The 72,089-nt window shown below is 48.7% G+C and overlaps 1 protein-coding gene across 1 annotated transcript; it reads right to left on the bottom strand.

Annotated features, from left to right (window-relative positions):
- Window positions 1-19,342: 19,342 nt before the first annotated feature.
- Window positions 19,343-45,474, bottom strand: LOC144168490 (aminopeptidase Ey-like). Its single transcript, XM_077697460.1, has 2 exons — window positions 43,588-45,474; window positions 19,343-19,480 (listed from the first exon to the last, which is right to left on the bottom strand). Exons 1-2 carry the CDS (start codon window positions 45,472-45,474, stop codon window positions 19,343-19,345), a joined length of 2,025 nt encoding a protein of 674 aa, XP_077553586.1.
- Between the last annotated feature and the right edge of the window lie 26,615 nt (window positions 45,475-72,089).

Genomic DNA, 72,089 nt, shown 5'->3' on the forward strand with positions numbered 1-72,089 from the left:
GTCGATACTTGGCCTCAGTAGATATATTCCCTTACCACTTCCACTGCCTCGTCACCAATATCGAACCGCTGTCCTATCTCAAACCGCTGTTCGAGATTTCAGTGCACGCTAAAAATACCCTCGTGGTCAAAACTAATCCTAAAATTTAATACTATCGGCGCTTTAAATCTTCAAAATTTGAAAAAAAAAGAAAATTTGAATTTGTGGAGCGTAAGAAAACGTCACAAAACTCGAATTGGCGTCATATTCTGATAAACAAACTGAATAATCTCGAAGAGAAAAACTGATACATCTGGGCTTAGGTGTAAGCCGAACCCGGCCCCAAGGGTGCGAGAAGAGTTCGCTATACCAGCACAACGGTGACTTTCTTATATACTTTTTCTTCACACAAAATACGTCAATGGCAGAATAAATACAGTCGACCAAACTTCGGCTATTAAAAAGCCTTAAACATTAAATGTGTACAGTTCCTAACAAGGGGTACCCGTTTGAAATCCCGACGACAGAGCGGCTTCACGTGAAGGCTGACTGAAACTGGGCCTAGTGTGTGATTCATTGAACACTTAATGGTACAGCTAATGGGAACGTGGTGCACGTGACGGCACGTGAGGGGAACAGGGGCACTCCGTGACGGATCATTGTCGCTTTAATTATTAAGCATTAAATGTTTCAAGCACATTTGCAGCGGATTTTCCATCGGTCGTTGATTGCAAGGGAGCTAGCGAGAGAGAGAGAGAGAGAGAAACAACTTTACTTTTCAAGCAAGAATGCGGCCGCTGTGGGCTTTCGCATATACAAGATATCTTGTTATTTTTCGCATCTTTTTATTAACGCACCGACGCACCAGTGCTTCTCACAAAGCTGGTAGTGTCACAATGTGAAATACAAAAGGCATTGTTCGAAGCGTAATGTAAATAACGGTGCGTTTGAGGGTGCGTTGGCAGAGGTAGCATTCGCTTTGAACAGTCAAGCTGCTCGGCTCTCTCTCTCTCTCTCTCTCTCTCTCTCTCTCTCTCTCTCTCTCTCTCTCTCTCTCTCTCTCTCTCTCTCTCTCTCTCTCTCTTTCTTTCTCTTTCTCTCTCTCTCTCCTTCTCTCTCTCTCTCTTTCTTTCTCTTTCTCTCTCTCTCTCCTTCTCTCTCTCTCCCTCTCTCTGCCTCACTTTCTCTCTCTCTCCGTCATTTGCTTTCAATGTATATATAGATAAAAAAGCTGGACGATCTCGGCCCTCCTTAATGCGTACGTGAACTTGAGATTCAATGTCTCAGTAGGCACTGACGTCAATTCGGGAGAAACACCATGTTGCGAGAAGTGTGTAAGGTCCTTCTAGTTTAAGTGCAGAGCACTTTATGGGCTCTTCTTGTCGTCTAAGCTCGCTAACGGTCGGTGCGACTACCGGAATCTCCCGGCGCAGCGAGATAACGGACCAAAGTAAACCCTTCTGTACCGGGTTCACGGAGTCACGCTGAGGCTTCGAAAACCACGTGGTTTAAATAGTCATAACCGTTCAAACATCGTGAGCCGCTGGCGCTTGTCATACACCTCCCCGTTATTTAGCACAAAGAAAACTGCAGGTACACTTCAGGCAAAATCTGTGTATATAACCGGCAGCCCCCGCGTTCATTTAGTTAGGAACGCTCGTCGGGTTGGTTTTTATGATAGTAAGCGAAAGAAGTGGCCGCGCAAGAAAAATAGCGGGTTCGAAAAGACACAGAAAGGCCCCTGCCGCGCAATAAAAAAATGGCGCGTTCGAAATAACGCAGAAAGGCTCCAGCCGCTCAAGGGACAAATTACGCTTTCGAAATGACGCAAAACAGCTCCAGCATACGAAATTAAAACGAGCGAAAAAAGAACAGAACTCCCGCTGGCGCAGTTTCAGGCAGGGGGTGCGTGAGCACGGTGTTACGAATCGGCCAGCGCCGCAGTACTTCCCCGCGTCACTCCTCGGCTGTGCGGCGAAACCACTGTGCGCATTTGAAAACAGGCGCCACCATGTCGGTGACAGGTTGCGACAAGCCGCGTCAGACGCTTCACTTTCGGCGCATTTCAAAACTTCGGCGGCTGCCTGCGAAGCTCGTCTCCACGCTCTTCAAGGACACAGAGGCCCCGCGAACTCAGCGAAGTCCTCCTCTCTCCCCTCTCCCGGACTCAACGTGCGCCGAGGCTGTGAACGGCTTACGAACTCTGGAAAGAGGGTTGTGTGTGTCTGTGACGTTCGTGGCACGTTGCCGCTTGTTGCGTTTTGACCGTTACCGCTTTTGGGTATAAATAGACCCCCGCAAACGTTGTAAACCATTCCTGTTAGAGCAGCGAATCGATGTTGTCGCTCTGCTCGAGTCCTGTATTGTAACCTCGCCCGTCGGGGCATTGTTCTTTGGCTTCGGCTCACCTCTCGCTATGAAGTAAACAGTTTACGTTGGCCTATCAGCTCTGGCAGCTCTGGCCTATCAGTCTGGTACTCACCTACGGGGCAGAAACTTGGAGGCTCACTAAGAGGATTCAACTTAAATTGAGAACGACTCAGCGGCAAAGGAGCGGAAAATGATAGGTGTAACATTAAGGGACAAGAAGAGAGCGGAGTGGGTCAGGGAGCAAACTGGTGTTAAAGACATATTAGTAGAAATTCAGAAGAAGAAATGGACGTGGGCAGGGCATGTAATGCGAAGGCAAGATAACCGCTGGTAATTAAGGGTAACAGAGTGGATCCCTAGAGAAGGCAAGCGTTGCAGGGGGCGGCAGAAAGTTAGATGTGCAGATGAGATCAAGAAGTTTGCGGAGATAAATTGGTCACAGTTGGCACAGGACCGAGGCAATTGGAGAATAATGGGAGAGGCATTTGCCCTGCAGTGGGCGTAGATAGGCTGGTGGTGGTGATGGTGATGATGATGATCAGCTCTGGAAATCTTCCCGGCTGCAGTCGGCCCCACCCGGTCGCAACAACTGGTTGGCAGCGGTCGGATGGCAACTTCGTAACACCTGAAGCCAGCGGTGCGAGACCCAACACCACGGACGTCAAGGCGGATCGGACTTCGCAGAATTCACGGCGGTCAATGGTGAGTGCGGGACTTGTCTTCACTGAGTTTTACCAGGCTTCTAGGATAGCTGGTAGGGCGTGTGTTTTTGTCGCGTGGGTTATTCGCGCAAAACATTTTTGGAGCAGTGGGAAAGCAGTACTCAAGACCGGCCATGAATTTGAAAGCGTTGAAAAAACCGCAGTTGTTGGAGCTTGCAAAAGAGTTGCGCTTGGATGTTACGGACGCGCTGAGAAAGCCAGAGCTGATACAGGCTATACTCGCTGTTGGCGCTGACGATGATGAGCTGTCTGAATGCATTGAGCTGATCAATGACAGGGAGACCGCAAAACGTCAGGCTGCAGAGGCAGAGGCTGTGCGCCAGCGTGAGGCACGCGAGGAACGGAAGCGAGAACATGAGAAATTTTTACGAGAACACGAGGAAAAGATGCGATGGTACGCCCTCGAGCGAATCCGAAGGGAAACAAAGAGGCTCGAGCGAGAGGGACACCAACGGGAGAACAAGCACCTAGAGCATGAAATTCAACTCGAGCACGAAGAAGTGAAGCCTGAGTTGCTCGAAAAAGACCTCGTTTGCGAGGAAAGCACCATGCCAGCGCTGCCATAGCAGACGCTCGGGAGCGCGAGTCGGAAGCGACGGTTGCGGCCCAGCAGCGTGGCAGGGTTGCTGAGAGAGATAATGACGGCGCATTAGCTCAGACTGTCGGCAGAGGGCAGTGCGTGTCCACTGAGTGCGATAATGCGTCGGAGTTTGTTTTGGAGATCTCGGTGGAGTGTTCGGACGGTTCAAATTCGCGGGAGGCCTTGGGAACGGCTACCGACTTGAACGTGAACACTACACGAGATAGCGGCGTTTCGCAGGAATGCGTAAACGATGAGGCTACCGAAAGGCAACAGGAGTCCGCCGAAACGGAGGTTATTCCTTCGGACGGTAGCACAGAAACGAGCGATGTGGTGGCAACGCCTGCAGTCGAAGCAGCGAGCGGTTTGCACAGTTCAGTTGGGAGTCATGACGATCTCGCCACTGAGCAAGCCGATTCCGTCCTGCCACCAGCTCAGGTAGCTGACCTCGAGCAACGGCCAGCCGAGCTCGTAGAGATTCGGGTGTCACGGGCGGTGGAGCCGTCTTTTGAGACAGGACAGCCTGGATGTAGTGTAGTCCTGGAAGTGAGAAAAGAGAACGGGGATGCGCTTCGGTGTTCACGTGCTGAGGCTGTCGCCGAAAGTGCGAGGGGCGATGAGGTAGTGACTGTTCGAAGCTACCAGGTGTCGAATGAGCACGTCGTGCCCTTTTCACTCCCAGCTGATGCTCCCGATGATAGGCCAACATCGGCTGAGCTAGTTGAGGTTCCCGGGTCGCCTGTGGCTGAGCCGAAGTCGGGAACCGACCGGCCTAGAGGAGAGAACGCAAAAGCGTTCCGGCGTTTGCTTGCCGAACGCGTTCGTAAAAAGGCGAGCAACGAGGAGATAGCGTAAACTTTCGCGGGTACTTGCGGCGCGTGTTTCAGTGCGAGCACGCCAAGGGGCAAAGCCGTGAGCTCGCATCGCGCCAGGGGAACGCCGCCTCCAAAAGGAGTGCGCGCCTCTCGTTTGAACGTTGGAAAATCTCGTTCGCTCCTCCGCGCGCTCGACCTTTGTCGAACAAGACGACCGGTGTCTTTTCACGCGGTCGCAGCAGTCTCTTTCAGAGAACGGGCGCACCTAAAGTGCGATACAAGAAGGGGAAAACTCGGAGCAATGATGAGAGCTCGAATCGCGGCTCTCAGAGCGGGAAGTGGCTTGTAGACGCCGGACTTTCTCAAGTTCAATGTTTTTCCTGGAGTAGGTTTTGCCCTTTACGATTACATTTCTTTTTGTGTAGGACATTTCCAATCACGCGAAATGTAACCTTTCAAGTTTGTCACTTGTCTAAAGTACTGCTGGGCAAAAATATAACTAGAGTAGTTAGTTATTCGCGTACTTTTTCGCAACTAAAAGCCTGGTAGATCTTCAGTGTTGATTTGTCTTCGCACTTGCCGGCGACGCGGTTGTGGCTTCCTGTGTTGTTCTGTTGCTTGCTTGACCAATCCAGAGACGTTCTTGGGGAGCCACTACTCGTCCAGTACCCCGCCCGGTGAAGCTCCAGCACGGTGTCGTACAGCCAAGGCCTGGAGTCGAGCGTCTGCCGAGCACTTCACTTAGAAAGCATCCCTCTGGACAACGGTTGAAGACCCTTATCCATCGGGATCTCGGACCCCCGGCGGAGAAGCTGTTACGAATCGGCCAGCGCCGCCGTACTTCCCCGCCTCACTCCTCGGCTGTGCGGCGAAGCCACTGTGCGCCTTTGAAAACAGGCGCCACCATGTCGGTGACAGGTTGCGACAAGCCGCGTCAGACGCTTCACTTTCTGCGCATTTAAAAACTTCGGCAGCTGCCTGCGAGTCTCGTCTCCACGCTCTTCAAGGACACAGAGGCCCCGCGAACTCAGCGAAGTCCTCCTCTTTCCCCTCTCCCGGACTCAACGTGCGCCGAGGCTATGAACGGCTTACGAACTCTGGAAAAAGGGTTGTGTGTGTCTGTGACGTTCGTGGCACGTTGCCGCTTGTTGCGTTTTGACCGTTACCGCTTTTGGGTATAAATAGACCCCCGCAAACGTTGTAAACCATTCCTGTTAGAGCAGCGAATCGATGTTGTCGCTCTGCTCGAGTCCTGTATTGTAACCTCGCTCGTCGGGGCATTGTTCTTTGGCTTCGGCTCACCTCTCGCTATGAAGTAAACAGTTACGTTAGCCTACGGCTTCTGGACTTCTTCACGGCTGCAACAACGGCTGGCCACTCGCATCATACACGCTACCACTCGTATGTCGGAGGCCACGGAGATCGCATCGGGTGCCCCCGCCCGGTCGCAACAACGGCGAAGGCGGGAAATTTGAAATGCAGCAGTGAGCGGATAACAGCGCTGCAGCCCATTATGGCGAATCATTGCTCTGCACTTCCGACAGCTTTCACATTGAGTGGAACGGCCTTATTTTTTGAAAACGGCCAAGTTTTCTGACGTCAGTCGGAAACAATTTCTGGGAAGCTTGCACTCACGCGCAAAACTTGAATGTCGAAACTGCTTTAGGTGATCATTGACGGACACAAACTTCAGTTTTAGCATCGTTGTGGTGTTGTGGTTGGCGTCGGCGGCATTGCAGTTTAATGACTGTGTGTTGAGCAAGGCCAGAGTGAGCTCGCAGTTTTGGTCGACGTTTTCGTGCGCTGCTACGCAATCGCGGCTTATCGTCTCTAGCGGATGCTTTGCACGCCGAGCCTCTCGAAGCTCGGCCTCTTCCTCGGTCGTGCGAACTATCCGCAGCCGGGCCATTTGGAATCAATGATCCCATACAGCAGCTTCGGCATTAAAGTCGCGGCTCTTCTATGGTACAGAGCGCATGCGCACGACGACACGAGTGCGATCGAACGAGGGACATACGCTATAACGTGTCTTTCTCGTTCATAGCAAGCTTTGCCACGATACGGCAAACGCCGGAGTTTTTTTGTGGACAATGTTGGCCAATGTCCCTCAGTGGGTATGCTTGGCTTGACGAACATGCGGTCGAGGTACGCGGTGAACACTGGAGTATTTTTTTTCTTTTTTTGGTACACGGGGCCATTGCTCCCGACCCCCATCCTCTCACCCTGGATGCCCGCCCCCTACTCACTTACAACGATATTCTCACACATTATAAGCTGTCTTGTCGCACCTTCCCGACACCTCACCCCTCTCTAACAAAGGCTGACGAAATCACTCTCCGCCAACTTCAAACCAGACCTTCCCTCACAATACACCATGGCATTTGACCTTCCCCACCTCTCACTCACCACTGTGCAAGTTTTGCCCCGAAAGAGGTACTCTTTACCACATCGTATGGGAATGCTCCCACACAGCTGACCTACTTTCCAATCTCCGGCACCCTTCCCCTTCACAGTGGGCGGCGCAGCTGTCCAGCTCTGAACCCGGCTCCAGGCTTAACCCGGTGAGATGGGCCCGGACTGCGAGCCAGAGCCAGGGACTCCTGGACTAAGTAGTCCCCCCACTAGTCTGCCTCCACACATCGAGTCAGATTGGGATTCAATAAAAGTTTATTCCTCCTCATTGCTATGATCTACGAATCCTCTGAAGTGGGTATGCTTAGCTTAACGAACGTGCGGTCAGGGCACGCTTGCACGAGCGCTCGGCATTTTCGTCTTATTTTACCAGCGATTTTCTCAAGATCTTCGCGGTTAAAATGTCATAAGTCCCGTCGCACCTCAGTTTCAGTTGCGCGAAGACCACTACAGGTTGATAGGAGGTCATAGCAAGTGACGTACGGAGTCGCTTTTTGAAAGCCGCTCAGTGTAACGGCTCATCGTTCTGTCGCTCTCCCATTGCCTTTGAAGGCAAGCACCAGGACGCAGGAATAAGACACGAAAAGTGCATACACCCTGGCGCCATCACAGCTTTTGGCACGCAACAAAGGCCGCGTAAACTCTGTGCCAAACCATGGCGCAGGAACGAGGGGCGACGCTGGGTCCAAATGGATGCGCTACTGGCCGTCTGCGCGGTGGCTCGGTAAGAAGAGCGCGACAAAGGCGCCGTGCACGGAAGCTGGTGGCAACACCTCTTTGCGAAAGTTCCTTTGTGCCTCGGCGGAGAGAGATGAGCGGCGCCAGAAAAGAACGTTTCCGTTTGCGCCTCCCGTATACGGAGATCATGTACTGCGGTTGCTGCTTCTGTTGCTGCTGCTTCTTGGCGCAGTGCGACAAACTTTACTTTCCTCGGACATGCTTCAATTGCGGGAAAATTCATCGCATGGCTCCAATATTTTTACCAGCACTGCCAAAAACCGTCTTAAAGGCTGCTGCTGGTCTACGCACTCCCCAAACGGTCTCTGCTTCTGGACAAACAGCTGCTTCTGGACAAATTCTTTGTTCATTTGCTTCTCTGGTAACGCAGAGAAAGCACGAGGGAAATAAAAATCTCGCGACGAGGAGGCTGTCTCATGGTCACATGGCAGCTGGTCGCAAAGGACGCCCGTAGGGTGGAAGCTGAATGGCACGCCTCCAGACCGCCGCAGCTACCCATCAAAGAGACTCAAGTAGGAAATTGGGCTAGAGCGGGACAAAGACACTGACACGGGAGAAGAATGGACACAGGCGGGACAGATCTTGTGGTCCGTTTCGGTCACAACATGAGGTCCACATATGTTAGTGAAAATATTGCCAACGAAAGAAAAATAACTCCATGAAACTCGGCCAGCCTTCACGCACCCCATCCCCACATAGCTGAATCAGCCAAAAAGTGGATGTGTAAGTAGTTCGCAGAAAATTACGAAATTAACAACGTAATATGTGAAGCTTTAACATTAAAAAAATGTTTTAACATTTTTAAACTACATATGCGACCATTTATCTGTTACGGCGCTCATTTTTAATCGCACTGTTCTAGCTTTTAAGCCCTTCCATAAACCCCCTTTTTTTTTCAAGATGAGAAGATTCCTTATTTTTACTACGAGTAGCAATATTTCCGTGCATTTCATGCTTGTCCCCGGCTAGCTGCAAGAGCTGGGCGAATGATTGACGTTTATTAAAGCTTCGGAGCAATTAATCATGCTCTGTCCTGCTATCGGTGTCGTTATCGAGTGACGGCCACGCACTATAAGGCCAGTCACGCAATCCGTCCCGCAAGGCCACGCAAGCGGCGATCTATATGGATATAACCTGCGCCATCATTTATTGATCTTGCATGTTTTCCAGCTTGTTTTTCTGTTTTTTGCTCAGCCTTTTTGGGTGTTATGGCGTGACGCTATAAGCTGGTTTCTAAGGCTAGGCCCCCAAAAAAAGCTTTCTGCTTCGGTCCATAATTTCGGTTTGCCGAAGATAATGTAAGCTAACTGAGCAAACACTTTTTGGACAAAAACTAATAGATTAAAATGTTTTCTTGCCGAAGTTCTCCTTTAATGGGTGCCTCTATTCTCTCGTAGGGAACATGCGCTTCATTAGTCATTGATAGAAAAATGATTCAGGCACGCACGCAGTAAGCTAGTATGAGGGAAAAAATCAAATGGCTGGCTTAGAGCCCGGGAACACTATACGTGTGGTATTTCTTCCCTTACCATTTTAGGCCACCCTGTAATAGCTTCAGATGCGTCGCAACTTTGGCGGGGAATTTTTGGAAGAGAGCTATACACGTCAGTACGTGAGCGAAAAACAATGACCCTAATGCAAGCTCAGCTCCCGTCATGCTAAATGCAAACAACGTCCGAATACGATGGCGAAACTGTAGACAAATGCAGGATCAAATCGCAACTGAAAGGTTTATTATTTATTAAACTCCCTGTATTGCAAATAGACAATAGTGGAGGGACTGCAATACAACGCGGGCTTCCTAGACGAAGCGGTTGTCGTAACAGACCACAAGAAAATGAAAAAAAGAAAAACAAAGAAGAGTCCAAGACAAGACAGCGCAGGAAAGGCACAGAATAAACCGGAAGCGTCCGCTTAGCTACTCTACCCATAGGAAAACGAGAGGAATTTTCTAAAGGGGTTCTGGTGTTTCTACTAAAAGCACGAAAAGTCATTCTTGCGGGAACATTTACAGATGCGAAATAGAACACAACCTACCACCCTGGTCCTCAGGAGACACTCATGTTGTTTACCATCTCAAATATTAACTTTATTCAGAATTAAATCTTCTTGAAGTGCAGATATGCGCTACCTGACACGAAACGTAGAACAGGGTGAATAACACAAAAACAGACAAGGTGAGGCGCCTCACCCTGTCTGTTTTTGTGTTATTCACCCTGTTCTACGTTTCGTGTCAGGCAGCGCATATCTGCACTTCAAGATGTTAAAACACCAACTAGCCCACTCCCAAGCCTTGATGAAATCTTCGTTGCACTCTGGTCATTCCCCTAGGTTTTCTTCTTACAATAACCTGCCGACAGCAGTTGAATCACGCCAAGAAATGGTATACAGCGGCAGTTTTCTCAGCTTTATAAAATGACAGAAACACCAAAATTGTTACGTACACAGAATGAGAGCTACCAATTTCTCCAAAGTGCAGAAGAATGATGTAAAATCGCTATTGGCCCCTGACGGTAAAAATAGTTCGGGAGATGAAGAAATACCAGCGAGAAGTTAAGATATAACTAAACCATCAATGTAACTTTTTGGGGGGGAAAATGCCTTGGGTGCGCTTTACTTCGGCATAGTTAAATGCGCCCGAAAGCAGCCTTCGTCGCCCGCAGAGCTGATGACACGTCAATTACACCAGCATCGCACTGAGTGTTCGTTAACTAAAGGCGCCCCTTTCCTGACAATGAAAACTGAACAAAAAATGTCCGCAGCCTCAACCTGGAAACGCGCGGTGCAAGAAAAAAAGGAGCAACAAGGGAGAAGATAGACGCGACACTCAGCGAACTTGTGATAAGCGGACAGCATCCTGCGAAGGCGACAGAGCCGCATGTGAAGGACTTCGGTTAGGAGGACACTCTGTGTGGGAGGAAACTTGTTCTGACATGAGCCACCTCGCGACGACGCAGCACTACCAGTGCCTCCTCTTGAAGGCTCTTTTCGTAGTTGTTTGTTTTGCATGTGGTGCCGGGGCCAGCTTTTTCTGTTAACTGCTATCCTGTTGCTTCTTCGTGCTTGCAGAAAAAGCACTGACAATGGCCGTTGTTACATGGGCGTCTAGCTGGGCCCAGCCGACTGCATGGCAAGACTTTGTTGTCAAGACATATGAAAGACATATCTGGTCTGTTTATATAGTGACAGACTATGCAAGGCAGATAGCGGGCCCAAAGATTAAGCAATTTTCTTTTTTCAGTAGAATATTTGCGCTCTGGCAAGATGCTGTCCCTAAATGAAAGATTTATTTTATTATGCAGACCTCCATAGCACAAGATTTTTCGTTTTATCACTTAAATCAAATTTTCAAGCATGCAACCTGCAGCAACCAAGCGACAAAGCCAAGCACAAGCGTGAACCTTTGAACAGTACCAATGTTTAATAGGACAAGCTTCAAGCTGTGCCGAATACTACAGCGGAACCCCGATAATACGACTTTCAAGGCAGCGCGAGAAAGCGTCGTATGACCGGGGTGGTACGACCAAGGTGCGGGTAAATGCCGGCCTAGTAGATGGTCTCACGTCACAGGTGGGCTGAGAGTTGTAGTAGCAAAGTCCTTTATTGGGAAGAGAAGGCCGGTTGGCCAGAGGGGGGAAATAAGAATGTCAGGGAGGGAAAAATAACACTCTTTAAATGTTCAAGGGTCGAGCAGGTAGCTTCCAAGTGAGGCACTAATTGACCAGTTTGAGGGGCCGAGTGGATTGTAGGCCCGGCTCACACTCGCTCTCAAGAGAAAAAGTGCCTAGCACGGCGAGGAATTGCAGGTTATGGTATGGGGGATTATCTGGTGAAGAACCATTTAGCAGTGCACGTTCAAGAATATATGGATGTTCTGAGAATGCAGCACCGGTCCGCGATAGAAGTCGCTGAACAGTGCGGACAATGTCGTGGTGGTGACTTCCCAGGGTGAAACCATTTGGCTACGATGTGAGGGGTGAGAGCAGCGTTGGCAAGTCTTATTGATGAAAATTTCGGCTGGGCGTGGTAGAGAAGGAACGCCGTTGAGGTAGCCATGCGGAGTGCTTGATGCTAGGCGGCATCGGCACGCGTGGCGAGCGTGGTCCAGTTGCAGGCGAAAGGAGGTGGGTGAGACAGCAGCAGGGGATTGGTCATCCAGCGGAGGGGTTACGAGGAGGCTCTTCCTAGCCGTGGAGTGCGCGGTCTGGTTACCATGTCCCTGATCATGTGTCCCGGTATCCATTCCAGGTGAGTCTTGGTGCTGTTCTGAGCGAGTATGTTGACCATAACTTGAATCTTGTGGACAGTAGGATGGTCAGAGAAAGCCTTGTTGAATTCGTCAATAGCAGTTTTCGAGTCGGTTAGTGTACGAATGCGGGCAGGTAGTGGAGCAAAGACGTTGTAGGCAAGATGGTCTAGTGAATGGTGAATGCCACGCAGTTCGGCTTCAGTGGGAGACTGATAAAGTATATGTTTCGTAATAAAACCGTCCAATGCGGGATGTGCTGGACAATGCCACGCGAGGTACATTCGGTGTTGGTCCAGGTTGGCATCGGTAAAGGTGTCAGTTTCATCGGGGAGCTTCTGGTCCAGGATGCAAAGAAGGGCTTTTTGGCGTGGACACATCCTTGCTTTACGAATGCCAGGTCGCTGATGTGGCGAGGTCAGAATTGGCTTTTCCCAGGGGGCAGGCGGTGCCTGACTCAGTGGTGGTGGAGACATGGTTCGAGCATCCCACGCAGTGAGCGCCGCTCCTTGACATGTAAGTGATCGGCGTTCTTCGTGTTGAAGGGCAGCTCCAGAAAGCAGGGCTTCCATAGGAGGCAAAGGAGCCCCCTTTTCGAGGGTGTCGATACGGGTATGTCGCGGCAATCCAGTTATTGTTCGGAGCGTGGCCCTGTGAAGTACTGATAATTGCTTCCTGTCACTATTTGAGAAACTATATTCTGGGGCGCCATATAGAAGGCGGCCTGGAGTCACTGCTCGTGCTGGGGTAACGCAAGCTACTTGTTGGGCCCCTCCGTACTTATTTGACTTCCTAGAGATTAAATGAAGCATTGGGTTCCAGGTATTTTGAAGTTGCTTTTTCCAGCACTGTGCGCTATTGTGACTAGCCAAAGGGATACCCAGCAGTCTAATTTTGCCGCACATAGACTTGATTGGTGTGTCAGATAGATAGGTGGTGTGGTGCATATCAGGAGGTATCTTGTGCCGTCCGTGCACCACCAACAACTCTGTTTTTTCAGGAGCCAGGTCTAGCCCTAACGTCAGAAGGTTCGACGTGAGGCTTTGGGCTGCGGCGTGCAACTCAGTTATCATGTCTTCAGTTGACGTGTAGTCTGCCGCTTAGGTCCATACAGTAAGATCATCTGCATAGATCGCGAAACGTGCAGCAGAATCCTTTTCTAGTTGCCGTGCAACGCGGGCCATTACTAAATTGAAAAGCGCAGGTCCAAGGATAGAGCCTTGAGGCACGCCCCTGTCCAGGTAGTAGGTCTTGGGGCCCCATCCCGGGTTCGTGGCGCTTAGACATATAGGGCGGCTGTCTAGAAAGGACCGGATCCAGTTTTGGGCTCGCTGGCTTGGGAATGCTTGTTCCAATTCTGTAGGGATTGCAGTTTGGCTCACGCATGTCGATGGCAAGGACATAGTCGGGGTTGCCTGCTGTGGAAATGCGATTGAGTACTCGTTGCAGCAGCCATAAACAGTCGTGCGTACCCAGGTGTGGCCGGACGTATTCCATATAGTGTTTCATGCGATTATTTATGGGACGTTCGATGAGTTTGCAGATTGTTGGTGTCAAGGAAATGGGCCGAAGGTTAAAGACGTTGAAGGGGTCTTTGTTAGGTTTTGGAATGGGATGGACGAGCGTGAGCTCGAGGTTGTCCGGAACAGTCCCTGTAGCCCAAAGGGCGTTGATAACGTCCAGACACACTAGGTGGGCAGCTTCGTCCAGGTTAAAAAGGCGCTGCCAAGTGAGCCCATCACGGCCCGGAGCCGAACGTGGTTTGTCTTGGTGGAGGGCAGCCTGGAGCTCCGCAAAGGTGAAGGGAAGATCTAGCTCCTGAACAGGATTCGATACTGGTATGTTGGGTAGCGGGGAATGAGGAGTGAGGGAAGCGTGTGGAAAAAAAGTACTTACGAGCTGCTGTTCCACAGCTTCAGGGGTGTCCTTTAGAGTGAGTGTAAAGAACAGCGTCGACTTATGCTTGCGCTTGCCAAACATCCCACGATACTCCTGCCATAACTTCGAGAGGCCGCGTTGCTTGCTAGTCTTGCGCAGAAGCTGTGCCATTGTTCGTTGGCGAGTGAGCGTTGATATTCCATAATTAGCTTGTATTGTTTTCTCATCTTGAGGAGATCATGGTGATGTTTCCCGCTAACAAGGTACCGGGTGTTTAGAGTTTGAGCTCCTTTCTATAGGTTCACCGTGTGGGCGTCCATAGCCGGCGTTTTGTCGTCACAGTCAATATATTCATCAGAGAGATCTCTGGCTTCCTGGAGAGTAGTAATAATCTGGTCGAGGGATTGAGGTGGGGACAAAGAGGACATGTGCCGGTAGGTTCTCCAGTCGATTCGGGGTAGGCGCTGACGTGTTCGGAAGCGCTTTCCGTTAAGAGTGATTAGAATCGGATAATTATCACTGCATCACGTTGTAAAGGGGCTCAAGTCCCGGACAATGCCAGATGAAGCTAAAGTAAGGTCTGGGGAAGAGTTCTGTTGCTTGGGATGTAGGCCAATACGCGTGTGTTGCATAGGATTTTTGATAATAATGAGGCTACAGTCTTCCGAGATTTCCTCGAGGCGGGCATCGCGGCCACCTGTTAGAGCGTAACCCCAGGTCGTAACCCCAGGTCGCGGCCATCGTTAGAGCGTAACCCCAGGTCGTAAAATCCCCGCGATAATGATCGTTGTTCCGGGATATTTAGATACCAAGTGCCGAAGCCAGTTGTACGCAACAGATTTTTGAGAGCCAGTGGCTGGTCTGTAATAAACCGAGGCTGCAATCAGAGGCTTGCCGTCCGAGAGGCGAATGTGGACGAAGACAACCTCGTGATGTTCGGAATTTTGATCAGGTACAGAAATTTTGTAACAACCCAGGTCTGATCTGAGCAGGACTGCCGTTTGTTCAATAATCGAGGGTGTGCAGTGTGGCTACGGCCTGAGCCCCTTCTCGTAATAGATGGTTTGGTAAAAGTCGTAAAGCCATAGAGTTGGGGAGTGACCCGGGTTTTCTTCTCGCGTGATTTGCGAACCCTTAGCTGAAATCACCAAATAAAAAAAGGAACACCTATGTTGTGGCCCCCTAACCCTCCATGGCGTCCAGCTAGCCCGCCAGCCAAGTGACGCCCGGTACGCGACAACCGTGCGTGCGCCGCTATTTAGAGCCCGCCAGCCCCGTACCTAGCGCCCGCAAGATAAGGGCCAAGTGGTCGAGAAAAATTATATGGGAAAATCCGAGTGGGAAATGGGAAATGGGAAACTGCCAAGACCAAGCGAAGCGTAGGATAATACAAGGCGGAGATGAAAAAGAAACGGCATTGCCGTACATTGTGGGACACCCTTTGAACAGTCCCGTGCCGTCGCTATTCGGTCAAAGTGCTCAACACATAGCTGTTTTCCTTTCCCACAAGACCCAGCAACGCGAAATAGATATGATGATTCAAACTGGGCTAGTAAACCGTGTTGCGGCGAAAATCATAGCGCGTTCTTCCTTCATTGGCTTGCTTCAGCGGCCAGCGAGTGGTCCAAAATGGCGGTGGCAACGGGTATGTCTCTCCACCCTTGCGGCGGACGCGCGTGAATTGAAGCACCCTAGCAAAGAGGAGGGGAGTGATAACGCCGCTTTGAAGGACACTGTTAAGCAGAGAGCAGAGATATCGGTCGTCGCCGTGGGCTCACCTCGTATGTGTCTGCGTTTGTCGGCGGCTCGACGAGAGCTTCAAATTCACGGTCGGCGTGCCACCTAAACCTCGACTTCTCGCGGTTGGCGCGTTGGCGTAAAGCTACAGCGTGGGGCCGTGTAAGGTTAACACCCGCTCACGAGTACCCACCTGCTTGCTTGCCTCTCTTCAGCAAGTGGTGTGGCCCGCCTGCGGATCTTTGCACATCAAACAGCGTCAAACAGGCTGTTATCCGCGCCAGGGTCCGTCGTATGAAGCAAACCGCATGCATCCGAGCATCATATCTTCGGGGATTTTAATGTATTGTTTTTAGGGGGAGTTTACCGGGACCGCGGTGATCCCTCGTAAGAAGCGGGTCGTCGTAAGACCGGGGGACGTATCAGCTGGGTTCTACTGTAATACTAAATGCTAATGGGTCGGTAATTCCTGCTTCAGCGACGTCTGTTACAGCGAAATGGCCCCATACCTCACTTGACTGTGAAGCACTCCGCAGCGTGTGCTCTGACGAAAAGCGGCGGCCGCTTTTCTGATGGAGGCGAAAAGCAAAAACGCCCGTGTGTACGAGATTTCAGCGCACGTTAAAGATCACCAGGTGGTCAAAATTAATCTGGAGCCCTCCACTACGGCGCGCCTCATCGCTTGCGTTGTGTCGGCGTGTTAAACCCTACAATCAATCGATCAATCAACTGACAGTGCAAAAATCAGTGGACTGTGTGGCAGGGTGACACACCACTTTAACTCTTTCTCGATGAGCGGAATGTTGATACCTGTCCTCAAGAGGCGCATGGGCGTTCTTGCAAAGTTGTTATCCCACCGCTGACAACCCGTTGCTGCGTAAGCGGGATTCACACTACGGGGGAGGAGGCGCGCGGAGGCGGACGGATATGTGACGTCAACAGCACGTGACCGGATTGTCCGGTCTGGCAGCGCATCCACACGCGCGGAGCTACGCGGAGTGACTAGCAGACGACAGCGCCGAGGAACAGGTTCCATTCCCCGCCGAGGGCCACCGCCGTCGAGCGAAAACATTCGGAGGCATTTTCTTTCCCGGAGCCTCCGCGGGCTATCCCGACCGAGGGGCGGAGCCTAACCAGTCCCGTGAGCGGGCCCAGCGGGCCAGAATGAGATGGTTTCTCCGTGGTGTGAATCCCGCTGTACGGGAAGGCCGACCCGAACCGAGCTCCGTCGCCTCCGACATACGTTTGGTAGCGTGGTTTGAAGCGAGCGGCCAGCCAATGTTGCAGCCGTGAGGAAGTCTAGAAGCCGACAGCAAACGGGCATCCCTACAGCAGTACCTCGGACAGCTACCCCGTCAACAGGACGTTATACTGCTGCAGGAAACACACAGCGAAACCCCCCCCCCCGACATTGCCGGGGTACCGCTCCCACGCCAGCCCGCCCAGCGCGAGGACAGTTGGGAGGGGCGCAGGCCAGGGAGTGTGTACCCTAGTGAAGAAGGGCATCACCTATATCGAGCACGCATTACTGAGCAACAGCGCCATCGAGCACTGCGCAGTGGAGATCGTCACGGGCAGAAGAAGGAAGGAGAGCACCTTCGTGGTCAACACGTACAGCAACCCTAAGCACTACCAGCAGAAGTTCCGGACCTTCGTTCACAAGGCGAGCCAGCTGGCCAAGGACAACACCACGCTGCTCTGTGGAGATTTCAACGCACCCCACACGGACCTGGGCTACCCCAAGACCACCGCTAAGGGACGCACCCTACTCGAGGACGCTGCGGACGCGGGCTATCAACTGCTCAACGACCCGGCAGCGCACACTCGCCACGGCACGTCGGTGCAGCGGGACACCAACCCCGACCTAACCTTTTGCAAGGATTCCGGCAAGGGTGCCGGGACGCGGTGGAGGAACACCGGCGAGACGCTGGGAAGTGACCATTGCATCCTGGAAATCACCATGCCGCTGAAGTCCAAGGCGCCGACGCCCAGAACACAAGGCATCACCGACTGGAACGCGTACCGCGAAGCTCTGGGAGGCATTCCGGAACACATCGAAGACATCGACAAGTGGACGCAAGCCCTCAACGAAGCAGCCCGATCGGCCACCCCCGAAATCGAGCTGGACGACTCCGCACCCCAGGCTGACAGCCGGCTCGCACACCTCCTGGAGGCGAGGAACTCCATATGAGACAGATGGAAGAAGCAGCGCAGCAACCGAAAGCTTCGCAAGAGAGTGGCACTGCTCAACCGGGAGATAGAGAAACACTGCGCCGTCCTGCCAAGAGGCCGACGGGCAGATGCACAAGAGTCGCACCTGGCAGCTACTCCGCCACTTGCTCGATGAGACCAAGACCAAGGGAACGCAACAGCACGTCCTGGCCCGCACCCTACACAAGACCCGGCAGGAACTCGGCGAGGCGGAGGTTCGCCGACGCTAGAACGAGAAGTACCTACCGTCCACGCCTCCGGAGCCCCTCCCGAGCTACACGGGAGCAGTCAACGCCCGGCTCGACGGCGACATCGAGGAGTGGTAAGTGAGGGCGGTGCTCCAGACAATCAACTGCAGATCGGCGGCAGGCCCCGACAGAACGACGAACAAGGCGCCCCGCAACCTGAACGACGCGGCCATCTCGGCTCTCACACTGTACTACAACGATTGCTGGCGCAACGGCATGCTACCCAAGCGATGGAAGGAGGCGAGGACGGTGCTCATCCCCAAACCGGGTAAGCCCCCTCACATCGACAACTTGCGTCCGATATCGCTTACGTCGTGCGTGGGCAAGGTGCTAGAGCATGGGCTTCTCAACCGATGGCAGTCATACCTCGAGGAAGAAGGACTCTACCCCGATACGATCCTGGGCTTCCGTACTAAGCTTAGGACTCAGGACGCCATGTTGTTGCTTAAGCAGGAGGTGATCGACCAAGCGACCCACTCTTTGGACAACCGAGCGGTCCTGGGCCTAGATTTACAAAGTGCATTTGATCGCGTCAAGCATTCAGCTATCCTTGAGCAAGTGTCCCGCCTCGACATGGGGCAGAGAACGTTCGCCTACATCAGGGATTTCCTCACCGAGCGCACGACGGCAATCAACATCGGGGATATACAGCTACCTACCAAGACGCTGGGCAGTGTGGGGACGCCACAGGGTCGGTGATATCACCTATTCTGTTCAACATGCTGATGATCGGGGTGGCCAACAGGCTCGCCGGCCTCCCGGACGTCAAGCACACGATCTACGCCGACGACATCACCCTGTGGATGACGGGAGGCAGTGACGGCCACATTGAGGCCGCACTGCAGCAGGCGATCGACGTTATCGAGAACCAGTTGCAGGGAACCGGGCTGATCTGCTCGCCTGCAAAGTCGGAGCTCCTAATTCTGCCACCCAACGGAAGGTGCAAGGGTACAACCCCGGACATCACCCTGAGAACGCGGGACGGAACGGCCATCCCACACGTTAAGACCCTGAGGGTCCTCGGCCTCCACATAGACGCGCTCAGGCACAACGGCCTCGCAATCAGGAAGCTGGAAACTAAGATGGAAACGGCCACTAGACTCATCCGGAGAGTGTCCACCAGGCATGCGGGGATGAAGGAAGCAAGTCTGCTCCGGCTCGTCCAGTCATTCGCAGTCGGTCACGTAGCCTATGTAGCGGCTTTCCACAACTGGAAGGCGGCGGAGCGCAAAAAGCTCGACGCCATCATCCGCAAGGCGTATAAGGCGGCACTCGGGCTATACACGCACACCAGCACGGACAAGCTCCTCGAGCTGGGAGTTCACAACACTCTTGACGAGATAGCCGAGGCCCAGCGCACGGCACAGCTAACGAGACTAAGGCAAACGAGAGCGGGACGCGCGATCTTACAGCGGCTCGGGCACCAGGGACAAGGAACGCAGGACGGCGCGGAGCGAGCTTCGCTCCCGCGGGACCTGCTCCGCAACATCCACGTGCCACCCATCCCCCGGCACATGCATCCTGAGCACAATCAGGAACGACGGCTGGCCAGAGCCAAGGCACTCACGGCGACACACGCGATGGACACCGGAGCATACTACGTGGACGTAGCCAAGTACCCGGACCGGCCCAACACGTACGCCGCGGCGGTGGTAGCAGTCACCACCGGGGCGCTGTACACGGCCGGCAGCGTCAGGGCCAAGAGCACGGACCAGGCCGAAGAGATGGCGATCGCATTAGCCCTTGCGAACCCAGAGTGCACCACAGTCATCAGTGACGCTAGACAGGCGATCTCGCACTACGCTACGAATAGTGTCTCCCTCAGTGTTGTGAGGGTGTGCGGGGCCCTACTCTCCAGACGATCAGCGGTGACTATTAAGTGGTTCCCGGCGCACGCCGGCCCGTTGAGCACGGGCGAGAACGGCAATGAGGAGGCCAACCGGGTGGCACGCGCGTTCACCAGCCGCGGCGCGAGCCCGAGCCCCCAACTTGCGGCGGAGGAAGACGACGAGGTGGTGCCACTCACCACCTACAAGGACACCCTGGAGTGGTACCGGACTAACCGCCGGACGCTACCCCCACCCCACCCTAAGCTGACGCGACGCGAAGCAGTGGTGTTTAGGCAGCTGCAAACACGTGCGCTGATGACTGCAGTAATAGCTAAACACATATGCCCGGAGGTGTACCCCAGTGATGTGTGTGTGATGTGCAAGAAGGACAGGGCCACGGCGGCCCACATCCTGTGGGACTGCAGAAGACACCCGAGCGAGGCCAGTGCAGCAGAGACGTTCCCGCCGTACCTTGTCAGTGCGGCGACATGCAAAGACTACGTCATACAACACATGCCGTCCAGCAAGTGTCGGACGCCCTCGAGCTTCAACGCCCGAAAGTGTCACCCCCACCCGGGGGTAGGCATGAGTAGGTGACGGAAGCCGAGTGGCCGGCTGACACGACGTGAGGCCGCGTCGCGTTTGCAGGACAAATAAAGATGTTTTCTCTCTCTCTCTCTCTAGAAGCCGTAGGCAAAACGTAACTCGTTTACTTCATAGCGAGAGATGAGCCGGAGCCAAAGAACAATGCCCCCACAGGCGAAGTTACAGTACAGGACTCGACCAGAGTGACAGCATTGATTCCCTACTCAAACAGGAATGAACTACAGCGCTTGGAGGGGTCTTATTTATACCCAAAGTGCTAACGGTCGAAACAAGCGTTCCCTCTAGATTGCGAACCCTACACTAACGGCACAGACATACACAACACTCTTTCCAGAGTTCGTGAGCAGTCGGTAGTAGCAATGCACGCTGAGTCCGAGAGAGGAGAGAGAGGAGGTCTCCGCAGCGGACGCGGGGCTTCTGTGTTCTTGGGGCAAGTTGAAGCGTGCCTCGTCTACCAACGTCGGTTTGAATCGCGCCGATAGATAGGCGTCAGAGATACAGGCACATCTGAGCTTGCTGCAAGCGTGAGTCACCGACAGGGAGATCCCGCTTTAAAGGCGCACGTAGTGGTGACTTCGCCGCACAGCCGAGCAGTGTTGAAACAAAGCCCCGCGGCGAGCTCATTCGTAACAGCGTGGTATCCCTTGTTCGAGCTAGCGAGTGCCGGGTTTAAATAGTGTGTCTACGCTAGCACTTGCACGATCATTTCAATCACCTCTCACCATATTATGGGTTGGTAATAGTCACTAGGATGAAGCGTTCTTCAACATTATGTCATGTAAGAGTCCAGCGTGTGTGTTGTCTGTTGTCTCCTTCGTGATTGCGACACAAATTTTGGCCGACGTTTCTTTTAACCGCGAAGCTGTTTAGAAAATCGTAATTGTTCGTGTCCGCAGTTAAAAATAGCAAGAAACTTCCGTACGCGCCCGTGTGAGCGCGGGTCCTGGGCGGCAGCCCGGCAGTTAACAAAACAAAAAAAATACCTAGCGCTCGTGTGTGCGTGCCTCGCGACGACCGCCCAGTGCCCCTGCGCATGCTCGTCAAGCCAAGCATGCACACTCAGCGAGATTGGCCAAGATTGGCAAAAAAAGACTTTAGCGTTAACCGTAATCGTGGAAACACTTGCTCGGAACGAAAAAGAAACTTCATAACGTACACCCCTCCAAGGTGATGCCCAATGACTAACACTTCGAAAACTTAATGAAAGAAGCTCACACTTACAGTGACAATGATGAAGTAAAGGTCATTGCGGAAGAGAAGAAGCAAACCGGCTGCAATTGTGGGCTTAAACAGTCGGGATGCTCTCGAATGTTGCGTACAGCTTCGCTGCCTTCAATTCTTACGCGTTAGGTGAGCTTTCTTCACTTTAGTGTGGGTTAGTGCGCCTCTATTAACTGTTTTTACGCCCGCACTTGTGGAATCGGAGCCAACTTTTAAATAAAGCTAACCCGCCTGACAAAAAAAAAAAAAAAAAAACGTCTGATTCCAGGAGAAGCCCCTTCCTATATTCCCACTAATTACATTTACGCTACCATAATCAACGTGGACGTTACCAAAAAATTCATTGCCAGAATTTAGAGAAACGAGTTCGGGGAGGTTTGCCATCATGTAGCACAGTCCACCTAAAATTGACTTCGGTAAACGTGTAGCCAGTAGGTATTGATCACTAAACCCGCCGCCCGGAACTCCGGTAGTGGTGGTGAAATGCTTTAATAATTTGAGCCTAGTGATGTGGGAGTGGTCCCTCAGGCCAGGAGACCACGTGACAGCCATGCTGTTTCAGCCCTGGAGACCAGGAGTTGCTCGGCATCCAAGCCGGCGCTAGTCGTCAGGTTCTCCCACAGCTCACAGAGTCGGCTCCCGTCGGCTCCAGCCAGTCGGCTCCAAATGAATTGAATTTTAAACAGAAATATTTCGTTTATATCCTTATTTACGAATAATATTTTGGATCAGAGATATTTATTTGTTATATACTTAATGTTTTATGAGCGAGATCTGGCAACGTATAACCATTTCCAGGCCAAATTATTAAACGTCACAATTTCCGCAAAATATACCCACTGGTCGTGTAACTTTAGATATTTCAATTTAATGGGCTTCCAATGCCGTAAGTTTATCTTATGCACACATAATACTAAACACAAAAATACCCCGCCTGCAGAGTAACAGCGTTAACTATTTCCGGCAAGTTTTCTGGTTTCTGTGTTCTTGTCGTTTCTGGACTGTACTTTTTAGCACTGAAGTTTGTCTCGATTTTTTAAAACTTTCACTCTCTTTTTTGTTCCCAGCCCTGCCGAACATTCGGCGTGGACACGGAAGCAGGTTACGAGTGCATTATCCCGCCAGAAGCAATTATCTATGTACTGCTACGTGTTCTATGACAAGAGTTTATTTGGCATTTTTTGCCTGTTTTATACAACTATGTTTGTTCACTTTGTGTGCTCCTGTTCCTCCCTATTGAACTAAATTTACACGCAATAGAGTAGCCCGTGAGCACGATCAATTCGGCGAAGGCTGTTTTTCCTATGATGGAAATGTCAAAGGTGACGGTCCCCTGCAACCATTTTGTGCTGTCTGTTTTCTCCTTTAGCCGGCATAAGTGTCACCTGCTTTACAAGTTACAACAGTTCTTTTCCCCTCTTCTCTCCAATGGACAACGTCCTTCCGCCCTTACGCCAATGAGAAGCGAGAGACGTGTATAGATGCTACACTGAGCGAAAGCCAGGGCAGGAATAACACACCACCTCCTCTCATTAAGAAAACTCACGCTCGTGTTTGGGCTGCCCCTCCATCGAGGACGCCTCATCGACAGACACTTGTCGGCCTCGGTGGCGCGTGCCTGTGTCCGAATAGTGGCGTTACCAGACTGGACCGGACTGGGAACGTAAACAGACAGAACGAGTGGGCTGTTTGCTCTCTAAACAAAGCCCCAACGGTGTCAGACTGCATGGCAGCTCACCTAAAAGCGCCTGGAGGCCTGCTTTACGTTTTTACCTTCTTTGCTTCCCCGGAGATCTCTTAGCCCCCGTTCGTGCTCGTTGCCTCTCCGTCATCTGCCCTTTGCACTACCTGTTTGATATGCTATTAAGCTTAAAACAGGTATTTTAGATCATTTTTAAGTTAGCCACGGATGTTGCAAGAGCTTTAGATAGGTCAGGCTTCGGTTGATTGTGCTTCCTTCAATGTACATGTGTAAAACAAGTTTAAATACTCTAAAATTGACCTTAAACTAAGCGCCACGGTAAGGAATATTGTTTAGAGATGATTTTTCTAAGTAGTGCGGTTAGGTTTCCAAGCTTTGAATTAGGAATAAACGTGCTTGCGCTAAAAAAGGAAGCATGGATTACTCCAGCCAATGAATGAATGAAGGTTAGAAATTTTAGATATCCACAGTCCCCAGTGACGCAACTGATTCAAACAATTTATGATTTCAGCTCGGCTATAGACGACTACCCCGAGGCAGAGATAATTTGAAGGATAAGAATAGGGTGGAGTGCATTCGGCAGGCATTCTCCGATAATGAATGGCAGCCTACCAGTGTCCCTGATGAAGAAAGTGTATGACACCTGCATCTTACCGGTACTCACCGGTACTCACAATGGAACGGAAGATAATAGGTGTAACATTAAGGGACATGAAGAGAGCGGAGTGGGTCAGAGAACAAACGCGTGTTAAGGACATATTAGTAGAAATTAAGAAGAAGAAATGGAAGTGGGCAGGGAATGTAAGGCGAAGCCAAGATAACCGTTGGTCATTAAGAGTAACAGAGTGGGTCACTAGAGAAGGCAAGCGGGGCAGGGGGCGGCAGAAAGTTAGATGGGCAGATGAGATCAAGAAGTCTGCAGAGATAAATTGGTCGCAGTTGCGCAGGCCCGGAATAATTGGAGAATAATGGGAGAGGCCTTTGCCCTGCAGTGAGCGTGGATAGGCTGGTGGTGATGATGATATTGATGATGATGATGATGATGATGGTGGTGGTGGTGGTGGTGGTGTTGGTGGTGATACGCGACCGCCAGCTGGTTGATGTGATTTGTATTGATAGCTTTTGATGGTATCAACCACACTGAACTGCTTTTTAAACTGCGAGAAATGGGATTCAGTGATGAAATTTGAAATTGTATTTGCGCCTAGCTGAATAACCGCAAGCAAGCGGTGAGGATTGATGGTTCTCTTTCAGCTACACTAGGCGTGTTTTCAGGTGTGCCTGAATGGTCCGTGCTTGACCCGCTATTGTTTTATTGTTCACAAATGATGTAAGTACTATTGTGAAGCCACCTGTAAAGATGAAATTTTATGCGGATGAATGTTTGATTTATATGCCTAAAAGCTGTACTTATAATCAACTTGAGTTGAAGAAGTGCCTTCAAGATTTGGAATTGTGGTTTTGTGAATGGGATATGCAAATAAACTTCAAGAAAACAGCATATGTAAACATGACTAACCTAAAAAATGGTCTCAATTTTCAGTGCAACATCAGGAGCAACAATCTCTGTAAAACTTCCTATTTTAAATACTTAGGGGTGACCTTTACGAACAACTTATCTTGGCATCGTCATATTGAATGGATTTGTTTTGGGCCATTCAAAAAACGTTGTTTAAAAAAAAACACCAAAAAACATTACACTGCTTGCATAAAAAACATATGTTCGACCTAGACTGGAGTATGCCTCTCTCGTTTGGAGGCCTCACCAGAAACACTTGGTCACCAAGTTAGAGCAAATTGAGAGGCTCGCAGTACGGTTTGTATGCTCTGGATATACAAGGCTGGATTCAGTAACTCACATGCTCAATTCGGGCAATTTAGAATCACTGGAAATTAGAAGACGAAAACAAAAAACAAAAAAATATTTCGTATAATCCAAGGGCTATTAAAAATACCTAAAGACGAGTACCTACGCCTTCCCGGAAAACGTAAAGCGAGATTGAAACATGACGCTCCCATTCAACTTTTCAAGTCTCGCACTGACATTTTCGGGCGGTCCTTTTTCCCAGATGCTATAGGACAATGTAATCGTTTACCACACGATGCTGTTAATAGTACCGATGTGCAAACTTCTGATAGCGAAATTGATGCTTATTTTAGTCATGGTTGAACTACTGCCAATTCTGCTTTCCTCTGTGCATTGCTTAGTGATTGCTCTTTCTTGTTTTTCTGGTTTCTATTCGTACTCACTATTGTACTCCCTCCCACTTACGCCCCTCAAGCGAGGGTTGACAGTATCTATAAATAAATAAATAAATAAATAAATAAATAAAAAAATAAATAAATAAATAAATAAATAAATAAATAGATGTAAGTTTATTAGGGAAAAGGCTCGCTCAGAGGCCTATAAGAATGGTAGGGCGGAAAAGGAGGGAGTAAAATTAAGTCCGGCTCAGAATGTCAGCCTCGCGTGCGAAGTCCCAGAGGGAACGCAGGACTCGGCTGCGTTCGTGTGCTGTGGTGGCGACATCCAGTACTCGTACGTCGGAACTTGGTGGCGATGGCGCGCGCGAATAGCCTCAAGTCCGGGACACTCCCATACAAGATGCTGCATAGTGGGCCGGACCCCCAGGTCGCATGTTCGTCAGGTGACGACGGGATGGGAGGGCTCAGCGTCTTCAGGATAATAAATAATAAATAAATGAATACATAAAAATAAATAAATAAATAAATAATAAATACATAAAATAAATAAATAAATAAATAAATAAATAAATAAATAAATAAAATGCGATTTTAAGAGAAAGAGCAAATACAAAACTCGAAAATAAGAATAGGACGCCTTTCCTCACAGTCTCATATAATAACGACTCTTCAGGCTCTACTGCAGCAAGTAGCTAGAGAATTAAAAAGAGAGGGGACCACAGTCTTTGCATCACGATGACAAGACAGAGACTACTTTACTCCGCCTTTCGAAGATCGACAGGGGAGTGATTCCGGGCCTGTTCGTACACCATTAGAACGCTCTACAAAGGAAACAATTCCCGCAATAAATGAATAGTATGACCCAAGGAAGCAGTCCCAGCAGCCACTGCAAAGTATTAACTCCGGCCCTTTTATGAACGAAGTTGCATGATCCAAACACACGCGGCCGTATATCGAACATCGCTGTACATGAAATTCGCTCTTGCTGCCAGTACGGAGTTTCAGATAACCATATGATATAACAAATCCTACCACAGCGAAGGAATTCGGCGGGAACATTGTGGATGCGGTAAAAGGGGCACGTAAATCACTGCTCTAGAGTACAGTCTAGTCCACTTATAACAATATCCAATACCAAGGAAATACCATCGTTATAACCTATAATTGTTATAAGCGGGTTGCGAAATAAAAAGATGGAAGAGAGCTCAAAATATTTTATTCGCACGCCAGCAAGGTCGAACTACTACTAATTTGCGGAAAAGAAGCCACACTCGGTCACCTTTGTTTGCCGCTTGTGACGCTAGCGCAAATCATTTCCAAGAGCATCTATAGGTGCTTCACCTAGCTGAGGTAAATGTCCTTGGCGGAAACAAAGTCCCCGAGGGACTGTGTCACGCATAGGGCCTCCTACCAAGAAACTACCTGACTAGGCTGCGCAACCGCGTCGTTAGATTCATCACTGTTGCACTTTTGGTGCACAATATAACCAGATTCAATCGTTATATCCGATATCGTGTCACTGGAGCATTGTAATAAGCGGTTTATTTTACCATAGAAAGATTACAAAAGTTAACGGTGCCATAGCTGTTCATAGTTATATCCGAGATATTGTTATCAACGGCATCCTTTAAAGTGGACTCGACTGTATATTGCAGTTAACGTGGTGGACATGTTCCCCCTTTTTCCACCATTTTTACTTTTAGCCCGTTTGTCGCATCGCTCCCACTTCCCACCCCCCTGTGTGCTTGAAAATATTTTGTTTAGAACAGACAATCATTGAATGGTTTCATTTCTTACACTCGGCCCATATTCTTTCAGCGCACTAGCAGCATATTGTGCGGTCTCATTGACTGCTCGCGTACAGACGGCCGAGGTTCGCCTTCCACCAAAAAGCGGTGGAACTGCGCACAGGATGTTTTAGCAAAAAACTAGCGGTTTGAAACCTTAGCGACAGAAATTCTGCTTACCAAACAACATAGCGCTCAACAAAACGAGATAACACGTTCCGGAATGTGATGTAACAACATTAGAATTCAATGCAGCCGATACCTTGCTTTTTACCACTCACTTCTAACTGTGGAGAAACGATTTCAGCTGTCCTCAGCTGACCGGCGAACACATGAATGGACGCCACCTCAAGCTCTACCCCCTTCGCACCTTTCGCTGAAGGATTTCTACTGTTGTGCTTCGCTGTGTTTTGCGCTTAATCTGGGCAGTTAACGACACTCGCATGACAAAAATTGCTGGAAGACTGCTCGCTATGCTAAAAGCGCGCTTCTTAGAAAGAACTCTCGTAGCTGTTACATTCGGGAAAGTGACCCCGAACCGTGCTCCGTCGCCCTCCTAATGTGTGGTATCGCGGTGGTCGAACGGCCAGCAAAGGCTGCTGCCTTGATGATGACGACAAGAGGCTGAAGGCAAGCTTTACTGGTTTACTGCATGCCTAGGTATGAGCCGAAGCAATACAGAAACAATACAGTACGGGACTCGACCAGAGCGAAGCATACGTGGATTCGCTACTCCAAAACGAATCATACTATCCGCAGTGAGGGTAGGTTTTATACACAGAAGCCATTATGGCTGCGGGGATTTCCAAGCTAGTACTTCTGTGCACAAGGTCCGAAAAAAGTACACACATAAAGACACACAACACTTTTTCCCGAATCCGTGAGAGCCAGCAATAGCGCCGCTCGTTGAGTCTGAGAGAGGGCAAGAGGAGATCTGGGCGAGCTGAGACCGCTTCGCCTGGGCACGTCCCTACATGAACAGTTTCTTTTTTTATATTTTGCACCTGCAACAGCTTGAGTCTCCACCAATGGGCCCTGCCCGGCAGGCACACGTAGTGACATGTCCGAGGAGGGTAGCCTCTGCCGCAGAGCACAGGCGCACTGCACGAAACTTGCAGCACGCGCGAACATGGTGGCGGCGCGCTGAACTGCAACATAGGGTTATAAGGAATTGATGTCATAATCGTGGTGTCGAACTAGAATTTTTATGCAGAAATGCATTATAGTCGGGGGTTGTCGTGCGTCCCTTGGCCGGCGTCCGCAGCGCGTCTGATGATGATTGTGGCCTGATGCCCCTAGGGACTGGCCAACCAAACAATCCATCACGAGATAGCTTCGCGTTCAACCACCATCGTCATCTTCCCGTAGGGGAACCGCTGAAGAAGAAGAAGGAGAAGAAGACAAAGCTGCGAAGAAGAGGGCTACGTGAGATGATGATTGTGGCATGATGCCCCTAGGGATTGGCCAACCAAACAATCCATCACGAGATAGCTTCGCGTTCAACCACCATCGTCATCTTCCCGTAGGGGAACCGCTGAAGAAGAAGGAGAAGAAGACAAAGCTGCGAAGAGGAGGGCTGCGTGAGTTTTGGCTACCGTTATCCTCCTCGGCCGGCGCATCTTCCCGATCTGAACCCGGTCGAAGAGCGGCTCATCGCGCCTCGACTCCCCTTCATGAGCATCAGGCGGCTGACTCGAGGCAACGGGCAGTTTGGAATCAAGGGACAGGCGGTGAACGTGCCCATCGACGTATCGAAGGTTATGCGGTGCCTTCCTCGCATGGTACCCGAGGACGTTGCGTTCGACGTTCGCATTTCTGCATCCTCACAATCCCCCTCGGGGAGGTGCGGGGGAATTTTTCGGGTTCGGTTCCGGGTATGGTTCCCGAGCACCATTACGTTCCGGTTCTAACCGGTTCGAATCAGTTCAAACGGGTTCAAACGGGTTCGGGGGAAAAAGCAGGAGTGTTTTTCTTTTTGTGTTACCTTTTATTGCTGCGGTCTCGTTTCTTCGCTTCTCTGTCAGGCCGGTATAAAAACAGGTTAATAATGTAGGTTTTTCTTGTAAATGTTGACTTGGTTAACTTGACGGTACAACTCACTGCAAAATGTTTTCCATGGAAGTCTATTACAACACTAATTGATGCGCAATAAAAGATTAGCAGCGACACTTGAAGGGACCGTACAATACGCTCCGACCAGGGTTAATAAGACTGCGCGACGTTCGGATTACACAGCCAGGAGCACCTGAGCCAAATAATACACGTGCACGTGAAGCGGTGAGCTCGCAAATCTCTGTGAAAGACGAGGAAAAACAACCGTGCTCGATCCAATTTCCCTCGTTATGCACCCCTGTTTTTACGCCATTGGAGCGGTGGCCGTCGTATTGGCGGTTGCAGGTCAACTTCACGGTTTATTAACACCGGAGCTCTCGCACACTTCGTAAATTCGCCTTTGCAGAAAAAAAAATACGAAGAAAATGCGGAGCGCTCCGGAGCGCGTGCTTTGTGCCGACCGCCGAGCGTTCCCGGCACGCGCAGTGGCTTTATATAGCGGGAAAATTTCCCCGCATTTCCCCGAGGGGAAGAATGTGAAAGTGCGAATGCAGGAGTTGAATTTGCGCGGTTCGGTAATGTTCGCGAAAGAGAGATCACACACACACACACACACAACTACAAAGAAAGAAAGATGCATTTATTCACAGACACCTATTTGTGTTGTCGTTGTACTTGATTGCTAGAGCGGATCTCAGCTTTGAAATTTCGTGTCAGTACTCCTCTAAGCGGGTGCATTAGCCCTTCTCACGCCCGATTCCTGGCCAATCCCCCACGTGGGTATGTTCCATGCACAGACACCTATTTGTGTTGTCGTTGTACTTGATTGCTAGAGCGGATCTCAGCTTTGAAATTTCGTGTCAGTACTCCTTTAAGCGGGTGCATTAGCCCTTCTCACGCCCGATTCCTGGCCGATCCCCCACGTGGGTATGTGCCATGTCAGCGGCCAGGCAGCGCGCGCCCATTTCCCCCCGTTGCCAAGGAAGACGAGGAGAGTCCTGGCCAATCCCCCACGTGGGTATGTGCCATCTCCCCCCGTTGCCAAGGAAGACGAGGAGCGCGCGCACCCGCAGCTGTTGCTATGTGGACGGACGGCGGTCAACGGAATTCAGGGTCGCTTATAAAGTGCATTCGCACTTCAAAAATTGCCGCGGATCTGCTGCTTTTAACCGTAAGGCAATTTTAATGGTGTGGCCCGTCGAAAAAAACGATGGACTGTCGATTACAGAGAGCACTGTGTCATGAAGAATAAGAAAAAAATGAAGACAATCAATAACGGGAGTTTCACCCGCGAGAAGCGAGAGCTAAAGCGTACAACACATGCGCACGTGAAAAGGGGAAAGAAACACTCGTAAAGTTAAAGAAAGAAGGCTGCCAGCCAAGAGAAAATCTTCAATTTCGTTGTTATGTAGCTGCTAAAAGCCCCATCTGTTCATGTTCACTTGCTCTTCCCTGTCAAACCTTGGAGTTATGTGAGCGCTTGCACACCATTCACTTTAACGCGGCCCCTTTTCTCCAAACCGGCACACGTATTTTATTTATTCACCTTTAAAGGTTTCCCTTTCGCATGCTTTCTCGGCATAATTTTTCAACTTCCCATATTTATCATCCTCGATCCGATGGAAACCTATAAACAAAATATAGTCGTGTGGGTGAGCATCGGCTTTCAAAGAGGTGAGAGGCAATGGGAAATGAAGAAAAAAGTACAGTCTCAGGAGGACAGGAACTTCAATCACCAGTCGTTCTCGAAGGAATGGACGGGCTGTATCTCGATGCAACTGGTAGAAAACAGAAGCGGACACGTCTACTCCGGTGATGGGTCACCAGGGATAAACCTCGACATTCTTCGAATGGACCCAAAAAGAAAATCGCTTCTAAAAGTCTCGCCCAGCATTTTTGTATTGATGCCGTTTAAGCTGACATTTCGCAATGAAGTGTCTCTTTATATTTACCAACTGCGCACCGTAGAAAGTAGCAGAGGCTTGGATTCCTGCTGTGCAGGCAAATGAAAAGACAGGCAACAAAAGGCACAGGTCTTCGCTTTGAGAAGCAGCTAGCTGAACAGATATCCGTTGGTATTATTATTTGACTCTACTAGTGCTAACGGAATGCTTCTATGAGACCGTGCGGCCCCACTGTAGAGTTTAGCGCTTCGCCGGAGCCATCGATGTTGTAACGAGGTGCACGCGCGCTGCAATGAAGAAACGTGGGGAGCACCGTTGCTATGGTAACGCGAAATGACACAGCCCCGGAATCGCCACAGGTCCGCAAAGGGAGGCGCCGGTGGAATTCTAGGAACACGTATATTGGATTGGTGTGCTTTTTTTTGGGTCCGAAGCACCTTAGGACCTCGCTTTGTCCGTGCCTTGGCGTGCGTGTATACACAGTGTTATAAACCGAATATGTGTATGTCAGCCACCTAAAAGGTCGCAGGATTGGATTGGATTGGATTGAAATGGAGTGGATCTAAATGGATTGGATTGAAATGAGTTGGATTGGAATAAATTGGATTGGATTGTGTTTGTATTGTATTGGGTTGATTTCAATTAAATTGTATCAGATTAGATTGGATTGGAATTGTATATACCGTACACACGCGTTGCCACTCATTTGCCTCGGTGAGTGGGCAATGCCACGGGTGATTTATGGTAAGAAAGACCCTCAGTGTTTTGCCCACTCGTTATGATTCCCTTCGTGGAGATGCGTGAATTTTTTGTTACTGTTTTCAACCGCGGCAATTTGACTAAGGCCTTTAAAATTACTAAGGTAGCGCCAACTGCTCCCTCCTTCTACGCTGCTCTCGTTTTTTTTTTTTTTTTTTATCCTCACCAGAAGCGCCGCGGTCCCTTTAACTCCGCGGTGGTTCCGCCATTTTTGTTGGCTGTTTCAGAGCAGACGCCCTCGCAATGCTTCGATCCGCTCGCTGCACTTTTTGTGCAGTTTAATTGCTCTTGTTTTCGCGCCCCAATCGCTATTTGGCAGCATTTATAGAATTTCTAGAGCCCCGTTTTACAAACACGCACTAAGTGAGGCTGTTTTGTTCTATATTTTTGTCTACAAGGGGATATTCGTGCGGGGTGGAAGCCGCTGGCATGTATACGCATAGCGCGGTGTTAGTTTACGTGTGCACCAGGATCGAACGTGAGCCTTGCAAGTTACTTTGTTGCGGTAACTCGATTCTTCTATTCGCGTGATCGAGTTGTGGTCGTGCAAACACTGCACAGAGGGCTTGCACATGGTACGCGGCAGTATATAAAACGCGTCATTCGCAAATGTAGTTCGAGCGCTGCGCTGGCTGTCTTGCGTAGGTTGTAAATCATTAAGCAGCCTCAGTCTGCGCCCGCATTTACTATTGACATACATCCTACCTTAATTCTAGTCATTTTCAGCTTCACTTTTAATGGTGTGGCACGTCGAAAAACAAAAAATGATGGACCATCGAGTACAGAGAGCAGTGTGTCATGAAGAATAACAAAAAGAGAAGACAATCGATAGCCGGAGTTGTACCTGCGAAAAGCGATAACTAAAGCGTACAACAAGTACCCCTAAATTTGACTGGGCAACAACGACATCTACAACCACGACGATAACGATACTTTTTTTTATTCAGATAACCTAAAGACCCCGAAGGGCATTACATAGAAGAGGGGGGGGGGAAAGGGGGGGACAATGTGTTGGATACATTTCAATTCAAGAGCAAACAGTCAAGAGCGGGCATGTAGCAGGAAAAGGTAGAAAAGCAAACAAACAAAACAGTAAATGAAAAAGAAATACAAAGCAAGCGCACATCGTACATGGTTCATGGCTCTGATAATTTTAGCTATCTATACAAAAAAATCCCTTCAAATGGGTTACAAACAAATCGTGATTATGAATTGTGGCAATATCTTCTAGTAACCGATTCCGATGAAAGATGGCCAAGAACAACGGGGATTTACGAAGAAGATTAGTACGGGCAAACAAGGGGAGGAATTTGAAAGGATGATCTAGACGTGGAAAAGTGCAATGGCCAGGTTTGATATGCGATGCAGCAAATGACGACGCACTATGATAAAGCCGGTGGAAGTGAGATAGTAATGCTAGTATTCTTCGTTTTTCGAGGGAGGGCAGCAGTAGAGATTCTATAATGGCTGTTATGCTAGATGTGCGGGAATAGTTCTTAGTAATGAAACGGGCCGCTCTATTTTGCAAGGCCTCCAGTCTGTTTGTTAAGTATGCCTGGTTTGGGTTCCAAATAATGGACGCGTACTCAAGTTTGGATCGAAATAATGTAGTATAAGCTACACGTTTAGTTGACTGACTAGCTAAATACAAATTTCGTTTGATGAAACCGAGTGTTTTACTTGCCTTGGAAATTATAGCATCAATATGTTCATTCCACGTAACGTTGGACGACAAATAGACACCCAGATATTTTAGCGTAGAGACGTTTTCGATCACTGTGTTATTAATAGAATACGAATTTAGGTGCATGTTAGTAGACCTGGTAAATGTCATAGCTTTTGTTTTGGAAGCATTTATTTGCATTTGCCAATCCTCGAACCAGTTAACAATATTATCCAGCTCGGTCTGTAAAGCATTAGAATCTTCATAGCTGTTAATTTTTCTGTAAATTACGCAATCGTCGGCGAATAACCGAACATTAAAACTTAAGTGATTGCTTACGTCAATAATGTAGACCAAGAATAGAATTGGTCCCAGTACAGAGCCCTGAGGCACTCCTGATTTGACTTGTGGTAAGGGGGAATTGTGGTCATTTACTGAAACGTATTGATAGCGCTTGGTTAAAAATGTAGCAATCCAATTGAGAACGCTGCTGTTTATGTTAAGCCGGGAAAGTTTCATCATTAGGCGTTTATGAGGTACTTTATCAAATGCTTTTGCAAAGTCGATGAATCTGGTAGCAATTTGGGATGAGTCATGAATGGCCTGATGTATGTCGCTTACAAGCTCAAATTATTGGGTTGCGCACGAACACCCTTGAAGAAATCCATGCTGATGAATATAAAAAAAGTTGTGCTTTGTAAGATCTGTCATAACGGCTGATGACACCAGTTCGCCATGCTTCTTCGCAGAATGGGGCACTAGAGGCTTTCGCACTACTTCTTTTTATTCCACTGGCTACGGTCGATCTGGTGGTTATTAATTCATGCCAATAATAAGAACCTACTTGTCAATCTGATTTCGAATTCTCCGTCCCGTTTAACTACCTATAGCGTTTATGGAAGCACGCAAATACTTCTGGGCGCAGGGCACTTATTGTAATGTGTTTTTTTCCTCCCTTGTTTAAGGACGGATTAATCCGCAGTGTTCCTACCCGAGCGCATGTTAGTCAAAAACCGCCTCACTCACCTACATGCCTTTTTACTCGACTTTTTTAGATCCGCATATTCATCCCCCCCCCCCTCTCTCTCTCTCTCTCTCTCTCTCTCTCTCTCTCTCTCTCTCTCTCTCTCTCTCTCTCACACACACACACACACACACACACACACACACGCACACAAACACGCGGGCGCACGTGCGTTTTGTTTTAGACGAATAAATTTTAGTCAAGAACAGGCTCAAATATAATGAATGACAGCCATTGCGGAGGCACTTCAAGTGCGGTTAATCTGAACTATATTGATTCCACATAGGTGCGCATCTTTCAACCCAAAATTACCGTTTAGAAAACGAGCAAACGATAAGCCATATCAAGAACATGTAAAAATACAAAATTTATCCTCTCCTCTCCACATCTCCAGGCTAAATCTGAAGCCAAAAGTAGTTCATGTATTTAAGCAAAAAAAAAATAGTTTACTTCTCATCGTTGCTTTTATGAAGCCAGAACGAAGAACAAAACGTCGTGAATCCCTGAAAACGTGAAAACGTCGTGAATCTCGTCGTGAAAAGTAGGTACACTTCACGCCCTTAGTTTTGCAGCATACTTGGGCTAAGGGCCGAGAACTAACCTACCCACAGGGTGATTGCGTGAACGTCTCGATAACCTCTCGGTCTTCCTGTTCACTTTTCTCCTCCTCCTCCTTGAAGTCGATTTCAATAGCCTACCTCCTTTGCAGTCACGTCTCACTTCCACAAAAAAATAAAGTGCATTCTGGAAACTACGCATATTACGACTTCGGTATTATAGAACACTACTGTATCTGCGGCTCTCAGCAACCGTATGCTGTTATTTGTCGTGCCCTTCCCACATGCGCTTAAAATTCTAGAGCTGCGTACATATCCGCGCAAATGTTCAGAAGGGACATGAAGCAAAAGTGTATAAAAGGAAACGATGATATTCGAATAGGCAAAAGGTGGTTGCAAGAGCAGAAAAACAAACGAACACGGTGATCCGCGTTGACATGATTCTTATTACACTCCGACATGCTCGTATTTCTCCCATTTTCGTCGCTGTGTTACTGCTTCTTTGGCGGTTTATTGTTTTCTCCTCGATTGCTGATTTTGTTTTTTAGCACTTCGATTCTTTGTTCGAAACGTTGTTCCTTTCCTGGTTACTCGATCTTAATATCGCCGGCAGCCTCCCTTCACCAGTTTTTCATAATTTCAGCCCCTACTTTGACATTCCTCGCAGGATGGACGTTGCCGGTTTTTATCATGGCCGACCGCCCCCCGTGATTTTCGTTCGATTTTCCGTATCCTGGTGATTGCGTTCCTTCATTTTTTCTCGCTTCCGTGTCCCTCTTTTCCGGTCTCCTGGTCCAATAGCTCCTGACAGTCAATATTGCCGCTAAGCGAAAGCTCGGGCTCAGGAACAAAAAGCGCAAAGAACGGAAACTGGTAAATGTCTAGACGGGGAAGAATGGCGGTTCGTAATTCGCACCACCCCTCCCAAACAGTACCCTCAATTGATTGATTATAGAGTTTAACGCGCCGACGCAACCCAGGCGATGAGGCGCGCCGTAGTGGAGGGCTCCGGATTAATTTTGACCACCTGGGGATCTCTAACGTGCGCCGAAATCTCGTACACACGGGCGTTCTTGCTTTTCGCCTCCACCAGAAAAGCAGCCGCCGCGGACGTTAATCGAACCCGCCACCTCGTGCTCAGCAGCGCAATGCCTTAGCCACTGAGTCACCGCGGCGGGTAACAGTCCCCTCAAAGGTACCGCAAGTTTGCATATCTTCGCTTCTTTATACCCAATAGTGCAAATATCTCCTTCGGTGAAATATTGCGCCTTTCTCTTTCTTGCCTGGCACCTATTCAGGAATTTCTATTTTGTTGTTGTCTTTTCATTTGTTTCATAGCATTTAGCCTTAGCCTTAGTGGATACGAAGCCAGTTCCAAGTGAGTGCCAAGCGAGTTCGAGCAAGAAGCTAGTTTAGCATTCGTGATATAGTCTAGCAAGGAACGGTAGGCAGGATCCCAGAGCCACCAATATTGAGTGTGTTGCCGCACATTTAGGCCTGCCATTATCAGATGTTTTCTGTTTAGAGCGGCAGAATAGTCATACAGGGTATTTTTACATGAGGTACTTTTTCTCGTGGATTTTCTGTCAACATGTGCGCGTGGCAGTGGGAACACCATGTGCGTCACCGAGTGTCCATGGCCATGTGCCCGTCACCGGTATCACGGCGCATGCGCTGTCGATCACACACACCTATACAAAAAGACAACTTCTTCAGGCGGTTTGGAAGTTCGCCTCTTCTTTTGAAGGGGTAAACATATCTCTGTGTAGCTGGATCACCACCGAAGCTGAGCTGCATAGAATACACATCGCACACATTGTTTGAGAATGACCATGTACTAGTTTTATAGTCGTTTGGGGATGGTGACTATGTGATTACTTAATGAAACTTGGAAGGTCTGGAGTTCTATTCTATGGCAAACAAACATCGTAGGCATTGACAGCTTATGTATTGACAGCAGACGGGAATTCTGTAACGTTTACAACTTCATTGTAAACTTAACTACGACAAGTAAATGAAACTACCCCTAACAATATAGTCGTCTTCGCGGCTAATTTTTGTACAATTTTGGTTGTAATGTTTTGATAAAACAATAGTTACAACTTGCCTACCCAGGGGGTGCAGGCTACAGCCTTGTCAAAACATTAGCGCACAGAACGTTGCAAGTAGGAACAGGGGCTTTACTTAAGCAGCAGAAAAGAAACACAAACTGCACAGGGGATACGTTCGCTAGAGTACTTCACTGTGCGGAGGCGTACGGCACAGCGGGACGAAAGGCTGTCCGCGTGCTGTCGTGCGGGCTTCTGAAGGTGGCTGGCGGCGGCTGGTCTCTCCTGGCTGGCGGCACTCCTGGCTGGTGACTCCCAGCACTGACAAGCGCCGCTGCGCTCATCTAGATCCCATTGGACGTGCCACGGCCGCCTTCATCACCGTCTTCCCACCGTTTGTTCACAGATGGCAGGAAAGGTAGCACGCGGTAGTTTACACGGAGCAACGCCGGATTTCAGAGGGGATCCTGGATCCTGTAAATTCCCACTATGTCAATACAACCTTGTACTTTTTGAATAAATTTGAATAAATGTGAAAAATTTGAAATTTGAGGATTCCTACAAACTATACTCGTGCCGTTGGTGCCCATGAATTGACAGCAGACGGTAATTAATCTGTAGCGTTTACAATTTTACCGTGAGCTAACTATTCATGGGAAGTGAAGAAAACTCAGGGTCATGATAGAGCTGTCTTAGCGGTCAATTGTCATATTACTATTTTTGGGAAGTGTTGATAAAAGAAGAGTTACAGCCACTTTCTGCTGAGCCCTCCCGGTAAAGTTGGCTTTGCTGCAAGGCGTTTTTTGATCGCGCACAGAAACAATGCACGCAACCCTAGCCATGTGAAGCTTCGCTTTAAAACTCGAACTGCAAACTGAAAACGTATCAATCATGGCCTCGAGGATTGCCGTCGTCGTCGTCGTTGTCAGCGCTGAAAAGAAAAAGGCCTGTTGCTCCAATAAGTTCCATTGTTTGACGTGAGGTGGCTGCACAGGCCTACGCGATCACGTATGGCCTCAGATACGGGCGCCCGCCATGCGTTACTTAGCATTTAAAAACTACAATGTCCTTGATCATATCACATTGAAAGAATACCAAAATAGCGCGTCTTACGAACCACAATATAAAAAACGAGTGAACTAAGTGTTCAGCACAAGCGTGTGCAAGGAGACGAGACGGAGGCGACCAGCAGCGAGCAAATGGTTGTTAAGCTGCGTCCATAAGGTCTAGCAGGGATAAAAAAATATTTAAACGAAAGACCATGTTTGCCGTTATTGTGCGTTTCTCCCCACGAAAACCCGTTCGAGGCTCTTCTTCTTCCGCACACCTGATCGGCTTCAAGTACTGCATCGGCTCATTCCTTCTCCTCCTGCTCAATTCCAGCCTCAACTCATGCTCAGTAGAAGCAACAAAAGTATTTTGCGCCGTTTGGTTCCAATCTCACCTTCTTTCGTCTCCCGGATCCATAGCCGTCTTCATTATGCGCACAGCGCTTTCCTTTTTTCTGTCTATGGTGACTCATTTGGATATTCTGCGCACAAATTTTAGGGGCGAAGCACCTTAGGACTTTGCTTTGTCCGGGGCTTGGCGTCCGTATACGCAGTGTTGCACATGCGCGAGGAGCATTGGATTGGATTGGATTGGATTCGACTTAATTGGATACAGATTGGATTGTATTGAAACGGTTGGATTGGATTGAATTGAATTGCATGAGATTGGATTGGATTGGAATTCCATATACTGTACACACGCATTGTCACTCATTTACATACGCGAGTTGGCAATGCCACGGGTGATTTACGGTAAGAACGATCCCCAGTGCTTCGCCCACTCGTCATGATTCACTTCGTAGAGTTGCGTGAATTTTTTTGCTCTGATTATTTTTTCTTTCTGGATTGTTTTTCTTATTCGTCTCCAGTTTTAATTAAAGCTACGAGTCAATATTTTGGGCCGATTCAGAGGGTGGAACGAGAAAGATATCGCCCTCTTCCCTCAGCTACTCGCCTTCCCTCTTTTTTTCTAAAGTTTCGGATTACTGTAGGGCCCTACTTTCCCTCTCTTGGGCCCTCCCCCTTTCTGCGAGAGAGGATTAATGGTGACACTGCTGCTACAGTTACAGCAGGTTGTTTTCCTATTCAAATACTTCATTATTAGCCGTTCGCTAGTTGTACCGGTGGTCTTTTTTTTCTTTTGCGACTAATGAGAACTCGACGATGGGAAGGTTTTAGTCTTCTGGCGCAAGAAAGCTGGGACAGGATCCTGCGTTCTCTGCGTGTTCGCACTTAACCATGTTTGTAGGTGCTCCGCAAGCGGATTTCATTATTTATTTTTTTTAATGCGTAGCCTTCTTTTCCGAGTATCCCCACAGCCAGGACCGTGTAACGTCCTGCAGTTACGCAAAAATGCAAATATCGCGGAAGTTCCACCGGTAATCGCTATAAGAGGATAAATGGAGATAACTGGTCGCACAAAATTTAGAACAACTAAAAAATTAAGAAATATATAAAAAAAATACGAGAAATGGCGAACCGTGTAACACCCTGCATTTTTGACAATGATGAAGATTTCGCGAAAGTCCCACCTGTAATCGTGAATATAGCGTAAATGGAGCTAATTGGCCGAACGAATTTTGAAATAAAAAAATAAGAAAAATGTAAACAAAAAATAACGAAAAATGGCGAGCCGTGGAATGCCCGGCATTTCCACAATAATGCAGATTCCGCGAAAGTTCCACTTCTAATCGTTATCATAGCGTAAATGGTGATAATTGGTCGGACAGGGTTTCGAAAAACCAAAACATTTGGCTGGGAAAAACTCACACTCAAGACAAGCGGCATAACAATGCTGGGCATTAGTAGATAATTCTCTGAATTTATGCTGAATTTCTTCTTTCCTAATTCAGCTCTCTAGACTATTTATTCCATTTCCAGCTTCGGGTCTCTGATCGCAGTCGTCTTTCTTCCTGTCCTGAGATAATGCGGTGATGTTTGAGGTGAGCAGAGAATATGAATTGTGCCCGTTGCCTTGTGTATTTTTGTTTTTGCCCGAGAGGCAAAAAGTTTCAATAAGACGAAACTTAATGTGGAGTCGTTAGCACAACGAGATATCTATATTTATAAATAGGACCAACCGTCTAAGGAAACCACCTACCGACCGACTGCCTCATCAACGCGTGGCGGGAAAGGGCACGCTAGGCCAATAGTTCATACCACAAGCTGCACGCAGCACTGTGGAGGCTACATTGTTGTCAATAGAGGGACCACTCAGGGCGCCTAAGATTGATTGATCGTGGGGTTAACGCGCCGACGCAACGCAGGCGATGAGGCGTGCCGTAGTGGAGGGCTCCGGATTAATTTTGACCACCTGGGGATCTTTATCGTGCGCCGAAATCTCGTACACACGGGCGTTTTTGCTTTTCGCCTCCATCAGAAAAGCTGCCGCCGCGGCCGGGAATCGAACCCGCGACCTCGTGCTCAGCAGGGCGCCTAACTCACCGCGAAGGGGGTCTTGAAAGGACATTTCCTTCTCCCCTCTCGGCAGGTTGTACCGCAAGGCCCCGGCGCCTAGTCTCGCTTTCCTTCACGGTGAGTTATGCGCCTTCAGTGGGCGCTCAATCGACAACAATGTAGCCTCCACTGGGCTGCATGCAGCTTGTGGTATGAACTATAGATACTGGAAATTGCGGGAGCAATATCTGAAAGTGTGTTACATGGTTGTTTTTCTTTGGGTTTGTGTTCAGCCGTTCGTGCTCAGCCCGTTGGTACACTCCAGAAAGTCCCCGTAGGGCGTCTTCCCCACAATGCTCCCGGATGACCAATCGGAGTGGTCTAGTCTGCAAATGCGACGAAAGGCATAGCCGAGCATTCAGTCTGATTGAAAAAAATCCCCCCACCTCCCCGAAGGGGATCGTGCGGAAATGCGAATGCATTGGGTGCACCGAATTCTTCTTTGCGGTATCGTTGCCGCGAGGGATTCGACTTCACCGACTTCCATCGCTATTAAGGCGCCAGTCGGCAAGCAGTCACGGAGAGAGGCGCGCGCTCCTGCATTTATATGTGCAGCGAGCGGAGAGGGGTACGCGGAGAGGAGAGAGAGACCCGCGCCAGCCCGCGCGCGAGCTCTCTCTCCGCCCCGAGCTCCGCGATGCGAGCGCCCTCACACGCCGAGCGCGCTCCTCCTCTCCACTCACTCTCCGCTACTCCGCCCGAGCTCCGCGATGCGAGCGCCCTCACACGCCGAGCGCGCTCCTCCTCTCCACTCACTCTCCGCTACTCCGCCCGAGCTCCGCGATGCGAGCGCCCTCACACGCTGAGCGCGCTCCTCCTCTCCCCTTGCCCTCCGCTACTTCGCACCTGCTCCGGTTGCTAGGCGCGCGCCACAGCTGCTGCTATAGGCGCACGCCGCTCAACGACGCAAGACAACCTGCGGCTAAGAAATGCCTTCGCAGTTAAAAGGACGTCTACGCGGGGACATTGTGCAACGTAAAACGCCTTGCACGCCTTGCGTGTCGCCCCTGCGCACATGCATTTTTTAGGCAAATCGTATGGTGCGCTTCGTCGTTCCACCATATAATTCCGAAATAAGTGGGGAAACACGGATGAAGTGGACTGACGCACACAACGCAAACTTCCAACTATATTTTACTGTGCCACTGTGTGAACCTTACAAACAAGAATCGACTGCGTAGGTGTGTGCGTAAAGGAACATTAAACTCCCCGCGATGCCGCAGCAGAGAAAGCCAAGAAGGAATTGGCTTTCTTGGCTGCCCCATCGACTTGGTTTACGTCATATGTGTAACGCGTACCAACGTTCGCTAACTAATCTCTGGGTTTGCCCCAAACAGTGTCCAACCCGCTAAGTCGGGACTTGGAGTCAAATTACGCTAATCTTGCTTCACTCAATATGTGTTATAACTGTTGTTCTTCTGGCACAACCCGAAATCACGAGGCAAAACCGCTCGTTCACCTTTAAAGCGACCCAGGCAACAAACATCCTCGTTTTGCTTCAAACAAATCACCTTTGGTAAATTGGTAAACGGACGACGAAGTGCGTTATCACCAAAAGAGGTACCCAGTGTTGTTATTGCGACACGATATATATTGTGACGTGATTGAAGATGCAACTCAATGAAGTAATTAGTACGCTAACTCGACGCGAACATTCAAGCAGAGTGATAAAACCGGGCTGGTGGCACCAATATAACTGCATGCGTAACCAGGTTTACTGGAGGTAGCTGAACTCAGCGGCTGCCGAGCCCACGAACCAAACTCTGTGACGTCATTGGGGAAGTGAGAGAAGGTGGTTGCGAGATGCCCTTCTTTCATATTTGTTCCTTTTTATCTAGATCAACTCATTAAATTTGTGTTCAAGTTGGCGCGATTGCTATTTAAACGTTGCCATGTTTCAAATGAGCCGAACTTGCATTTCACCTTCATGGCGACGTAAACTGAACCTTGAATTTTCAGTAGTTATTTTTTATAGTGCGATAGATACGAGATGTTACACCTGTCATTTTGCAATGGAGCGGAAAACGATAGGTGTAACATTAAGGGACAAGAAGAGAGCGGGGTGGGTCAGGGAACAAACACGTGTTAAGGACATATTAGTAGAGATTAAGAAAAAGAAATGGACGTGGGCGGGGCATGTAATGCGAAGGCAAGATAACCGCTGGTCATTAAGGGTAACAGAGTGGATCCCTAGAGAAGGCAAGCTTTGCAGGGGGCGGCATAAAGTTAGATGGGCAGAGGAGATCAAGAAGTTTGCGGGGATAAATTGGTCACAGTTGGCACAGGACCGGGGTGATTGGAGAATAATGGGAGAGGCATTTGCCCTGCAGTGGGCGTAAATAGTCTGATGATGATGATGATGAGATACAAGAAAGTTTCAAACATTATTTATGGTAGAAATGCTACTGATGCCAAGATACTATAGCAGTCTAGATCATAGTGTTTGGCTGCTTGCCGTTAGCACACAATACAGTTGCAGTATGGCCCAGTTAAGGAGTACATGATTTCGACGGAAAAATAAATTGTATCTGCCTCCTCCGGAATAACACAACGTCCAATTGTGAAGGAGCTTGTAACGGTACGAGTATTACCTCACTAAATATATTTGAGAGAATGGAGTCTCTGACATTTCGATATAAAGTTCGAATGTGAGGCCTATAAATTCGCGCGTTTCCTAGACGGCTGGTTCCAAATGTCTGCACATTGAAGTAACAAAACGGCAGCAGTGCGTCCCCAGTCTTTCAAGCAGTAAGAATTTCGCGGATTCGTGATTTGACGTCGGCCCGACTCGCGACACCTGCAAGCACAGCTCTTCATTGTGCCGCTTCCAGTCGAGTTGCTTGCTGCTGTTCCAGGCGTCCGACCAATGCGGGGGTATCTTAGCGGCCATCTCGAAGTACATCATCAGGGGTAACCAGGCGTCTTCGGACAAAAGGTACCTAAACGCCTGTGCGACGTATGTTGGTGAAGTGCGCTCGCTCACAGCAGCGTAGAACACATCGTTGAGGATCACAGCTCTCTGGACGGGCGTGAATGCGCGGTGATTTTTGTGAAGCTGCGCGATGAGAAGCAAAGCGTCCGGTGGGTCGTAAAGGACGTGGAAGTATCCGATGCCATCACCGTTAAGCAAGATCCAGTCTGTGGGCGACGTCGCGGGAATCTCCAACGCCATAGAAGAGGCTGTCAGCCAGGATACGAAACTAAGTTGTTCCTTGCCGCCTCTCTGGATCGTAACACTCATGGGTAGAGCGTGGTGAGACAGGCTGGAAGAACGTGGCGAATCTTGGAAGCTTTCTTGCTGCAGCCTCAGAGAAGTCGAGTTCTCTCGCTGCACACTAACGAGGGGGTAGGTGGGTTCTTGGAGCCAACTGGACAGATTTTTTGCTAGTTCCAAGGATGGGTCTAGATACAACAGGACATCCTTAGCAGTCGCTGTCTTCTGCGTGAAGTTCTTGAGAAAGTTGGTGATCTGCCTCGAGAAGATGGCCGGTGTCAGTACTCGCTCAAACATGCGCATTACTGCATAAGGTTTCCAGGCGGCTGCGCTCAGGTAAATTGGAACTTGTTCCGCACTTAGAGCTTCTGCTATCGGCCTAGGTTCTCGATAAGAGGCCATGGAACTGAGCACTCTAAGACTGATCAAGTCCTCAAGGCCCCACGTTGGAAGAAGAATGGCCAGAACCTTGTAAGCATAGTAGGCAGACAGCGTCACGGTGAGCCATCGGTCCCTATCCTCCCGCAGGATGACTAAGACGTCGAACCACATGAATACTACATGACGGGCAAGGGACTCGACACAACTACTTTTCCTCGGGTCAAGGTAGTCGAGTGCCGGGGAGCAGACGCGATTGGGCTCCTCCAACATAATTACACATCCTTTGGCCACCACGTTGGTCTTCGCAGTGGCTACAACCACCACATGGAGGTTCTTGTAAGGAAAATCTACGCCAAGCGATTGCTCCGAAGCGTTGAATATTTGACCGGCGAGGTCTGCGACGCTGTCAAGTCCAGGTGACCACACGATGACCCGTCCAGCAGTGACGCTTGTCAGGTTGGTCACAACTAGCGCCAGCTGATCAGGTGAAATGGCGGTTGTTCTTTCAAAGGTGCAACTAACCCGGTCACCAACGGAATCAACGTCCTCGCAGTTGATCGCGTCCGCTGAAGAAATGGCCATGAACGAGTTTGGTCTTACCACGCGCACGTCAAAAGTAGCTCTCTGAGTTGGTTCGTCGAAGCAAGGAAACAGCTTGCGTGCACTCCCCATCTTGGCGAACGTCCACACTGTCACGTTCATCGAGACATTGGCAGGATGCGGATAGTTATCGATGGCCAGCAAAAGGTCATCTTCGTCCTCTCTCATGACGCCGCTAAAGCCTATCGTGAGGTTGTAGCTGTTTCCGGCGACGAGGTTACCATAGGTAAGCCTAAAATCGATGAGCTCGGCGTCTTCTCTCGTGGAAAAGATCACCTCGATGTCTCTCCTATCGGAATCGCTGAGAGAGGCCCTCTTGATGACTGTGTTCGCCGAATGCATTGCCACGAGGGTCGCGTCGCGAGTGCATTCCATCACAACGGTCACCTCTCCTTGGAAAAAGCGGTGATGTAAATCCGGCTCGATGTACAGGTCGTAGTGAACGGGACGAACGGGCAAATCTGGACCCAACAGAGGCATACTTCTTTCTAATCTGCCCTCGATGTGCTTAGTATGGGTGGGAAAAGCCAGAAAGATGATGGTGAAGAGAGCCAGTGGTACAGAGATGGCGCACAGACCTTGTTTGACAGACAACCATACCTTGCCACCAAAGGTTGTCTGCTTGTAGCGAACTAAACTCGTTCTTGAGGCGGAGAACGAACAATCCATCGTGTGGCCACTAGTCAGAATTGTTTGGTTTGCTTGGGACTGTAAGCGCTGCGGTGCCATTATTCTTCGCCTTATTCTTCTTCTTCTTCTTCTTCTTCTTCTTCTTCTTCTTCAGATTGGTTTGCACGTTGACATGCACAGGGCAATGATGTCTCCCCATGGGGCCGAGGTTCAGACGATAACGATAATAGCGGGGATGGCAGCGGTGACAATATTGGTGGTGGTTTCATCAAACATTGCATGTATTAAATGCTCGGATTACGGTTAAATGCCGATAGGACTACGCAAAAATCCGCTTTTTAAATGCCGTAGGGACCCACCGTAGTGGCTCAGTGGCTAAGGCGTTGTGCTGCTGAGCACGAGGATGCCGGTTCGATTACCGGCCATGGCGGCCGCTTTCTGATGGAGGCGAAAAGCAAAAATGCGCGTGTGTTCGAGATTTTCGCGCACATTAAAGATCCCCAGGGGGTCAAAATTAATCCGTAGCCCTCCACTCCGGCGCGCCTCATCGCCTGCGTTGCGTCGGAACGTTAAACCCCACAATAAATCTAAATGGTGTAGGGACGCAGTCCCTACGTGCGCCCGCGTATGGTGATTACTAGAGAGCGGAACTGTAGGCAAAATGCCTACTTCTTTCTTCGGTCCGTATCAAGCCTATTTAACATATAAGCACAAACTAAGGGAAGAGGAGTCTTTTAAACAATAGTTTATTGTGCCTATAGTGCCTATTCTGACTCTATCGGCTTTTTAGTGCCTTTTTTTACTATAAGGACTTTTTGGCGCCTATAAATACCCTTTTTGTGTTATACATGCCTTTTTTGGATGTTTGAGTCTGTGTCCTGCAGGTACTGTTCTCACTTCAGAAGCCCGCAACGGGGTGTTTGACGCCGTTTGCACGAAAAATCAGCGCGTCGTGCCAATCACGCCGACAAGCGAAAACCGTGCCCAAACCGCCACCTCCTCGAACTTGCCACTTCGACCGAGCCGCTAGAAAAACCCATGCGCATCTACACCGCAGCCAAGCTCACCGAGGTCACCCTATTCCGCACAAAATCTTTTGTTCTATGTGCTTGTGACGCACTGTGCCCGCCGACCAACAGCGAAAATTTCTGCCGGTCGCCCCATCTATTGCTAACGCAATGAAAAAAACAGCAGCCAAAAAAAATCCACCATCTTCCTAGGGGAACCCTGAGTAGTATGCGAAGCAGCCATGGGGTCGACTCAAATTCCTATTAGTTTTCAGTTCGATCGCGGCGCTGCGGGAGGAGAATGAGGGGAGCGGAGCGCGCGCGCGCGCGCGTCATTTATACCGCGGAGCTACAGTGGCGCCCCCAGTTGAGTATGCAGCGGCTACCGTCGCGTCTCTAACCCTAAGCTGCTTCGCAATATCCCGTGCGAAGCCGCAGGTGTTGCCATTCGTTGCGCAATCCCGGAGAGGAGAGGAGGAATGCCGGAGAGGAGAGGAGTGTCGGAGAGGAGAGGAGGAATGCCTCGCATACTACTCAGCGTTTCCCTACGGGAAGGTGACGACGGTGGTTGAATGCAAAGCTATCTCGTGATGGATTTTTTGGTTGGCCAATCCCTAGGGGCATCCTGCCACAATCATCATCAGCGGTGCCTGGCCAGGCATGCGCAGCGGGGGTGTGGTACTAAAGGTTCCCTTACGGGAAGGAAACAACTTTTATTTTCAAATGGAGTGCGTTAAGCGCCCGATGGGGTGGCTCCCCCTTCACGGGTTCCATATGCTTTCAGGGCCGCCTGGCCCCTGTAGATCAGTCGGAGCTGGTCTTCCATGGCGGGGCTGGATAGCAAGATCTTCCATCGCTCGTCAGGGGTGACGATAGTAGGGGGATTACTAATGGGTATAGGTGGTGGGTGGTCTTTGGAGAAATGGCACTCTCCTATGACGTGCGGGAGGGTGCCTAGTGCATTGCAGTGAGGGCATCTGTTCTTGTATATTTCCGGGCACATTCTATTCTGGAAGCAGGGGTGGGGAAAGGAGCCTGACTGGATTTGCCTGTATAACGCGTGTTCTGTTCTAGTCAAGGAGTTGTGGGGGTGTGGGAATGTCTTCCTACTGTCCCTGTAACACTGAACTATATCTGTGTAGCTGGTGATGGGTTGGCATCCCGTTCCCTCCTCCCCGGTGGCCCGGGATTTGAGCCCTCGGGCCTGTTGATGAGCATATTCGTTGCCCTCAACAGAGGAGTGGGCCGGAACCCAAACTAATTCGATCTTTTGTTTAGTTCACTGTAGCCTCAGCCACGGGAGATGTGCCCGGCACGGAGGGCCACGTGCAGCTACTGCAAGAGGCACGGTCACTTGGCTGGTGTCTGCCGAGCAAAGAAAGGAAAAGCCAAGCAAGGCTCAGTTGAATTCCATGCGGTCGGCACACGCTGTGCAAAGTAGGCCGACGTGCGCGTGAACGGCATACCCGCCAAATTCAAAATAGACTCTGGCACCGAAGTGAAAGCTGTCCCTTAAACTTTTCCTGCCGTTCCCAAAGTTCTTTATCGAGCAGAATCAGAGCTCACGGGGTCCAGGTAAGCAGTGCCAGCCTGTGCTCTGGACGTTTTCCTGGGCCCTAAACTGCAAGGACAAGTCGACCACTCAACGACTTCACGTCATGCGAGGACAGAACACCCCGGTATACTTGGGCATCCCGCCATAGAAGACCTGAGTGCCTCTAAGTTCGTCGATGAGACATCTTCTAGGATGCCTCCTCTGTACCATTGAATCTTTCAAGAGTTTGGTGTACTTCCAGAACCGTACAAGATCCGCCTTGTACCGGATGCCCAACCCTTCGCTTTGTGCATGCCGCGGAAGATTCAAATTCCACTACTTCCAGTGGTCAAAACTCAACTCTACGAAATGTAGAGCCAAGGCGTCATCCGCAAGGTACACACACCTACGCCGTGTTGGCCGGTCTTGCTGTTGTACCAAAGTCGGCAGTTGGCTACAGGATTTGTGTAGATATTACCAAGTTAAACCGACGTGTCCAGCGGGAACGCTACGTTCTTCCAACTGCGGACTGTGTGCTATCAGCTGAAGGACGCACATGTCTTCTCCAAGTTAGATGCCACATCGGGATTCCATCAGGTAAAGCTTTGCCCTGAAAGGGAATAGCTGACTACATTCACCACACTCTTCAGTCATTATTACTATCGTCGCCTTCCTTTCGGCATCGCTTCAGCTCCGGAATTCTTCCAGCGCCGGCTGACTAAAATCCTGGGGGTCTTCCGGGAGTTGTCAATGTGATCGACGACATTTTTGTATTCGGGAAACATCGTCAGAACATAGAAAAAACCTTGAAGCCACCATGAACGCCTAGACGAGGCCGGGGACACGCTCAACAGGAAGAAATGCGAGTTCGGAATCAAGTCTCTTCGTTTCCTCGGTGTAGTCAACGAGAGCGTTGTGTCACCAGACCCAGACAAATTTAGGGCGATCGAAAGTCTTCCGCCATCAAAGGATACCAGCGGAGTACGCGGGCTGCTAGGTGTGGTCATATTTTTCTTATTTTCTAGTTTTTTCGAAATTTCCTCAGTCCAATTTTCTCCATATACGCTATTATAACGATTACAGGTGGAACTCCCGCGAAATCTGCATTATTGTGGAAATGTAGGGTGTTATACGGTTCGCCATTTTCCGGAATTTTTTAATTTTTTTGTGACTTTGTTTGGCAAACTTTTGCTCGACCAATTACCTCTCATCATCATCATCACCAGCCTATCTACGCCCACTGCAGGGCAAAGGCCTCTCCCATTATTCTCTAATTGCCTCGGTCCTGTGCCAACTGTGACCAATTTATCCCCGCAAACTTCTTTATCTTATCTGCCCATCTAACTTTCTGCCGCCCCCTGCAACGCTTGCCTTCTCTAGGGATCCACTCTGTTACCCTTAATGACCAGCGGTTATCTTGCCTTCGCATTACATGTCCTGCCCACGTCCATTTCTTCTTCTTAATTTCTACTAATATGTCTTTAACACCAGTTTGCTCCCTGACCCACTCCGCTCTCTTCCTGTCCCTTAATGTTACACCTATCATTTTCCGCTCCATTGCCCGCTGAGTTGTTCTCAATTTAAGTTGAACCCTCTTAGTGAGCCTCCAAGTTTCTGCCCCGTAGGTGAGTACCGGTAAGATGCAGCTGTCATACACTTTCTTCTTCAGCGACAATGGTAGGCTGCTAGTCATTATCTGAGAATGTCTGCCATATGCACCCCACCCCATTCTGATCCTTCTAATTATCTCTGCCTCATGGTTTGGATCTGGGGCGTCAACTTGGCCTAAGTAGATATATTCGCTTACCACTTCCACTGCCTCGCCACCTATGTCAAACCGCTGTGCTGCCCCGAGGTTATTGATCATTACTTTAGTTTTCTGCATATTAATTTTCAGTCCCACGGTTCTACTCTGTTCGCCCAGTGCGGAAAGCATGCTTTGCAATTCGTCCCCCGAGTTACTTAGCAAGGCAACGTCATCAGCAAATCTGAGGTTACTGAGGTATTCTCCATTAACCCTTACACCCACCTGTTCCCAATCCAACGTTCTGAATACTTCTTGTAAACATGCTGTGAATAGCATTGGAGAGATTGTGTCTCCTTGTCTGATACCCTTTCTTATAGGTATTTTACTGCTTTCCCTATGGAGGATGATCGTAGCTGTAGACCCATTGTAGATATCCTCTAGTATTGTTACATAATGCTCATCTACCCCCTGGTTCCGTAATACCTGAATGACTGCTAGGGTTTCGACCGAGTCAAATGCTTTCTCATAATCTATGAAGGCTATATATAGGGGTTCAGTATACTCAGCGCACTTCTCTATCACCTGATTGATCGTGTGAATATGGTCCATTGTTGAATAACCTTTACGGAACCCTGCTTGTTCTTTAGGTTGACTGAAATCTAAGGTTGCAGAAATTCGGTTAGCGATTACCTTGGTAAATACCTTGTAGACGACTGACAGTAAGCTGATCGGCCGGTAATTTTTCAAGTCCTTCATGTCGCCTTTCTTATGAATTAGGATGATGTTCGCGTTCTTTCAAGATTCCGGTACCATTGCGGTCATTAGGCATTGCGTATACAGGTTTGCCAGTTTTTCAAGGACAATTTCTCCGCCATCCTTCAAGAGGTCTGCTGTTATCTGATCCTCACCAGGTGCTTTGCCCCCTTTCATTTCTTTCAAAGCCTTCCTTACTTCTTCGGTCGTTACTGGTGGGATGTCTATCTCCTGTGAACTACTGTCTCGTTCGGCATTATCCTGTATGTCCTGGCTACTGTACAGATCCCTATAGAACTCCTCGGCCACTGTGACTATTTTATCCCTATTTGTGATGACATTGCCTTGCTTATCCTTAAGTGCATACATCTGATTTTTCCCCACGCCAAGACGTCTCTTCACTGCTTTCAGGCTACCTCCGTTCTTTACAGCGTATTCGATCCTCTCCATATTATACTTCCGTATGTCAGCTGTCTTACGCTTATTGATTAACTTCGAGAGCTCGGCTAGTTCTGTTCTGTCAGCTGCGGTAGAGATTCTCATGGTTTGCCGTTTCCTGGTTAGATCTTTCGTCTCCTGTGAAGGTTTACCAGTATCCTGTCTAGCCATAGTGCCCCCGACTTCTACTGCACACTCTGGGATAATGCGTGTAAGGTTGTCGCTGGCTTCCTGCGTCGTAAACTCGGCTTCCTCGTTAAGAGCGGAATATCGGTTCTGCAGCGCGATCCTGAATTCTTCTACTTTACGTCTTACTGTTAGCTCATTTATCGGCTTCTTTCGTACTAGCTTGTTGCGGTCCCTCCTCAAATCTAGCCTAATTCGGGATCTTACCATACGGTGGTCACTACACCTTACCCTTCCGAGCACTTCCACATCCTGCACGACGCCAGGGTTATCGCATAATATGAAGTCTATTTCATTTTTCTGCTCCCCATTCGGGCTCCTCCAGGTCCACTTCCGACTCTCCCGTTTACAGAAGGTATTCATTATGCGTAGGTTATTCCGTTCTGCAAACTCAACTAGTAGGTCCCCCCTGCTATTTCTACAGCCCAGACCATAGTTCCCAACTGCCTTGTCTCCAGCCTGATTCTTGCCTACTTTAGCATTGAAGTCCCCCATAACTACGGTATACTGTGTTTTTACTTTAGCCATTGCCGATTCCACATCTTCATAGAAGCGTTCCACTACTTGGTCGTCGTGGCTGGATGTGGGCGCGTAGCCCTGCACCACCTTGAGCTTGTACCTCTTATTTAGCCTAATTACAAGACCTGCTGCCCTTTCGTTAATGCTATAGTATTCGTCTATGTTGCCAGCTATGCTTTTATTGACTAGAAATCCCACTCCCAGTTCTCTTCTGTCCTCTAGACCACGGTAACATAGGACGTGTCCATTTTTCAGCACCGTAAAGGCTTCGCCTGCCCTCCTAACCTCGCTAAGCCCTATTACGTCCCATTTAATGCCCTTTAATTCCTCGAACAACATGTCGAGACTTGCTTCGCTAGATAAGGTTCGTGCGTTAAACGTTGCCAGGTTCAGATTCCATTGGCGGCCTGTCCGGATCCAGTGATTCTTAGCACCCTCTGCTGCGTCACAGGTCTGACCGCCGCCGTGGTCAGTTGCTTCGCAGCCGCTGGGGACTGAGGGCCGAGGGTTAGTTGGCGTATTCATGGGAGGTTGTGGCCATTACTACACCAGGGTGGCCAATCCTGCTCTGGTGAGGGAGTGCATTACCGGCAATGGTCGCCGGGGTCAGGCCGCACCCCAAGCCCCTTTGTGCAATTCCATCAATACGGGGATTTTTTTTTTTTTTAATCCGGTGGGAATTGTCCGGCACCGGGATTCGAGCCACGGTCCTTCTGCACGCGAGACGGGTGTTCTACCTCTACGCCATCGCTGCAACCCCAATTACCTCTATGTACGCTATAATAGCGATTACAGGTGGAACTTTCGCGAAATCTGTATTATTGTGGAAATGCAGAGCGTTATATGGTTCTCGATTTGGGGTATTTATTATATTGTTCTTTTTTTTTACTTTTTCAAAATTTATTTGGGCCGATTATCTCCATTTGCAGTTACCTCATCTCATAAAAAATGGTCGCCATCCCGCCCGGCGAAACTAGATGTACAGCGAAGCTGTTGTAAGCCACTGCAAATGCTGATGGGGGAGGGTATGAAATGTTTCTCGTCGTCTCGGTGGACTTGTCACTTGCGCTCGGCTTCTCTGGCGCCAAATGCTGGGTCCTGCCTGGCCTGACGCATGCTCTCGGCGTCTTGGGCAATAACCGATCTATTTACTGACACTAGTTCTGCCTAGCCTTCCAACATAATCTGCAAACATAATCTTTACCAGGAACACATGGTGCCCCCCTCCTGTGAACAATGGGGGTTTGCCATTGTTCGCAGGCACCTTATTATCCATAATGCGGTTTCGTGGTTTTTTTACTGAATACTGAGCTTTACTGCGTATGCCTTATTAGTCTTACGCATGCGCTCGGCGTCTTAGGCGGTAAGTGCTGGGTCCTGTCTGGGGTTTTGTTTACGACACAAAATTTTCCGACGAACTAAAGGCTAATGGCTTGGGTGTAAAACACGCTGGGAATCCAGAGAGCGATGAAACCTGAAAGGTGGTACAATTAAAAAATTACGCCCATCTTCCCGCGAGGGAACCCTGATGTGATGCGACGCATCGGGGGGTTGAATTGGCGTTTCCATCGGGTTGATTCTCTAAACCAGGTGAAACGTGTTGTGAACGCGTATGATGCATTCCATCACATGCGGGTGCTCTCATACGCGGGAAGATGGGCGTAATTTTACTTTAGCGTTTGGAGTGACGCTGGTATTGGATTGTGTCATACCACTCGCTGAAGGGACCGTCGCTTCCATCACGCCTTCATCGGAAGAATCGAGTCAAGCACGCAGTCGTCAAGCAAAGTGACGCGAAGTCGAACGAGAGCGAGCGCTGACTGAGCCGCCGCAGCGCGCTACCCACTTTATAGTCACAGCGCCTGAAGGAGAGGAGACAGCGGAGGAGAGTCGCGCATGCGCGCACTTGCACGACGGGAGCGGAGCGAAGCGAGCGAAGCGCGCGCACGCAGCTGTTGTTTATGATAATGAGACGGAGTGAGAGTGTTGCGCACAGCTGTCGGAGAGAAGAGCGGAGGAGAGTCGCGCATGCGCAGGTGGCGTGCGGACGCCGCCGACACCGACGCAGGAGGGACATGCCTCAGAGCAAGAGATGCGCCGCATCTAAAAGCCAAACCTCAGGCAAGGTAGCGTCCTCACTCCAGTGCCAACATTTCAACAAGAAGACTTCCCTTCGTCAACAATTCAGCAGTTTCAATGAGAAGCGTCAAAGTATTTGAAGCGTCAAAGGGAAGGGTATCCTCAATTTCCCTCATTAGTGGCCGCTGTGTTCCAGACGCTCAGGCAGGACGACTGGTCGAGCTCCCAGTCAACTTCAATCGATTACAATTTATTAGAGGGATGTTTTAAAAAGGAAGCTGCTGCTTCGGCATATCCTTCGGGCTCCTTATAGCGCTTCGCATTACTTCATCATTTATGGTATTGGAGTACATTGTGGTATTTGGTATACATAGAACAACACACTCCTCTGTAAAATTCGACCGCGGGCTGCACGGACGTCGCCTATCGGTGACACCAGGTTCGAGATAACTTGCATATGCGCGCGCGGCCACCCTGACATACCCGGCCAGTCTTTGTTGATACTTTGGCCGCCGCTTCTATAGCATGCCTGCGCCGCACGGAGCGCTGTTGGCGGCACCGGCCTCGGGGATCGCACTGAGCGGGCGTTGCTCAGCGCGTATACCGCTGCTGCGTCATCGTGAATCTGCTGCATCTTTGTGATGAAAAAAAAAAACTGCCGTGACATCGTTCTGTCAACCTGCTACGCGCCATCACGAGGTAGCGTGCTGTAAACTTATGCACTGCTGTTGGTAGTTGGTGTACAGCTGCGACGGTTGGGTTTCGTATAGGTGCTTTTTGTGTTCACTCGCCGCGGTGGCTCAGTGGTTAAGGGGTTGCGCTGCTGTGCACGAGGTCGCGGGTTCGATTCCCGGCCGCTGCGGCCGGTTTTCCGATGGAGGAGAAAAGCGAAAACGCCCGATTTCGGCGTACGGTGAAGATCTCCTTGAGGTCAAAAATAAACCATAGCCCTCCACTGCGGCGTGCCTCATCCCCTGTGTAGCGTCGGCACGTTAAGCCTCACAATACAAAAAAACAACTGCTTTTAGCGTTCAAGTGGCCATCTTTTGAGATCAATGACCAGACTGAACGGAGTGTGATCGGGTGGCTGTTGGTGATTATGTTGCGTATTTTCTCGCATACAGGGGAAAAGGCTACAGCAGAACTACATTGTTCCTATGATAGCTTATTTATATGATATCATTAATAAATGTGTTTACAATAAATACGAGATAACGCGAAAGCCTTTACGTCGTGTCATTCAGTCGACCTTCAAAGTCCTTGAGCGAATACCAGCAGGCAACACTCGCCGTATAGAAAAGCCCCTGAAGGGTCTCTAAAGAGAAAAAGCCAGACCGAACCAAAGCATGGCTGGATATGAAAAGAAAGAAAAAACGTCTAACGAAAGTGCATTAGGAAGAATTAAAGTGATATAGCAAGAACAAAGACAGAGAAAATTAACAGGAATCACTGCGAATTAAACGCAATCAAAGTGAATTAAAGTGGTGGACTGATTGAATTCAGTTAGTTAGAGTTAGCTAGAGCAGAGTTACAGCGTTAGAAATAAAATTAGATGAAAGTGGATAACTGATTGAAATGAATAATATAAGAGTGGACAAAAATGTATCAAAAATTATTTAACAGATTTCAAGGTGTATAAGGCTGAAACCAGGCGAATTAGAAGGGAAGACAAATTAAATTAGGAGGAATTAATGTGAATTGTTGAAAGTCAAAGCAATAAGTGAATGTATAAGATAATTGGGTTCGACAAAAGTGAAATAACTGGAACCAAAGGGAATTAAGCTGTATCAAAGTTAATTGTGGAACCAGACAAACATGTGAAGAGGAATAATGCGAATATAGCAAATTGAGTGAATTAATTTAAATCAAAGAATAAAATAAATTACTCAATGAATTCAGCTATACCAAAGTTATTTAACACAAATCAAACAAAAGAAAACAAACACAATCAAAAAAGGAAATAGGATGAATCCAAGTAAATTAGAAAGCAAAACAAAGTAACTAAGAGAAATCGTTTTGAATTTTGAACAATCAAAGTAAATTAAATTGTTTGGCTGCATGTACTAAGTTGTATCCAAGTGAATGTCAATTACAAAGGAAGACACAGCAAATTAAGAAGAATCAATATTAATTAAGAGGGATCAAGGTAACCTGCAGTGAATTAAGAAATGAATCAAGATTAATAGACAGTGAATTACCAGGAACCAAAGTCAAATAAAACAGCTGAAATTGAAGTACGAAAGAAGACAGAGAAAATGTAGAGAAATAAATGAATACAAGAAAAATGAAAGTGAATTAATATGAATAATTACTGGGAATTACAGCATGTCATTCAACGAATTAACATCTATCAAGGTCGATTAGGCTATACTGAACGAAGTCAAGAGTACCCAAAGAGAATTAAGATGGCTGTAAATAAGTAAGAAGCACTACGCAAGTTTGAAACTTGTTCAATTTCAAATAAGAACCATGGCCCGGAAGCCGGCATATGGGGAAAACTTCAAATGCATCCTTTGGATAACCCCGGAAGGGGTTCCTAATTTTATTTAAATTGTTTTCGATGGTTCACAAAAGACACACATGTTGGATCGAAACGCTGAGGCAATGGTTTCTTCGGAGTCACAGCTTTAACAAATAATCGTGAATCAGGCGCGTCTTTTCCACAGACTGGTATGCGCGGGCCATTACAGGTTTTGGCGGGGATGAACTTAAATCTTGGGGGGCGCAATGTTAGGACACTATGAACGTAAAATATTGTAACGTGGCGGCAGATGACATGAACCATGAGGCGATGAAGCGATGTATTTACAAGACTATTTACAAGCAGCCATAACCAAGCACGGCTTGGCTGCGCCGCGCACACAGCTCTTCGTCGTCATCATCCTTGGTGGTGGGCCATGGCACCACGGGGATTGTCCGCCACGTCCCGTGACATCACCCCGCCGGTCGAGGACGACCGTCCCGGTCGACGCCGTCACAGCTTGGCGAATGAATGCGGATGAGTGTGCGATGAGAAATGCAGACGAATTGCTTGCCGCCACGGATGACGATGATGGTTTTGATGACGCCTGGCCCAGCAACAGCAACGGCTTCAGCCGCGACGAAGCGCCAAAGGTCCTGAGGCCACGTCGGACGGTAGGGCGGGGAAATCCACCTTCGGCTTGTCTGGGCACTTCTCTGATCTCGGCTGGTCATCACTTGGGTCATTCGGCTGGGGATACGAGGCGGGGGACATCGTCGTTCGGTGGTCTCGATCGGCTGGGCTGGGGCTGCCCGGCGCGGCTTCGTTATCCCTGGCGGCAACGTCCATGCCGATGCGGTGCGATGCTAGGACGAGGATGGGGATGACGAACCCGCACGCTCCACCAAATGTAACGTGGCGGCAGATGACATGAACCATGAGGCGATGAAGCGATGTATTTACAAGACTATTTACAGGCAACCATAACCAAGCACGGCTTGGCTGCGCCGCGCACACAGCTCTTCGTCGTCATCATCCTTGGTGGTGGGCCATGGCGCCACGGGGATTGTCCGCCACGTCCCGTGACATCAATTACAATACAATACAACAACGTTACAATATTCCAAGATACGTCGCTAAGGTACTTTCTAAAAGCTTGTTTTATCACCTGCAGGCTATGAGAGGCAGATGTGTTTTTCGGTGTCAACTACCATTATTAAAGAGAATGAATTTTTCTTCAAGGGAGGTCAAAGATAATGTCAGAAGTTTGCGTATGTGAAAGCAGCTAATTGGTTTCTAATGCTAGCATTCATCCCTCGTTCATTTGCCTATGGAACGAGCATTCAAAAATCTGCATACAACGCATTTTCGCTGTTCCTGATGGTAGTTCTAAAAGAATCAGCTAAGCAAAAGTTGAGGCTCTTCCGATCGTCTAAACACGTGTCCTAGGACTGAAAGTAACACAAAAAGCAGAGTAACTTCCTACCTTGACGTTTCAAAGGCCCACACTTATTTCACTTACGTCGTTACAGAGCTATTTCTACATTGCTACTGATATGTTTTTTTTTTTTCGCGCACTGAGGTCAGCCGTTATCACTATCTCCGCTAGCCATCCTTGCCTGCTTGTTATGACGAGCATAATGGACGTATTGATGAGCTTCCCAACACCAATTTTATTAGTCACGTGAAAATTCTTCGCAGAAACGGTGCACAAAGGACGTGACAGGGTTACAAGCTTTACCTCGCTTACGTCTTTGTTGTGTTATTAGATGCGGCTACAATGCGTCCATAGTTCCATCGGGGGAGGAAGCTGCCAGTGAGAAGTGCAGCGCAGGAAAACAATGAAAGCATCTAGAACCCTAATGAGTGCCTGTGATGTATTCTTTGACGTCTTATTGCCGTTTAGCGGGGAACCGTTCTATTTAACAAAAATACATTACTCTGCCTGCGCCGGTGGCCTCCAAGTCAGAGTAGCGATATTGCGTGGTGCAATTAACTTCAATTGATACTCGGGACACGTGTAGTACTGTCGTAAATTACTTCTCTCGTCAGATGAACACAAAATTTATAGAAAATGACATGTAGCAATGCAAATGCATTGCTTTGTCATTTTTAAAACCTCCTTCTGCAGTGTGCTCCACCTATTCAAAGCATATCTTCAAGTTTTTGTCTATGCTTTCACGTTGAGAGTTTGATACGACCGATTGAGATGAAGCTTAGGCGCAAAATTTTGTTCACATAATTGGGCTATTTCTCGTTATATTACAGGTCCTATTCCGTTCAAGTGAGGAAACTGCACTCCTCAAGAACCCTCTTTATTTCTGCATGATCATTTTGCTCATACTTCGTTATCATAGTTATTGAAAACCCGCCTGCCATTCCTGGTCATGATGCCCACGTTCCAGTGGCTAAGAAACTAGTGAAACACCAGCTGTAATGACTTTGCATACCACGAATTTTTTGCTCCGTTTATAACATGGCGCGCATGACTTTCATCCTTCGCATTCCAACCTCGTTGTCGTTTTGACAGAGGAATAGTTTATTTCTTGCTTTTTTATGAAGATAACAATGCAAAATGTATGTCTATCAAGAGTGTTGTTTCAAAAAAATGGTGTAAGAGTATTTTAGGCATCAACATTTTAAAAACTACTATTCGTCACTTGGTGCTGCTTCACCAAACAATATTTAAAAGGGTATAACAGCGTCCTTGAATTCGCGACTTAAAGCACCTCTGGCTGCCAAAGCGACAACTCATAAGGTCTCAAGGAAGAGATAAGGCTGCTTCGGAAGACGTGGAAAGGACGCGCGATTCTTACACGCCGCCGCGACCGTTGGCGCAGTTCCAGAAGCTAAGTATAAATTATCTACGGAAAAAGCGGTATAAACTGTCTATATACTGTACTGGGTGAAGCAGCGTCGCCCAAACGTTATCCCATCAGTCGTCTTCTGTATAGCGTCCTCTCGGCAAAGGAACACGACAATGGCGCTGCCTACGAGAGCCGTTGGCAGCGTCGCCTGCCACCAAGATCCTTTGTGCCCAAAGCGAGAAAGATGAGCCGCTCAACAAAGAACACTTTCGTTCCTGCCTTCGAGAAAGGAACGCTTGCTGGAGGAGCAGTCGCCGCTGTTGCTTCCACCAGGCGCCGCGGCGGAAAACTTTCCCTTTGTCGAGCTCGATGCGCTTCTCCTGGTGCTCAGTGCGTGCAGGCGGGATCATTAATGGCACTCCCGTGGATCCGACAAAAGCTTCGTCCGAACCCCCCTCCCCAAGAAACAGCTTCATTACCATCACAAAAATAACCGCAGCAGGAGCAGCAGGTCAGGGAAGCGGCTGCTGACTCGGTTGGCGTGCCGAGTGGTCCGCCGCGAAATGGATTTCTCCGTTGTTAGGAACGATTGCAACAGAAGCGGGCGGAGAATGATACGGAAGGAAAAAAAAATAGGGACATAGTTGTGATATCACTAGCCGCCACACCTTTCCAGAAGGTCCCAAACCGCCGGAGCTTCGCAGAAGGAAACCATAAGCATTGCAAAACTGACTCCTCACACACATGATCGTGTTTCTCGTAGTAAGTCTGTCTTACTACTTTCCAATTTTATGTTTCTCGCGTTGAGAGGCGATTGAGAATGACACTTTTGAGTCACGGTATCTGCCAGGAGCGTCTTTTCTTGCCCGATACCTTCGGAACGTGCCGACACTGACAAGACATTTGTGCTCCGCAGTGATTGTTGTAATGAAGTTCACCCTGACTATTTTATATAAAAAACGCCTCACCGGCATTTTTTCCTTTCTGAAGGCCCGTGTCGGGAGAGCCGTCGGTTGATTTGACAATGCCAAAGGTATTGCGTTCGGTACACATCGTGCGTTCGCAATGCCAAAGGTATTGCGTTCGGTACACATCTAATGACATCTGCAGTTCCTAAAGTGCACGCACCTGTCTTTTTTTTACAGGCCTTTCCTTACCCCCATTACTCCTCCCCCGCTAAGCAGCATGTCGGTGTTAAAATTGCGACAAAAATCTCGGCTTTCTCTTCTAGTAGAGAGTTTTTTCGTTCTCTGGTTTAAAAACAGCCATGTCAGATAGTTGCCAGTAATTAAAATTCATATTTCTGTGAGTTGAATACTGTGCAATGACGGTGCAAAAAAGGTTTTGGGAGCGTCTGTTGCACACTTGTTATAGATGCGAAAGCATGAATTTCTTTTTTGGAGGTCTGTTGGGAAACCTTGATTTGCTTAGGACGTTTCTTTTTAGCACCTTAGTGACACCTCGGTGTCCGTTGACGGTCTCACTGCGTCCACGCTAGGACAAGCCGCTTCATGGAAAACCAGTTTTCTTTCTTCCGGCCGTTTTGCCATCTTTAATCTTTCCCTTCTTAAATTCAGGCTTATACGAATTCTGAGCATTCTGTGATCACTCGTTTTAATCCGGCCAATCACCTGTACATCGTGAATCATGCTGGGAGTGCCAGTTGTAATGAAGTCAATTTCGTTTTTACTTTCCCCATTCGGGCCTTTCTAAATCCATTTCCTGCTCTGTCTTCTTCGGAAGAACGTAGTCATAATTCGCATATTATTCGCCACAGAAAAGGAAACCAGCTTGTCTCCACGATTGTTTCTAGAACCTAGGCCAAATTGAAGTCGCCCATTGAAGTCATGCATTGAAGTCGCCCATAATGACTCTGTAGAAAGCTTTTAGATGCAGAGCATCTGATTCACCCGCCCTGTCCCTCCGGCGTCGTCGTCGTCGTCGGCGTTGTCCACCCGTCCCCCATTCTCCTCGCCGCGCCAGCTGCGCTCTCCACCGCTCACCCCCTCTCCTCTCCGATCGCGAACACTCTCTCGCGAGGGACATTGGATTGGATTCGATTGGATTGGATTGGCTTGGCTTGGCTTGGATTGGATTTGGATTGGATTGGATTAAAGTGGATTGTGTTGGATTGTGTTGCGTCATAGCCGCGGCACGTTGCGTCATAGCCGCGGCAGACGCGCTGGGGCCGGCGCATGTGCAGTACTCTCTCTTCCGCGGTTTCCTCTTCTTCGGGCGCGCTGCGCATATAATCGGTGTGCCGTTCTCCGGCGAAGCGACATCCACGCTTGGCTCAAACACCTAGAGTCCACGCCGCTTTATAAGTACGCCAACGTCGCCATCCACTAGGACCGGCTTACGCAGTCCCCTCAACGTTATGCGCGCTATAAAACGCGGTCCCTTCGCCGCTCCGCCTATGCGTCGCATCTACACAGGGGTTCCCGCGAGGGGGGGTGGGAGTTTTTACTTGTCTGATTGCCAAGTCAATGTCTTCGTGAAATACGTGCACAGCCTCATCATCGTAAGTAGATGTAGGCGCATAGACCTGCACCACATGCAAAATGTTAACCCTAATAACGAGAGGTGCTACACGCTCACCAATGCTGTGAAATTCTACAACATTCCCTGCTATAGCCCTATTAACCAGAAACCCTCCACCTAAGTGGTGGGTTTCGGAATGCCCGCGATAACAGAAAATACCACCAGTAGGAAGCACCACAAATCCCTCCCCAACACTTCTTACCTGGCTTAACCCTACTGTATCCAATCGAATATCAGATAACTCATGTAAAAGAACAGATTAACTTGTTTCGCTTGAAAGAGTTCGAACGTTGAATGTACAAATAAACAATTCCCATTGGGGGCCTACCTGGACCCAGAGATTCTTAGCACCTCTTGCTATATTGCTTGTCCTACCGCTGCCTTGGGTAGGGGCATCGCAGCTGCTGGGGACTGAAGGCCGATAGTGTGATTGCATAATTATTGGAAGGGTTTTGGCAAATGCACTCAACCAGGGTTACCAAATCCTTGTCTGGTGAGAAAATGCTGTTTGGTGTCTCAGGGAGCTTCGCCTAGTATGGTTGAACCCATCTAGTACAGCCTCCCGTCGTATCCGGCGGCGTTGTGACCAGACCAGGCACCATTTCCAACCTGGGAATGTAATGGAGGGCGATTGCTGAGCATCGGCGTGCTCAGAAATTGTGACACGCTCCACTGATGCACATACGTTATTACATCTACAAAGCACCGCTTTGTATTGACTGAACGGTTATTCTGCAAATTGGAGGTGCAGTGTTAAAAAGACACTCTTCGAAGCATCGAAAGCTTAACCAGTGAGTACAGATTTCTCAAAAGCTGCGTCACTTTTGCACTCACTGGGACACAAATATTTCAGCAAGCTCGTATTTGAGTAGTACCACCAGATGAGCAGAACGACACGCCCACGGTTAACGCACTTTTTAGAGGCAAATACCTCGGATACGATGCGATGCGCACTTCTTAGAGGCAAGATGCGATGCGATGGAGGTGACTATATAACTTTGCCTAAATAAACAATATTTTAAATTTATACGTATACTCCCGGCATTGGCCTTTCCACGTGGTGACGAACGCTATTTCTGAGCAGAAGCTTCACGAAGATGAAATGACTAGCTTACGAGATATGAACTAGCACTCTCGTATTGACTGGAGAGCTCCCACAACAAACATTCTTGCGGTTGCGCTGGACTGGACTGGACTGGAAAATACTTTATTGAAACAAGTCCTGTAGTAGGATGGAGCCGGGTTACGGCTCCGCCTCGATGTGGCCTGGCGACGTGCCTTCTTCTGCGACCCTACTCGCCACAAGCCTGTTTTACGGAGCCTGTGCCTTTCGAGCGCGGCGAAGACCTGGTGGATGGCCCATGGCTGGTCTGTCTTGCTTGTAGATTCAATGGCTGTCTGGAGTTCCTCCGGGTACCCTTCGAAGTTCGCACCGTCTGGGTAGGTGGTACAGTCCCACATGATGTGCCACCGGTTGGCCGGTCCTTTCTCACACACATTTCACTGATAACTCGGGTACTCGCCCGGGATTTGTTAATTTGCCCTTCGCAAGAACGTACCAGACATCTATATAAAAATAAGATGTTCCTAAGAAGTAACTCCAGTTCCTCCCCGCTGCATGTACACGTGCAGCCTTTTACGCAAGCGTAACTGAAAACTGCGAACATATACTTGCTCAATTATGCGCTTTGCTGTTTTCATTTATAACTTAGCTGGCTTTACTGGAAAGAACAAGTCGTCTTTACACCATTCAGAAAATTTCACACTTTCTACCTGGAGGCATAACTATTTATAACTGTCAGAAATTGTACTATTTTACTGTGCCGCTTTCGACCCTGCGCAAACTGTGCGCTATACCGGTCTCACTACAGTTGGATAAAGCCAGAAAATCTGTTTGGTTCTTCGATGATTGTTCGGCTGTTTTAAGAAACTGAGAAGATTAAATAAGAGGGGCATACTGACCTGAAAGTCGAAAGTGCAGTCAAATTATGCCACCCATCGACAGATGCGTTGCTCTCGGGCCTCAACTTCCCAGCCACAGACCATTACGGTATTGGGACGGCATCTCGATGAAAGCCTATCCAGTTCTTTATCGCACCCCTAGTACGAAGCTTCGCAATTCATTTTCTTACACTTCTTGTAACAGCCGAAGGCATATATCTGTTGTAGGGTTGCGGCGGATACGTTTTAAGCCGTCTGTGGGACATGTTATCACGCAGTCGATGGCTTAGCAGATGTCTATTACTGCGTGAAAAGTGTTTGCCATTCTGTTGGCCGATAGTGTAAAGAAATATTTTGTGTATCTTTTAGAGCTTATGTGCGCGGTTCTCATTCTGTTGTCACGTGACTCTTGGCACATCCGCTCAGTCGCCGTTGTCATCTCCGCGAGCCGCGTATCTCGAATCGGGCGGCGTCGTGCAGGTGGTCTCCCTCCCAAGTACTGACCGAGCCCAATGCTGCTTAGCGTCTGTGATCGGACGAGAACCCTCTTTCCCGTGGGTACGAGGTGGCGTCTGCATCTCTCTGCCACGTATGGTGACCTTTGATCGTATGCTTTGTGGACGTCCATAGGTAGCACAGAACGAACACGGTGGGACCACCTGTCAGTGAGGATCATCTCGTAGAGGTGGCCATGACCATCTTTGCAGCAAGGTGGGGGTGAAATCCTATTTGGCATGGGTGGTAAAGATGATGCTCATCGAGCCATCATTGAAGACGTGGGGCGAACATTCGCTCCAACCACTTCCAAATGGGGGTCGTGAGTGCGATTGGTCGGAGGTTCCGGATGTCAGTGCTTGGTTTACCGGGTTTCGCAATAGTAATAACATCCGCGTGAAGTCAGGCTGGGGGTGTTGTACAGGTAAGCTATACCCAATTGTATGCCTCAAGGAGTCCCACCAGAGAATATTCTTCGAGATTCGTTCAGGATTCATCGTCGTCACAGGAAGTTGGATTTTCTGCAGGGCATACTGGCGCACAACGCAATCAGTGTGGATACTCAAGCATCGCTTTAAAACGAAAATGCCCGGGCGTCGAGAGTTTGGCGCACGTTACATATCTCCAAGGGGTCTAACTTAATCTACAGCCCCGCCGTCACAATTCGCCTCGTCACCCACGAGTAGCTTTGGCGCGTTAAACCTGAAAAGTCAACAAAAGAGGTCGTCCTGCTTTCTTATTCGTATTGTATAACTTTCTCGGGCAATTCTGTCAGTGCCAGTCGTAAACTTTTGCTTCCTCCATGGGGGTTTCCCAAGAGGGGGCTCTTTTACAGAAAGTGTGCTGCACGACAAAATGTCTGGTTTCACTGACACTTAGACTGTTCGAAGTGAAACTTCGAAAGTTTAACATGAAACAAAAGGAATAAGCGAATTTAAATCAGAAAACTTTTTTCGCAAACTGCGACGGACTCGATAGCGTGCACGGAAAGCAAGAACAAGGTGACAATGAGGCTGAGGCTGCGACCGAATAAGTGAACCCTGAAGTCGCGAGGGCTTGCGAGAGCACGGCGAGGAGCATTGTGCAAACCGTATGCAAATTCAGACTTGAGATTCAGATCGCTTCTTTCTGTAGGTACCCTTGTTTTCCGCATGGGTTAATCCCGAACTATTCGTTCCTCCTCCACAGTTATCACTTTTTGTTTTGCGCTACGTCATTTTAGCTTTCTTTTCTTTTTCAATTTCCCAGGGTGGAGTTGTATGTTTTCTATCTTTCACGGCTCACAACCGCAACACGTTTCAATACCGTTTTCTCTGAAAACTCAAAGCAGGAAACACGATGCCTTCTTCCTAGCATCACTTCGCTGATTTTGCGACAAAATGGGGAGTTGGAAAGAAGTACAATTGGGCAGGAAAGTACGCTTACAGTACGTGTCATCGTCTCCTCCTAATCATGCTGCAAGGTACCTCTCTCACCTCCCCCTCCCCGCATCAAATAGGCCACTCTAATCGACCATTTCATGGGAAACCCCATGGGAAACCCCATTTTCTGTAAAGAGAAAATTAGACATCTAGCTGAAATGCAGCCACACGGCTACACGCGGGGCTCCCGGGTTTGAATCCAAGACCAGGGCAGATTTTTTTTCAGGAGCCAAGTTTCTGAGAAAGTTGTATAGCTTTCCTTTGTAGCCGTCTGAGAGAGAGAGAGTAAACGTGTCTATTGCGGAAAGCAATGGGAAGGAGTCCTCAGTCCAAGACCCCCTGCCTCAACAGCCTCAACAGCCCTCAACTCCAACAGTCCTCAACACTCCTAGCCTAGACGCCCTCAATACCAGCTGGCGCTGCTTACTGAGGTCGGATCTGGTCAGAGCTCTCTCCCAAAGCTAGTGAGAAGAAAGTGAGGGATTGCGAGAATGTAGCGGGGCGTGCGCGCAGCCCCCTGCCACGAGAAAAAAGCGTCCCGGGGTCTTCCAGAAGTGGCATACCTGGGATTATACGGCGGGGTGCAATATATGGCATTTAGTGGGATGTGGAGAGGTATTTGTTTGAAGTGCATGGAGCTGCCGTTCCTGCTCTTTCGTCATGGGTTTATGCGGTGCTCGATACGTGATTCGTTCTAACTGATAGTGCTCAGTTACCCCGTGATATGTGATCAACGGGGTTGGCCTCTCCTGCTCGCTTCCTGGTGCCCGGCGGGATAACTCTCGGGCCAGCAGGTGGGTGGTTTCGTTGCCCGGGACGGCAGAATGGGCGGGCGCCCATATGATCATGATATATATCTGTCTGGTGGACGCTGCCAGATAACTTGGTGGGTTGTCCGATGAACTCGCCTGCACGAGAAAACACAGCATGCTCGCTGCGAATCTGTGATGACTTTGGCTGTAGTTTGCGCTATGGCAAGCGCGATGACCGCTCCTTCCGCTTGTAAGGAGTCGTATCCTGGTAGGGTTAGGCTACCGTTGGCTGCATTTCACGTATATGCCGTATTTTCCCCTCGCAGAGAAGGTCCTTCTGCTGGCGTTGAGATGTCGGTAAACGGCAGGGTGGCAAAGGTTATTTGAAGGGGCCACAAAGACAAAATATAAGGTTTGTTTTATTCGAAAGATTTGGTGTTTTAGAGTGCCCTCAGTTCTTATCCGGCCGCAATCGATGCTTTGGTTACTGAGAAATTAACCATTTAAGCCATCTTTTTTTTTTAATTCTCCCACCGCATAGCGTGTTTCATGACGTGGACAATGGCGTATCCAGGGCAGGCTTATAAAGCAAAAGTCAGTGTGTTGACTGAGACTGCCGCCCCTGGCAAAAACATTTTTCGCTAGTCTGGTTACCGTCTCCCTCCATAGAGGGCACAACGATACCGCTAAAGAATTACTCTCCGCACGCCGTCTTTCTTTTTTTTTTTTATGACCGTACTTGTGCCTGGCTTACTGTTAGGCTTGATAGTTACCGTGTCGTGAAATATTGAGTATGACTCGACAGACAGGAAAGCCGGGTCACGTAAGTTTCGGTGTCGCTAAGATCGTGTCAGAAAGCCCTACGCGCTCGACTGCTTCTGTGACTACGTGTTCGTTCGTGCCTAGCCCAACATTCTTACTGCTATAAAAAGAATATGCACTAAATATTAGGCATATTATATGCAAATAGGCTCCTTTTTCAAGCTTGTAACCCCTGTTTAACCTGTTTAATTCGCTTTGATGTTTGTGGCCTCAGCCAATCGCAAGAAACTGCCCGTAATACGTCATAGGTTCAGTGCGGAAAAGTGGCTGTGGTGTCGCATGCGCATTCTCTGTATTTTTTTAACACAAAGTGTTTTATGCCGGGGTACACAAACCTTACCAACTTCATATCCGTCACAGAAGTGACATCATCAAAAACAGTTCCATTCACGCGGCGGCGCCAGGATTCGAACCCCCGATCACTTTGGCCGTTACGGGAGGTGTGGAACGCTCTGCCTACTTGGCCATAAGATAAAGCCCGCAAGGTTGTACGAACGCGCCTTATGCCCTTCCCTCTTTAAGTTCTCCATTCATATGGTGCTGCCGTCTAGGAGACGGGACGCGAAGTAGTGCGTCATGACGCTAATGAGCGCCGATAGTTGGCGCCATCTGTCCACCGAACTCAGCGAACCGAGTTACGAACTCTACCTTTCGCGTTCCACAAGCGGAGCTCTTCGGAACGCAAGCGTCTGGCCTGCACGCCAAGGACCAGGGCCAATGTTGTTGCAAATTTGTAGAAGTGACCCGCCAGCAGGTTGTCGCTCGCCAAGCACACTCACAAGACTTCTGCCGACCCGCAAATCATGCTCCTTTCACTGTAGCGTACTGTGATTTCACCAAACGATTCGCTGATAACCTGTTCGGTTTCGTTCTCACGGTTTGCGAGCACCTGGGGTTTCAATCGGATTCACACAATGCTCCGGCGCATGTAATCCAGTGTCTAATGTTGATGTGTCTAACGGTACCACACCGACAAAATATAAATAGCGATGTGCAAGTTCATATTGATGCCCAACAAACATTCAACTGCTCCTGTGGCAGCACATTTCACTTTCGTGTTTTACCGATTCCTATGAACGAAGGATCAACCACATTTTTTTATGTTACAGTTTATTTGAGTAAAAGTGGTATCAGTGTTATTCTGACGGGGCAATACTTCGAATGAATAATACTTGCATTTTGTCTTCATAGACTCTTTAAAGCGGACGTAAAGTTAATGCCAGAAACCGCTTCTATGACTTCTGAATATCAAATGCCCGGCCTTTTTTTTATAGAGCAATACAATATAGAACGACTGTCCGAGGTAAAACTTCCCGAACCGCTTTATTGAAAAGAAAATTAAATCCAGATGTTTGCGTTATAATACATGGTTTGAACTTAACCAGCCAAACGGAGGCAAAGAGAAAGAATAAACTTTATTTTGAGGAATATGTAGTGATGATGCATCTTGAAAGCGATGCTGATGGTTAGGTCGCCAACCGGAAGCACACGGGGCCACCGTGCACATTTTTTCTCCTTCGTGTAACCGCCCAACTTCTGAGCAGTCAACCCCATCCCTCCCTTCCGAAAAGCGCATGCGGTAAACGCAGCCTGCGCTTAGCCGTCCTAGTTGCATGGACGAAGCACAGTAAGTGATTTCCACTTGGGACGCGTTGGAAATGGCCGGGAAGAAGATATATTGTACTGCTTTAATTAAAAGGCGTCTGGCCCCCTTACGCTGACCACCGAAAAAATCGTTCGCAATATGTTTCCCCTGGAGATATCACCTCTAAGTCGAGCTTACTTCATGACTTAAAGTTGTACCATCTTATGGGTTTGATGGCGGAGGTACTCAACTTCCTTCTCCAACAAGTAATCTTCGGGGTTATATTAAGGTCCCCTCAGGGCCATACTATGTGTAGTGCTGCGTGCACGCAAGAGATTTGAAGTCTGTCGTGGTGAGTTAGTCATATATAGGAGACACAGCATAGTGCGTCTCTTTTCCAATTCTGATCCCCTTCTGCTGTCCACGCCGTGAACGATGAAAACTAGAAAATTGTTGCAGTACCGTGTTTTAAATGCCGTCTGAGGCTGTTTGGTGAACTTTACTTGCAGTAGTGGTATACTTCATTTTCGCTGTGAATACAGGCGAAGAGCACTGCGCCACGTAAAGCGACATGGCCGGAGATTTCGTCCAAGCCTTATTATTGCGTGGGCAATATGGATTGGGGATGCCGGCAATATTTACGCGCCGCTCAGCACAGCCGCGTCGATCTGTCAAGACAGCTAGCGATAGAAGAGCGCAGGACTACAAAGTGGCGAGAGCGCTTGTGCTTTCGTAATGTGGCCAACGCTGCCCGTGCAGCCAGTGCAGGAAGGGAAAGCACTCTCATAAAACACGACCTTTTTTTTTCATTTAATGCACTGACGTCTCTATATTTCGCTTTTATTCACAGTCCTATTAGTTATGGAATCGCCGCACGGGGCAGCACCTACCAATGTCACCTGTCATCCATTCAACATCTTCAAAATCAAGCTATACGTATTATCACCTATAGCCCTTTTCACTCAAATGCGTCGGTTCTGCTACGTGAACATAACATCTTATGCGTAGAGAAACTGTTTCATTATACTTTATCCCTTTCAAACACACGAGACGCCGACCAGTCAAAAAATCGTTCTTGACGTTTCGGCTTCCAGCACGGAAGCCTTGTTCACAATCTGTGAACAAGGTTGACAAGACAAGATTGCGAACAAGGTTGACAAGATTGGTTGACAAGATTGTGAACAAGGCTTCCGTGCTGGAAGCCGAAACGTCAAGAACGATTTTTTGACTGGTCGGCGTCTCGTGTGTTTGAAATGTATTCTCCCGGCCAGACGGGATTCCGTCACTGTCTCGACTTCATAATTTATCCCTTCTGTTTTTCAAGGTTCTTAGTGCTCATTTGCCAATTATTTTTATTGATGCACCCTTTCTGCTTAACCCAAACTCCACCAGGTTTTCCTTAAACCGAAATCTTATATTGCCCTTTGTTAATTCTAATTACGGAAAGCAAACGTCACACTTCGCTGCTGTTTCATTCTGGAATTCCTTACCACCAACTGTCAAATCCGCTACGCACTTGTCTTCTTTTCAAATATCTATTAAAATGTTCCTTCTGACGAAACAACAATATTCAGCACACGAGCGTGTTGGTCAGTATTTTACGTCCTGTTATTATTATTAGTGTTACAATGGTTTGCTTTGTTCCAATACCTTCCCCGTGCTCTCCCCAACAGTGTTGACTGTGTGGTTCCCTTTTTTTATTTTTTCTTCCTTTCGTTTTTGTTGTTTTGCTGTTTTTTGATGTCAATTACCCGACTGTTGATTGTTTTTTTTTTCTTTTTTGTGTTCACGCCATGTATCATTTTTTATCGTTCATCCCGGCCGATGAACTTTGTTTAGCTGACATTCACTGAACGTCTGTACCCTTGCAACGTTTTTTTTTTTCCTGTATGTTTTATTGACGTTTCCTGTGTGAATTCTTAGGCATTTTTGCATAAATTACATTCAAAGAGTGTTTTATTTTCTGCATTCACCTCTGCTGCTAACCTATATATTAACTGCTGTCATTGCATTTACTTATCGAGAGTCCCGTCGCAGTCCCTGGACTTCAGGACCTTAGTCTGCAAAACATAACGCCCTGTATTCTTTTGTTGAAATAATAAACTTTATTTGATTTGATTTGATTTGATGAAGCTGGCGCAAGGACAGCGAATCTGGCGGAGCCTCGTCTTCGCGTATAGAGAATGGCAAGATGCTCACGAATTCTTCATTAAAGATCCGCCAATGGTTCTTCAATTATTTTTGTAGCTTCATTGCGTGAAATAGTGCATGCTGTCCGTAACTTGGTTATTTTGCGGTATTCTTGAGCCTTAGTTCATCCGCAAGCGGTGTCAAAAGAGAAACACGATGCGGCGTTGTCGGCCACCGCACCAACAAGCATAAGGACGTCATATTGATTTGTCATTGTGCTTCATGCATCTCAGATTTTGGAAGCAAGCGACCAATGAATGGATGAATGAATGAATGAATGAATGAATGAATGAATGAATGAATGAATGAATTCTTATAGAATCTCTTGCTCTCACTCACCACTCGTGGTTTTTGATGGACAGGCGAACGACAGGTAGAGCCACGTCTTGAGAAAGCAAAGTTGAAAGGCACGCGAAAATGCTTGTCCGCAACTGAATAGAAACACACGAACACAACTTGCTGGAAAGGTGAGAAACCCGTCCATTCGCTCCGCATTTGAAATGTAATGCAAATGGAGAGCCCTGCCGTATGGCAAATTGAACAGCAGAAAAATACGCGGTGGTAGAAATCACGCCGCAGGCATTTCAGACTCGGATGGAAATCAGGAGAAAAGCAGGTGTTGGGGTCCTCTTGGGAATAAAACTGACAAAGGTTTCTGAACAACAACAAGAATTAGGAGTGCAGAAATGGGGCGAAACCCTGTCAAAATGGGCCTCTATATGTCCATTGACCTTTGTTCAATGGACACACGAAGTGGAGGGTCGAAAATATGAAGGAAAAAGCGGCCTAATGTTCAGAAAACCAAAGAAAAGCTCAAGTCAGTCGGCAAACAGTTCTCTTATTTCTTACAATTCGTCTGCCTGGGGTCAATTTGGCGCGTCCACTTCCAAGACAAGGATAGACATAAACGTGTGGTACTCTCCAAGACCTTCCAGCTTTATTGATTACGCTGGAAATGGTTTTCGTAATGGTTTCCTGCCCGCAAGAAGCGAACCTTCGTGGTTTATCGTGTTTGCTTGGCGACCCGTGCCGGAGCGTAGCTGGCCTTTGCAGGGTGATTATTTAAAAGTGGAAGTGACCCACGCGGGACGTGAAATTTTTTTAATCTCTTCAGTTCCATCCCGAACACGTCAAGTAAATTTAGCCGGAAAGACACCTTGAAGAGATCCGCACAAACGCGCGGTAAA

The sequence above is a fragment of the Haemaphysalis longicornis genome, unplaced genomic scaffold (genome assembly GCF_048455015.1).
Source record: "Haemaphysalis longicornis isolate Haplotype H1 unplaced genomic scaffold, Haemaphysalis longicornis Haplotype H1 scaffold_2, whole genome shotgun sequence".
Classification (NCBI taxonomy): Eukaryota; Metazoa; Arthropoda; class Arachnida; order Ixodida; family Ixodidae; genus Haemaphysalis; species Haemaphysalis longicornis.

Coding starts and splice junctions, on each gene's coding strand:
- LOC144168490 (XM_077697460.1), bottom strand. CDS start 45,474: ATGCCTCTGTTGGGTCCAGATTTGCCCGTTCGTCCCGTTCACTACGAC. Junction 19,481..43,587: donor TGTGCTTGCAGGTGTCGCGA/GTCGGGCCGACG, acceptor GGCTCTGGCCAG/CCGTCGTTCCTGATTGTGCT.